Raw genomic sequence first — 72,089 nt, 5'->3', positions numbered from 1 at the left:
TTGTTGCAAAATAAAGCCAAGAAATTTAGACATTTAAATGAAACTAGATATTAGGTTGAAATAAAACTTAAAAAATAATAATATTTAAATTGCACTAAAATCTTCATATTAAAAAAATAAGACAATTCTTAAGTCACTTCCTTATTTTGATCATAAAATAGTCATTAATTATTTATTTACAAATTTTCTAAAGTTTAACTTATTCAATTAATAAGCAAAAGTATTATGAGTTTGTAATAGATGGATAGGTAATAAACATCTTTTTTTCTATTGACCTTGTAATATACTTGTAGATTTGTAAGGCACTATATGTTGAATCTACAAATTTTACAAAAATCCTAAATTTAAGATGTAACAAACTTAGAATACTTTCTACCACTTGTGTTACAACTTCCCATCATCAATATTAACATGTTTATAAATCCACAAATATATAATCATTAATAACATAGTACAAATTGTTACTTTCAAATTTATTTAAATATCTTGGTTCTATCAAGTTGTTCTTAAATATTACTATGTTAATAAGAAAATCTTTTTAAATATATTGATTAAATCTCTTTGATATATTTCTGTTATTTTGGTTAAGATTAAAAAGATTAAAATGTTGAAATTTAAAATGATGATAATAATAAATTGTATATTTATACAAATAACATAAGATCTATTCATATATGTACACTTCATTGTCCTAGTAAACATGAAAATGTAAATGTCAATGTCCTATATGCAAATAAGACAAAATAAATTTGAAATAATTTTTATTACTTAGTCGCACACCTTACAATCATAAATATTGACATTTATATAAATCCAAATTTGAATGACCATTAAAAAAATAACATAGTTGAAATCGATATTTCATATTGACAATGTCATATGTTCTCCAACAGTGCATTGAGTTCACACCATTTTTTTTAGGTAAAACAAAATATGCAAATAAACATATTATCACAGCTGCATGATACAAAAAGCAAAGGTAACTAACTCCTCAGTACGTTTTAAATGACGATAATTTTCCCCATTTCTCTCGATGCTCGATTGTTGAAGCATGTTTACATCGCAGACTTTTCTTGTTGCAAACAGCAATGGCAAGCCTCAGTCGTATCTATTCAGTATTGTCTCGAAGGTTATTGCGATCCACATGAGATTGCCATCTCATATTATTTCGTCAGAATTAGTGCATTGATTCAACATTGTAGAGCTTCTCAACAGAAAACACTCATTCCGTATCGCAGAACCAAGTAACAGCAGATGGAAAAAACCATCCCCCCCTCCCCCCAGAAAACCACGGTCTCACAAAGTCATTGCCTGTCTGAATGTCGCACTAGAAACAGAAGAAGAAATTCAAGGTTGAGCACAATTCAAAGAGTTGAAAATGCTGTGCAATACGGCACCAGATACAAGAGAAATATGCAGATAAATTCTCAATAAATTTATATACCTAGGGTTACAGTCTAAAGAATCGCCTGGTGTGAGCAGGCGCTTCTGGAAATCATGAAGTGCCGTTAACAAAATTAAATCAAACAGCGTCTCTGTACCAATCTCTCTCCCGTTCCAACTCGGCTTTACAATCGGATGCCTACACTGAAGCAATATATGTACAAGGCTTCTTCTAATATACGGTGGTGGTCCTGTGGCGGTGCCCAACGCCAGTGAGGTTACGCTTGATGCGTCGGATGTAGAAGAGGGGGTTGATGTAGTTCAATCTCGCCCTCGTCTTCGCCTTCTGGTATCCAACAGGGTGGGTCACGCGGTTCTTCTTCCAGCGTAGCCTCGCCATGGGGTTGTATCTGAAACAGCACCGATTGCGAGAAAGGAACCCATCAGCACATCAGAACGAATCCACCGCAAACCTGACTCACTCTCTCCATCCCTCACATACATGTAAAGAAGTCCTCAACTGCTCACACATGAACATCACGTGAAGAAATGAAACCACGTAGGCGGCGTCAAAACAAGCGAAAATCAGGAGAAAACGTGAGATCCGAATCCGCACCTGTTCATTCTCCACCGCGCTGTTCCCGCTGGGTGCGTCGCATGCTGCACTTTCGCGTCGGCGTGCCTCAAAGCGTCCATCGCACGAATATCCGCGGCTCAAACCTCACCAACAACTCGCTTCCAACAACTACTACTGGATCGCGAATACCTACAAAATTCTGTCTGTAGCAAAACTCGGAAATCAGGGGAAATACAAAGTGCGTGTGTGAAAGATGGTTGCCAATCAATCGCTGCCTTGAATGGAAGAATCGCACCGTCGATGGATCTTATAGAGCAGCAGCATTCGTGGCCACTACTCCTCGCCAGGCCAGGCTTCGATTCCCTCTGCCTTTTGCGGCGCGGGAGTGGCTGTCGCTCGTGGGTGCGACACTTGTCGCGTATACGTGGCCAGTCTGACTAGGCGCTCGCTGCCACGTGACGCTCCACATCTCAAACGGGGAGTAGTTGTGTATCAATATCTTCCATTAGACTATGCAGGATTTTCTTGGAGAGTACCAATTTTGATTGCAATGTAAAGTCTATGTAAAACACAGTGAGGTTTTGGTAGTTAAAAGTGGCTTAGGTGAAAATTCACAACTTGAAGGCTTAAAAATTACAAGAAGTTCAAAACAAGGTGTAGGATTTGATGGTATCATGAAACATACATTTGACAATTGTGCTTAAGAATTATCCAATTTTAAGGCCTAAATTATAATGTGACATCTTTGATTTTCCTCTATTTTATCATTGTGTTCGTGTTTCTTTTCTTAAATCCAATTGGTTTGATGCAATACTTTTGCATCTTATGACATACTTTTCTACAATTATAAATATTATTTTTTACAAAATTATTTATATTTTTTCTTTAAAATTAATCATGTGAATTAAGTTGTATTATTTTTTTTAAAAGACATAATTGACACTTATAATTACCTAAATTAAAAGAATTAAATAGAAATAAGTAAATTTGATAATATCTTATAGAAAAGTTTATTTGAAGTTTTATAGATATGGATTTGACTTTATATGTATTTATAGGTGATTTCTAGGTTAAAAAATTTGCCATCAAGTTGGCTACATGTTACATATGTGAAAAACTTGTCTTATAAGTTAGACACATATTTCACAAGTTGGATATGTGTCAATGGTCATATAGATGTAAATGATATGAATGACAAAGAAATAAATTTTTTAATACATTCTTATGTCACTTAAAAAGAATAGATATTTATTCAAAGATAATATTATATTAAAATTAGAATGGCTAATACTAAAGACAAGAAGACTAAAGACTCTTGAAACAAAACTAAGAACAAGAAAATGTCAAGGATATAAATTTCAAAGAAAGAAAATCTCAATATATTCTTGTATCATTCAAAAATACTAGAAAATCATTCAAAGATGGTAATATATTGAATTAGAATGGATATTTTCAAAGACAAGAAGACTAAAAAATCTAGAAACAAGACTAAGGACTAAAAAGGCATTGACATGAATAATGAAGACTTCACTCTTGCTTCTATATATCCTATTTAACTAAGAGCTATATGATGATGTTCTGTAGAACCTTAAACATGTGTTGATTGTACAAGATACATGTCTTAATTTGTAAAATTAATTTTTTATATGTGTGCCATATAGTTAGCTTGTTCTATAAGCTATCAATACATGTGAGATATGATTAACTTCTTGACCAAGTTTCTAACCTATCAATCAATTACAAACACATTTAAAGTCAAAATTTTAGAAGATATTATAAAATTAATCTATTTTTATTTACTTCTATTTAATTATATTGATAATTATTAGAATAAATATTTATATTTGTGAGATTATTATCTTTTTTAGAGATAAGTTGTACTAAGAGCATTCATTATATGTTGAAAAAATCCAAGATGCGTCAAATTGTGTTTGCCAAATACTTTGATCTTTGTTCTCTTTGAAAATAATTGATAGGTTTTCTTAGCCATCAATATTATTTCATATTTGGATAGAAAGACCACCATGTTGTTTGATTATTATTAAGACCTATATAAGTGCTTTCAAATAAATATTTGATATAATATCACAAGTTATTTCTACCTCTAATAAAATCTCCAAATATTGAGAGTATCTTTCAAGGTTGTAATAGCAAATATATTATATCTTGCTATTTTTCAAAGAAAAATATGTTATTCTTGAGGATCTTCATTTTGATTATGTCATCTTGAAGGTTGTGATAATTACAACATTTCATTCAAATAGTCAACAAATGATAGCTCTTGAATTGAATTTGTTGGTTGTTGGTTTTTTAATTTTTTAGTGCTACAAATATACATAAACTATAATCTAAAATAGAATGTTATCTTTCCAAGTTCTTATTTCTTTTATAGAAAAGATTTTATATTTTTCATCTTGATTTTGATGGATGTCATCAATGAAAAGTCTTTACTTTCTTTGTTGTATTTACAAGATTTTTTGTCGGCTCTCATACATATTCACTAATATTATATCTGCATCAATGAATAAGATATTCTAATATATTTTGGCATTGCCTTGAATATAAGACTTCTTTCAACTCAAACTCTTGATTATCATCTACTTCTATAAAAGATGGTGACATTTGTCTTCTCTTCAAAATATTCACTATCTTATATGACTCAAAAAAAGACATGTGAAATATGGAATAGATCGTCATAGATTTTAGTAAATATAATTAATAAGCACTAGAATTAATTTATTTACAAATAGAAAATGGTCCATGCCTATAGTAATCCAACTTGTCATAAAGACATCTAATCTTAATATTGTGACAAATTAATTAGACTTTGTTGCCAATTTGGAATTGAAGTTGTTCCTTACGATAGGCATCTGTGTTGCTCTTCTGTCATACTTGAGCTTCTTTTAATTGTGTCTTCATTGCTATATGTAGCTTAGATAAATGACACGCCAAATCTTTTGCCGCATTATCATCAACTTTTAAGAAGTCAAAAACATCAAGTTGTGAATAATCACTATAATCAACAAAAGAAATGTCTATTGCATAGAAGAATATATCATATTATTATAAGCAAACTCTGCCAATAGCAAAAGAATTATCCAATCATCTTATTGATAATTGATGATTCACCTTAAACACTGTTCTAAAATTTGATTTACTTGCTTTGTTTATTTATTGATTTAAAGATGAAAGGTCAAATATAGCTTTATATCTATCTTTAAAATCTTAAAAAAGATGTTTTAAAATCTTGATACAAATTGAGTCTCCATATCCAATATAATATCTTTGGATAATCTATAATACTTATAAATATTGTCAAAGAAAAGCTTAGCTATTTCTTCACCTTTGATAGATTTTGTATATGGTACAAAATGTGTCATCTTAGTATAATGATTTACTATTACAAATATAGAATCATATAAATATGAGAATAAAAGATCTATAATAAAATCCATAAAAATAAAAGACCATGATTATTTTCAAATATGTAATAGCTGAAGAAGACTATAAGGTTGATGATAAGAAATTTTTTATCTTGAATAAATATCACATGATTGTAAAAAGTCTTTAACTGCCTTTTACATTTGAGACTATCAAAAATCTCTAGATATTAGCTCCAAAATCTTATTGTATTCAAAATGTTTGATTGTTAAAAAGTCATGATAAGCTTAAAGAATAAAAGTTGTGACATGTTTTGTCTTTTGGAATGCATAATTGTCTTTTGAAGTAGAGTAGATTATTTTTAAATTCAAATTTAAAAAAATCATAAGATTTAGAAGAAATATTTTTAATATCATAAATAAGAAGATCAAAGGCCACATTTGATTGAATTTTCTTGAAAAATGTTGAATTAACAATTAATATTGATTTCATTGCTCAAAGATAAAAATTCTTTGATTTAAAGAAAATGGATCTTTGTTGATCAAAAGCTATATCTCCTTCTTTTGATGTAAAATAAAAATGTTTAGAGAGGACATATAGCAAACTTTGTTATTTTCTAAGTCAATAAGTAATCTTGAAATCAAATCTTGATAATGACATACTCTAATGACAATTCAAAATACATATTAATGTGAAGTATTTGATGTTTTTGCAATCTTTTGTCATCTTATAACACAACTAAATAGTGTAAATATAATCTATTTTTTTTAATTAATATCTAATTTCATTGATTTAGTAATAATTTAAGATATTTAAATATGGCTTTTATAAAATCCTCTTGTTTATTTTCTTGTCTTAATAGCTAATAGATTAAAGGTTGATTACTAATTTTACTTTTTATGTTGTAGAAATTCTCTTATTATCTTAAAAAGGCCATAAATTGATAAAAATAGGATAAAAGAGATAAATAAATAATATAATGGATATTAGGATTAAATTTAGGTTAATATTGGCTTAAAAAATATCTAAGATAGATTGAATTAATACCTAGGGATTGACCATTTGTAGGACAAGATCAAAATCAGACCTCTAGCTACTAAATGGTCACCTAGGATAAAATATGGGAGCATTTAGAGATTAGTGGTTAGAATTAGAGAGCTAGCTTAAAGCTTTTTTTAAAGGCATTAGGCTTCCTTTTATAGGATTTGAGATGACTTTTTAATTTTTGTTTAAATTCAAGATTTGTAATGGTGACTTTAGATTTATGCAACACAATGAGGGCTAACACTCTTAACTAGTTTGTGCAATTGGTATCATATTTATAGTTTAAAATTTGACAATATTTGGTTGATTAGGTATACTAAGTATATATAATTTGTTTTATTGATTTAATAGTGTGAATGAAAGATATTTAATATATATAGAGTGATCATAATATATATAGAGGCAAGAGTGAAGCCTTCTTCACTCTTTTTAATGCTTTTTTAGTCTTTAGTTTTGTTTGAAGACTTTCTAATCTTATCTTTGGCATAAGCTATTTCATTTTTATTATTTATCATCTTTGTGATATTATGTAGTGTTTTTGAGTGACACAAGAGTATATTGATTTTTTTTTTTTTTTTTTTTTTTAAGATTCATGTCTTTGATAATTTGATAAGAATTCTAACTCATTTATTCTAGTTTTATTATAGAAATAAATGGATTATTACACTTCTATTGTTGTATTTTTGAACATCAAAGAGTATCCATCATTAAATCGATTTTTAGTTTTTTAATACGATTTTTTTTCTTTAAATAAATTGGATTACTCTTCTTTTTAGAAATTTTTATTTAATATTAGAAGTTATAGATTATCTTCTTTTAATTTAGCTTTTTTAATTTGTTTGAATTTTTTGATGAGAAAAAATTATAGATGCTACTCTTTGCGGAAGTGAGAATAGATTTGTAATTATTGTAGGTCTTCACAAGCTTAATAATACTCTTAGCATAGAAATTTTATGTATTTCCAATGTAAGTCATCGATATAGCATTCCTATGCACATTGAAGAAGTCAACAATGAAATTGAAAGTCTGTACTAAAAATTTGTACAATGAAGAAAAATAAATATATCAAATTTGTAACTGAATACTAGAAATCTTGCTACTATAGGTATAAGAGAGACAAGGATAAGTATATCAAAGAAGTTTGATTCAACAAGATCAAAGTTTTGAAGGTTTTTACAATAAATAAAGCTCTATCAAAGATCACATCATTTTCTATACTCTGATAGATTACTCAAGTTGGATTCATAAGACCACTTTTTTTTAAGAGTTCTCTTTCTTGGTTTGTATCTTTGATGAAAAAAAATTCATAATTACTCTATCATTTGAATTCATTCTTAGAGGTATTTATGGCTACATTTGATAAAAGTGATTAAAAAAGGATAATAGAAATCAAGCTTGTTTTTCTACAATAAGAATCACATTCAACTATGTGGGTCCCATAAATTGATTTTAATTAGTGGATTAGTTAAAAACATAGTTTTATATCATTCAATTATACAAATGTTAAGGATAGAGAGTTTTTTTTGACTATTCGAGTATTTATTATAATTTAGAAGTATTTATAAGTTGCAAAAGTATTATTAGAAGAAAAGTTATAAAAATGGAGTCTTAGTAAGTCTTGGAAGCAATTATCTTAGTTAGTTTAGTATTTTTTTTATTTTTAGGTATTAAGAGTTAGTTATTGAAACCAATATCTTCATTGGCTCTTATCTACATGTATTACTTATAAAATCCTATGAATGATTAGTTAGTAGTTAGAAGAAGCATGAAAAAGAGCTTCATGTCTTTTTAGTTAATTATATAAAAAATAGAATTTTTAGTAGATTTAAATTGATTTTATTACTATAAAAAATCACCAAGATAGGAAAATACAGCCTCATATAGATATTAGTATTATAGAAATATTATAGGATTTTTTAGAATTTATTTAGAATTTATTTAGAATTTTTTATGATTTTTTAGAGAAAATTTCAAGACTTTTGTAAAATTGAGTTTTATCACCTTGAGAGCCATTATGAAGAATTGAAGCAAGATTTGAAGACTTTGTAAGGTTTTTAGGCTAATTTGGTGTTTTTGAACACCATGGTGAAGCCAAAAATGCAAAAATATATTTTTACTAGTAGAAAATAGAAGAACCAGCAGCTAGTGTAGTCCTTGTATGAAGAGAGGTGCACAATTTCCATATGGGTTGTAGCACCTTGGGTATAGGTAGGAAGATAAGACTAAGGCCTCAAGGCCTCTTGAAGGGGAAATATAAACTACTTGTGAGCCTTGGTGAGGCTCGAATTCCTGATTTCTTAAGCAAGTTATTCTTGAGGTAAAAATTATTCACTTAATTTTTTTTATTATTTACATTCTATCTTTAATCTATCATAACTTATTCATGGTAACTTGGAATTATATGATTTTTATGTCATTAGAAAGATAAAAAATTATCTATCTAAAAATATATTTTTTATATTTTACTTTTACTTTTTATTGAATGAAAATCCAGTGAACAGACTATGACTTTGTTTTCGATGTTGTGATTACTTGATTTCATCTCTTTTACTTGTATTGTGGTCTTTTTCCAATTGCTTACTTCACTTCACACCACCAATTAAAAGCAACTCTTAATTGATGCCATCTTATAATTGAGACTGAGGAGTGAAATATATACTCACAAACTACCACATCTACTGTTGAGTTCCTAAATTTGATTTGCGATATGAATTGAAATGACAAAGTTCTTATTAATCAAACTTAATATGTCTTGAAAGATAATATCAATGATTTATTATTGACAATATCAATAGCAGATTTATTAGAGCAATTTATTGTTTAAGCCATTACATATAAGAATCAACTCTTTGAAAGATACCAAGCACAAAGATTTGGTTGGAGAGGTACAAATCAAATCATAGCAACACATTCTAAATTATTAGAAGTTTATTTATCCAGGCCAAAATCTATCCAAATTGATACCATATATTTTAAACTTCTTATTGAGAAAAAAAAATTATCATTGTCAAAAAAATTTGTATCTACATTGTAGAGAATCCAAATACATTACTCGATATTATCCAAAGAAGCAATACAATCAAAAAATGAAAAGCATGATTGATAAAAAAGACAATGTATCAAAAAAAAAAAAAAAAAAAAAAAATCCAATTATAATAGAGATTATGTAGTTGAAATTGCATATTATACTTAGTAAAGGTCTTATTTTCTCTTTAGATCTTTCATCTTGTGTCACAATAGAAGTTCAATTAGGAATAAAAAATCATAAAATCTTAGCATTATTAGATTTAGGAGTCTTAGCTTATTTTATAGACAAAGATTTTGTCGAAAATAAGAAGTATCTTTAACTAAGAAAACCAAATTTGTGCATGTAAAAATAATAGGTAGTTCTTTGTTCTCTTTGAGAGATGTTACATATGAAATTATTCTTTTACATGTAGCAACTAATAGTTATAATAATTTAGTAATATTTAATGTGATTAGATCTCCTTCTAAGCTAATTATTTTAGGATTATCATGGCTAAATAATTACAATCGTCAAATAGACTAGATTTTTTGTAACCTTAATTTTTTTAATAGTTTAGTCCAAGGTTTTGCTAGGCAAATAAAAATCCATAAGACCTTTACATCTAATTCATTATTGGTTGGTGCAAGAACTTTCATGCATGCTATAAAAAAGAATTCAACTTTTGCTATATACACCACACATATTGTTGATGGAGAAAAGATTTCAAGTGGTATTCTATGCAAATACCAAGTTTATTAAGACGTTTTTCAAAAGAAGAATGCAGATATTTTTTTAGAGCATTGTCTTTATGATTATTCCATCAATCTTTAAGAAGGAACTTAACCATTATTTCAATCAATCTATAGCCTATCACAAAGTGAGTTGGCTACACTCAAAGAATAAATTGATAAAAATTTGGCTAAAAATTTCATACATCATTTTACGTCTCTAGTCAAAAATCCTATCTTATTTGTGGAAAAAGAATTTGATTAATGCAATTGTATATAAACTATCAAGGACTTAAAAAGATCACCATTAAATATAAGTATCTTCTACTTTTAATTTTATAATTTTTTAATCAATTAATTCAAGCAAAGATCTGTAAAAAAAATAGATCTATAAAGAGCATACAACTTCATATGGATCAAAAAAGATGATGAATAGAAATTTGCATTTCAAACTAGGTATAGATATTTTGAATATAATGTCATGCCTTTTGCACTTACAAATGTACCAATTTCTTTTCAACATCTAATAAATGATATCTTTTGAAAGTATTTTTAATGATTTTGTTATTTATTATTTAGATGACAATTTAATCTATATTAAAATATATAAGATCATGAAGTTCATGTTTGTCATATGTTATAAAAGCTAAAAGATACAAGATTATATGCCAAGATGGAAAAGTATGTATTTTATACTATTCAAGTTGACTTCTAAGTATATATCAATTCAAACAATAGTCTTATGATGAATCATAAGAAAGTCTAAACTATCATAGATTAGAAGATCTCAAAAATAATAAGAAAATATAGTATCTTTTTGAATTTTCTAAATATTATTGGATCTTTAACAAGAACTTTTTTTAAGTTGTAGCTCCTTTTATATGCCTGATATATAAAGACAAACTTGAGTGGGGCAATGAAGCTCAAGTATCTTATGAGGCATTAAAGATAACATTTATTTTTACAACAATTTTGTACTGCATCAACTTTTTTAAAACATTCTTCATGAAAACAGATGCATGAAACTTTGCTATAGATATTATTTTCTCACAAACAAGGGAAAATGACAAGCTCCACCAAGAAGCATTTTATTCTAGGAAATAAGATGATAATGGATTGCAAAAACATCAAATACTTCATATTAATATGTATTTTGAATTGCCATTAGAGTATGTCATTATCAAGATTTGATTTCAAGATTACTTATTGACTTAGAAAATAACAAAGTTTGCTATATGTCCTCTCTAAACATTTTTATTTTACATCAAAAGAAGGAGATATAGCTTTTGATCAACAAAGATCCATTTTCTTTAAATCAAAGAATTTTTATCTTTGAGCAATGAAATCAATATTAATTGTTAATTCAACATTTTTCAAGAAAATTCAATCAAATGTGGCCTTTGATCTTCTTATTTATGATATTAAAAATATTTCTTCTAAATCTTATGATTTTTTTAAATTTGAATTTAAAAATAATCTACTCTACTTCAAAAGACAATTATGCATTCCAAAAGACAAAACATGTCACAACTTTTATTCTTTAAGCTTATCATGACTTTTTAACAATCAAACATTTTGAATACAATAAGATTTTGGAGCTAATATCTAGAGATTTTTGATAGTCTCAAATGTAAAAGGCAGTTAAAGACTTTTTACAATCATGTGATATTTATTCAAGATAAAAAATTTCTTATCATCAACCTTATAGTCTTCTTCAGCTATTACATATTTGAAAATAATCATGGTCTTTTATTTTTATGGATTTTATTATAGATCTTTTATTCTCATATTTATATGATTCTATATTTGTAATAGTAAATCATTATACTAAGATGACACATTTTGTACCATATACAAAATCTATCAAAGGTGAAGAAATAGCTAAGCTTTTCTTTGACAATATTTATAAGTATTATAGATTATCCAAAGATATTATATTGGATATGGAGACTCAATTTGTATCAAGATTTTAAAACATCTTTTTTAAGATTTTAAAGATAGATATAAAGCTATATTTGACCTTTCATCTTTAAATCAATAAATAAACAAAGCAAGTAAATCAAATTTTAGAACAGTGTTTAAGGTGAATCATCAATTATCAATAAGATGATTGGATAATTCTTTTGCTATTGGCAGAGTTTGCTTATAATAATATGATATATTCTTCTATGCAATAGACATTTCTTTTGTTGATTATAGTGATTATTCACAACTTGATGTTTTTGACTTCTTAAAAGTTGATGATAATGCGGCAAAAGATTTGGCGTGTCATTTATCTAAGCTACATATAGCAATGAAGACACAATTAAAAGAAGCTCAAGTATGACAGAAGAGCAACACAGATGCCTATCGTAAGGAACAACTTCAATTCCAAATTGGCAACAAAGTCTAATTAATTTGTCACAATATTAAGATTAGATGTCTTTATGACAAGTTGGATTACTATAGGCATGGACCATTTTCTATTTGTAAATAAATTAATTCTAGTGCTTATTAATTATATTTACTAAAATCTATGACGATCTATTCCATATTTCACATGTCTTTTTTTGAGTCATATAAGATAGTGAATATTTTGAAGAGAAGACAAATGTCACCATCTTTTATAGAAGTAGATGATAATCAAGAGTTTGAGTTGAAAGAAGTCTTATATTCAAGGCAATGCCAAAATATATTAGAATATCTTATTCATTGATGCAGATATAATATTAGTGAATATGTATGAGAGCCGACAAAAAATCTTGTAAATACAACAAAGAAAGTAAAGACTTTTCATTGATGACATCCATCAAAATCAAGATGAAAAATATAAAATCTTTTCTATAAAAGAAATAAGAACTTGGAAAGATAACATTCTATTTTAGATTATAATTTATGTATATTTGTAGCACTAAAAAATTAAAAAACCAACAACCAACAAATTCAATTCAAGAGCTATCATTTGTTGACTATTTGAATGAAATGTTGTAATTATCACAACCTTCAAGATGACATAATCAAAATGAAGATCCTCAAGAATAACATATTTTTCTTTGAAAAATAGCAAGATATAATATATTTGCTATTACAACCTTGAAAGATACTCTCAATATTTGGAGATTTTATTAGAGGTAGAAATAACTTGTGATATTATATCAAATATTTATTTGAAAGCACTTATATAGGTCTTAATAATAATCAAACAACATGGTGGTCTTTCTATCCAAATATGAAATAATATTGATGGCTAAGAAAACCTATCAATTATTTTCAAAGAGAACAAAGATCAAAGTATTTGGCAAACACAATTTGACGCATCTTGGATTTTTTCAACATATAATGAATGCTCTTAGTACAACTTATCTCTAAAAAAGATAATAATCTCACAAATATAAATATTTATTCTAATAATTATCAATATAATTAAATAGAAGTAAATAAAAATAGATTAATTTTATAATATCTTCTAAAATTTTGACTTTAAATGTGTTTGTAATTGATTGATAGGTTAGAAACTTGGTCAAGAAGTTAATCATATCTCACATGTATTGATAGCTTATAGAACAAGCTAACTATATGGCACACATATAAAAAATTAATTTTACAAATTAAGACATGTATCTTGTACAATCAACACATGTTTAAGGTTCTACAGAACATCATCATATAGCTCTTAGTTAAATAGGATATATAGAAGCAAGAGTGAAGTCTTCATTATTCATGTCAATGCCTTTTTAGTCCTTAGTCTTGTTTCTAGATTTTTTAGTCTTCTTGTCTTTGAAAATATCCATTCTAATTCAATATATTACCATCTTTGAATGATTTTCTAGTATTTTTGAATGATACAAGAATATATTGAGATTTTCTTTCTTTGAAATTTATATCCTTGACATTTTCTTGTTCTTAGTTTTGTTTCAAGAGTCTTTAGTCTTCTTGTCTTTAGTATTAGCCATTCTAATTTTAATATAATATTATCTTTGAATAAATATCTATTCTTTTTAAGTGACATAAGAATGTATTAAAAAATTTATTTCTTTGTCATTCATATCATTTACATCTATATGACCATTGACACATATCCAACTTGTGAAATATGTGTCTAACTTATAAGACAAGTTTTTCACATATGTAACATGTAGCCAACTTGATGGCAAATTTTTTAACCTAGAAATCACCTATAAATACATATAAAGTCAAATCCATATCTATAAAACTTCAAATAAACTTTTCTATAAGATATTATCAAATTTACTTATTTCTATTTAATTCTTTTAATTTAGGTAATTATAAGTGTCAATTATGTCTTTTAAAAAAAATAATACAACTTAATTCACATGATTAATTTTAAAGAAAAAATATAAATAATTTTGTAAAAAATAATATTTATAATTGTAGAAAAGTATGTCATAAGATGCAAAAGTATTGCATCAAACCAATTGGATTTAAGAAAAGAAACACGAACACAATGATAAAATAGAGGAAAATCAAAGATGTCACATTATAATTTAGGCCTTAAAATTGGATAATTCTTAAGCACAATTGTCAAATGTATGTTTCATGATACCATCAAATCCTACACCTTGTTTTGAACTTCTTGTAATTTTTAAGCCTTCAAGTTGTGAATTTTCACCTAAGCCACTTTTAACTACCAAAACCTCACTGTGTTTTACATAGACTTTACATTGCAATCAAAATTGGTACTCTCCAAGAAAATCCTGCATAGTCTAATGGAAGATATTGATACACAACTACTCCCCGTTTGAGATGTGGAGCGTCACGTGGCAGCGAGCGCCTAGTCAGACTGGCCACGTATACGCGACAAGTGTCGCACCCACGAGCGACAGCCACTCCCGCGCCGCAAAAGGCAGAGGGAATCGAAGCCTGGCCTGGCGAGGAGTAGTGGCCACGAATGCTGCTGCTCTATAAGATCCATCGACGGTGCGATTCTTCCATTCAAGGCAGCGATTGATTGGCAACCATCTTTCACACACGCACTTTGTATTTCCCCTGATTTCCGAGTTTTGCTACAGACAGAATTTTGTAGGTATTCGCGATCCAGTAGTAGTTGTTGGAAGCGAGTTGTTGGTGAGGTTTGAGCCGCGGATATTCGTGCGATGGACGCTTTGAGGCACGCCGACGCGAAAGTGCAGCATGCGACGCACCCAGCGGGAACAGCGCGGTGGAGAATGAACAGGTGCGGATTCGGATCTCACGTTTTCTCCTGATTTTCGCTTGTTTTGACGCCGCCTACGTGGTTTCATTTCTTCACGTGATGTTCATGTGTGAGCAGTTGAGGACTTCTTTACATGTATGTGAGGGATGGAGAGAGTGAGTCAGGTTTGCGGTGGATTCGTTCTGATGTGCTGATGGGTTCCTTTCTCGCAATCGGTGCTGTTTCAGATACAACCCCATGGCGAGGCTACGCTGGAAGAAGAACCGCGTGACCCACCCTGTTGGATACCAGAAGGCGAAGACGAGGGCGAGATTGAACTACATCAACCCCCTCTTCTACATCCGACGCATCAAGCGTAACCTCACTGGCGTTGGGCACCGCCACAGGACCACCACCGTATATTAGAAGAAGCCTTGTACATATATTGCTTCAGTGTAGGCATCCGATTGTAAAGCCGAGTTGGAACGGGAGAGAGATTGGTACAGAGACGCTGTTTGATTTAATTTTGTTAACGGCACTTCATGATTTCCAGAAGCGCCTGCTCACACCAGGCGATTCTTTAGACTGTAACCCTAGGTATATAAATTTATTGAGAATTTATCTGCATATTTCTCTTGTATCTGGTGCCGTATTGCACAGCATTTTCAACTCTTTGAATTGTGCTCAACCTTGAATTTCTTCTTCTGTTTCTAGTGCGACATTCAGACAGGCAATGACTTTGTGAGACCGTGGTTTTCTGGGGGGAGGGGGGGATGGTTTTTTCCATCTGCTGTTACTTGGTTCTGCGATACGGAATGAGTGTTTTCTGTTGAGAAGCTCTACAATGTTGAATCAATGCACTAATTCTGACGAAATAATATGAGATGGCAATCTCATGTGGATCGCAATAACCTTCGAGACAATACTGAATAGATACGACTGAGGCTTGCCATTGCTGTTTGCAACAAGAAAAGTCTGCGATGTAAACATGCTTCAACAATCGAGCATCGAGAGAAATGGGGAAAATTATCGTCATTTAAAACGTACTGAGGAGTTAGTTACCTTTGCTTTTTGTATCATGCAGCTGTGATAATATGTTTATTTGCATATTTTGTTTTACCTAAAAAAAATGGTGTGAACTCAATGCACTGTTGGAGAACATATGACATTGTCAATATGAAATATCGATTTCAACTATGTTATTTTTTTAATGGTCATTCAAATTTGGATTTATATAAATGTCAATATTTATGATTGTAAGGTGTGCGACTAAGTAATAAAAATTATTTCAAATTTATTTTGTCTTATTTGCATATAGGACATTGACATTTACATTTTCATGTTTACTAGGACAATGAAGTGTACATATATGAATAGATCTTATGTTATTTGTATAAATATACAATTTATTATTATCATCATTTTAAATTTCAACATTTTAATCTTTTTAATCTTAACCAAAATAACAGAAATATATCAAAGAGATTTAATCAATATATTTAAAAAGATTTTCTTATTAACATAGTAATATTTAAGAACAACTTGATAGAACCAAGATATTTAAATAAATTTGAAAGTAACAATTTGTACTATGTTATTAATGATTATATATTTGTGGATTTATAAACATGTTAATATTGATGATGGGAAGTTGTAACACAAGTGGTAGAAAGTATTCTAAGTTTGTTACATCTTAAATTTAGGATTTTTGTAAAATTTGTAGATTCAACATATAGTGCCTTACAAATCTACAAGTATATTACAAGGTCAATAGAAAAAAAGATGTTTATTACCTATCCATCTATTACAAACTCATAATACTTTTGCTTATTAATTGAATAAGTTAAACTTTAGAAAATTTGTAAATAAATAATTAATGACTATTTTATGATCAAAATAAGGAAGTGACTTAAGAATTGTCTTATTTTTTTAATATGAAGATTTTAGTGCAATTTAAATATTATTATTTTTTAAGTTTTATTTCAACCTAATATCTAGTTTCATTTAAATGTCTAAATTTCTTGGCTTTATTTTGCAACAAATGTTTGTGTCAATGAAGTTGTTTAAACTTTGGTTTGAATAAACAACTAAACATTATAGAGATTATAGTATTTAGAAGATAGGAGCAGTTGCTATACTCAAATTATACATTGTATTTTGATTGATAAGGTGGAATATCAAGATTTGAAATTTGAGCTAAGATTTGTTGAGATTTATTAGGATTAAGAGTTGTTTAAAGTTTTGTTAGAATATTTTTAAGTTTTAGAATTTTCTTATGATTTGATATTTTAGAATTGTTTAAATTAAATAAACTACATTTAAATTAAAATTGATTAAGTGAATGATAATTGAAAGAATAGATAAGAACTTGGAATTAGTGAATATGTAGCATCATAATTACATGCAACATTAGAATAGGAAAGCATTGAAAGATGGTATTTAATACAAATTGAATAGGATATTACTAATCCTATTACATTTTTTGCTTATATCACCACAAATTGATATCTATTTGACATATCTTTTTAATTTCTTTTATTACAATAAAAAATTGTTCATATTTTTAATATGTATATGTACATATATATATATATATATTTAAAAAATTAAAGTAATAAAATCTTATTCTTATTTTACATATGTATGTATGTAAATATCTATATATATCTATATTTAAGCAAAACAAAATTACTTTTTTTATTAGCATTAACGAAGAATATGAATGTCTTATAGTAGAAATAAGATTCTAGTGGCAATAGCAAAAATTATGGAGATATTAGAAATATCCATTAATTTTTATAAAAGTCAAATGAATAAGATATATGTTTGAGTTTGATGTTATGAAGCAACTACTTATGGCATTTAGTATAGAAAGAATTCATAGTGAAACAACCAATTATTAAAAGATATTTTTTTTAGTTAAACCATTTTATAATATGATATACAATTCTTTAACAATATTAAAATTTTAAACTAATTAAGAAGTGTGGAGTATTTAATATTATGTTGTTATCGTTTTTTAGTTATCTTCATCACGGTCATTTTGTTTAAGATTCACATAATATAAGTAATATCTATTTTCAATTCATACTTAGGTTTGTATTTTTGGATTATATTTTTGATATTATTAAGATATTATAAGTATCAGTTTTAATTATTTAAATTATTCAATGGTATTTTAATAATTCAATTAATTACTTTTAGATATTTGGACTTAGATTTGTTTTTGTCATCCATGATCTATTTCGATCATTTTAGGATAGGAGTCTAATGTTGATGATGTTTGTACAGTTTCTTTAGAAAAATGTTCTAACTACGATATATGGATTGTACAAAACATAAATGAATTAGTATTCCATCTTAACTTTTTTTTTTTATACTTCTTAGAATATATATTTATTTCTTTAGAATCATATAGTGTATAAGCAAAGTCTTTATAATAATGATATAGTAATTACCAAATTGACAAAAACTTCTAAATCTTAGATATTTTTTATATTGAAGAATTATTTTTGTGAAAAGGCTTTTTATAATTTTAACTTTTAAGCATTGAACATCAGTTTATAAAGAAGTAAGATGGAATAATTCCAAATTTTATAATCTTGCCAACATTTTTAAAATCAATATATGATAGATTCACACTGATGAAGTTATTAATTATTACAATTAGTTTCTATGTTTGAATTGACTTTCTCTCTATATATGTTAATCATTGTTCTCTTTTGCTTAAGAGTCTTATAAAGAACAATATTTGAAATCTCATGTAATTCTACTTAATATTAAAGTTATGGTCCGATAAGATATTATATTTATATACCATTATATTTGTAGAGAAAATATTATTTTGCAAAAAGTCATTTTTTAAGTTTGGCAAAATAAGTCACCATATCCTCACATAATGGCCTAGAATAGGAATTAGGATCAAAGATAAGTTTTGTTATTAGACCATGACACAAGTTAATACTAAGCAAAACTTTTCTTATTTGGCTTATTTTAGAAGCCAATTAAATTACTTTTACATAACTTGCCATAAGATATTAGATATCTTCTACATCTTAGAATTATGAAATTTTAGAATTTTTTATATTTTTTATATTTTTCATATAAAATAGAGAATTATAGAGTGTTTATCTATTTGGAAGATTTTAATTTTAAAAGATTCTAAAAGGCAATAAGAGTTGTTATTTTAAGGAATTGATGAAGTCTAGCTTATAAAAAACTAAGTTTTAATCATATTAGAACTAGAATATGTTAAGATTTTTAATTCTTGTAGCAAAGAGACTGTTGCATCTAAATTCAAGCAACCAAAAGAAGGCACAATTTTAGAAGAAAAGTTCAAAAGAATTAAAGGAATTCAAGGATTTAATTTTTTTTTAGAAAAGTTGACATTTAAATTCAAAATTAAAATAAGCTTAGATTTACTAAATAAAAATCAAGAACCAAGTTGTAGTATTTAATTTTGTAAAAAGATGTATGTTGCCTTGCTAAATTAAAGCAAAAATTTTAAAAGGCAATATTGAAGGCATACAATTAAAATTGTAGGTAAAATTTAAAAATAGATATGCTTTCAAGTATTCTTTCTAATAAGACTACTTGAATTCAATTTAGAGCTCATGATTAGGAGGGGTATATTATTTTGTAAAAATAGGTGTTGCAATAGGTTTAGAAATGTCAAATTCCTTTGCTTCCTATTTCAATGATTTTTTTAGTTCATTAATCGATTTTTATAGATGAATCTTGGATGAAAGATTAAAAATAATATTGAATTTGATATAGATGATTAATATAATCAATTGATGAATTTTTTAGATAAATAAATTAATTAGATAAAATTATTAATTTAGATGTGATGTATTATGCAAATAAAAAATTAGCATGACATCTATTACATAGATTGGATGAATGTTAATTAGATAGATGTATAAACTCAAATTAATTAATAGATTAATAACTTAAGTTGAGCTATAATTTATAGTAATTAAGTTATATTAATTTATGTATAAATTTTAGGACTTCCAATTGGATGCACTTAATTCTTTTCATAGTATTTACAATTGATATGCCACTAAATTAATATAATTTAAAATAATAAACTAACATAGTCTTCGATAATCTAACTTGTGATAAAGTCAATTAGTCTTAATATTATTATAAAGTAATAATACCTCATTACCAACTTTGAATGAAGGTTGTTCTTTTCTAAAAGCATCTACATTAGTTTTTTGTCATTTTTGAATCGCTTTTAAATTTATCTTCATTGTTGTATGAAGATCTACTATTCTAATTTTTAAATCTTCTATTTTTAGAATTTTAGCTTTAAAAAAATTAAAAGTATCAAATTATAGATGATTTTTAAAAATTATAACAAAATACTTTGTTAAGAAGACTGTACCATCTTATTATTTAAATTTTCTAGTAATTGCAAGAAAGTTGTCCAATTGTCTTGAAAATCATATATTCATTCTATCATTTAATTTATAAGAATATACTTTTAAAATATAGAATATAATATTTTAACTAATTAGTAATCATTTGATGTTTAATATATATATATTTTTTCTATTATTGTACATAAGTACACTTTAAAAAATTACTTGAATCCATGTTTATAAGCCTATGGGATTGAAGCTTTTGATAATATTTTTTTTTTGTTCTTGTGCTTGATAAAAATAATGGATTTAATAATTAACAAGTAATAATTAATAAATATATTTAGAAATATATCCTATATTAAATTTTAATATTTTGATAATAAATGAAAGCACATATATTTTGGTATAACCACTTGGATATTTTGGTGTCTCTTGTAATCAAATCCATGACCTCATTTTAGTTCCTACAATCTTGTCATTAGCATACTTAACCATGTTCATTTTACTTTTGAGATTTTTTTCCTATAATTTACTAAAATCTAAATTTAGAAGCCTTAAAAGTATATGAGGTGCTAAATAAACACCACTCATGCTTAAGAGAAGATGTCATTTTGGGCATCATGGTTGTCAAATGTAATGCATGAGCTATAGATTTAACATGACTTTAAAAACAAGCACTATTGCATAAACTAGTTCAAATGTGAAAATCTATATAAACAATATCAACCTGCTTATAAAATAATGGAGCATTTAGAAGCATTGATATTAAAAGTTGTGAGAAGTTTTTAATCATAAAAAAATTGTTCTATTTTTTAACAATGTCACAAGTATAAAAAATTTTGTTAAATAAAATTTCTTTATATTTTAGTTTTTTTTCTAAATAAGGCTTATCAATTAATAAGCACAATAACTTATTTGTTTTTTTAATTTTTCATATATTATTTTGAACTTAAAGTTAGATATGTTTGTATATTAATTAATGAAGTTGTTATCTCTCAAGATTTAATTCCAAAAGCTTATATTAAATCACCTCATTAGTATACCTAGATTGCTTTAGATGTTATTTTATTCCTTGGATAATATGTATTGCTTATTTTATCACGACACTATGTTTGTTTTGGTTTTTATAAGAAGAATTAAAATAAAATAATTCATATGTCTATTCAAGAAAAACTTAAATATATATATATATATATATATATATATAGGTTAAGACTATTGTCATTTCTTTTTAAATTATAGTACATTTAATCACACCTTTGGAAAGATACTAATTTTAGAATTAAGTGTTGAAATCTTTGACTCTAGTTTTTTTTTAACAAAGAGTAGTATTTGTAAGTCCTCCAACAATTAATTTTAGATAAATATTTTAGTAATATGAAGTTCACAAAATTCTTATGATTGACATTATTGAAACATTTCGCATCACAATTGGCTTAAATCATGAAAAAAAACTTAGATTTGAACAATTGCTAAATGGATGAATACATGAATGACAAATTGGCACATGAATGAATAAATGTATGGTGTTTCGAACATGTGATGTATAAAAAAACATACAAACAGATACCTCTTAACTTCAATATAAGATATGGACATATCTATCTGAATAAAAATTAGAATTGTTCTATATAATGCCTTAAATACAGAAGTGATTTTGCTTGTTTTAAATTGTTCTAGTCACGAGTTCAGTTCGAAAATTTGAAACTAGTGTAGGTTTGGAATAGTAAAGTCGTAGGTCATAGATTTCGAGATTCCACTGCACTCGACAGAGGTTTTAGACTATCAAAACAGGAAAATGGATCATGAAGGTGTGGTTTTCGCAACTAGGAAACCCGAGAACCTGAGCATTGCACCCCAACAATGGTACAGTGGATCCTGCTGCATAGCACACGAAGGTTGATGCAGCGTGGAAACATGAGTCTGCATGTTTGGATTCTTTACTGAACATCTTAGCATCAAAGTGTTAACAAAATTACAACAATAATTACAAATCTGATAACAACAAAATTACACAACATCAAGTATTATTTATGTGTATATATATACACATATTTTCATACATCCACTTGTGGATTACAATCACTCAGATGTATAGTAACGCCAGTGAAGCCACTATCAAGTTAATTCTGTACACCTCCAGCCTACTATGGGGTATCTAAAAGCTAAAAGTTAGGCTATATATGTAGATACGCCTACATCTAATGACGCATAGCGCGATTATTTCAGATCATGACATATTAACCTTCAGGAGTTCGATTTTATCTTGTTATACATAACGTCAATCTCCTTCTGCAAAATCACAAATAGAGGTTACCCACCACTAACAAACCAGAAGCTTCTTTGTTCGTTTCTTTTTGAATCAATTTATGAACACAATGCATAGAGGATGCAACAGCAGGTTCACCCAATCGCAACCGCATGTAAAACTTACCTCCTACGTCTAAAACTGCTCAGTACTTTAAATGTTTTATAGCATTTTCAGACAAAAGATTAGTTCTACAGCTTAACTATATACAAATATTGGTGAAATGTACAGAAAAAAATCTTACTGAACGACGCCTAAGTGGCTGAATTTGCCGAAATAACTCAACTCTCTTACAATCTCAATCTCAGCACATTGATGCGCTATGTCCAATAGAACAAACCCCAAAATGTAAAAGATTACACAGGTAGTACACAAGTACCTGATAGTATTTTAAGAGTTGCGGTCGTTTAAGTTTAAATGTAGGAGTTGTCAAATCACGTTCTACATCGAACGGTTGAGAATCTAAGTGCACCGCTTTGATGAACTCAAAACCTTTCAGCTGCAGATATAAAGACAAGTTTTACACTTCAGTGAAAGAAAATTCTGTCCGCTTATACTCCAGCAAAAATCTTTCGAAAATATGTGGTTGGAAGCCTACTGTTCGTGCACGTGACCAGGAATAGCAGCAACTGAGACAAAACTCGCTTCATGCAGTTATGAAGTTCAAGTCTTTCGGATTACATTCATAGTTACAAATCAACCTTCTAGTCGAAGGTTGGAGGAGAATATCATTTATAAAATCGCAGTGTCTCAGGTGGTGTGATATCTAAAACATTATGTGACTGCGTACGGTCGACTATAAGCACCGTTAGAAGAACATAAGAAATCAACAGAGCAACTATGGATACTCACCCCTTTCTTCTTGCCCATGTTTGTCAGCTCTGATAAGATGAATTTCTGTGCCTTAGGACTCTTGCATAGAGTGGCATAATCTCCCTCCTCTCCATTGGAATTAGCCCAATTCTCTAATGCTTGTTGATTTGGGACTGCTACAGCCACCAGAAACGATTCGAAACTGTTTCCATAAACCCAAATCTGTGCACGCGTTGCCAATATGAAGGAAAGGAAATTCATTCTTCGATTTTGACGGACATAATACAAGCATTATATCCAGTGATCCCAGCGACATCAAGTTCGAACACTCATGTTATGTATAATCAAAACATCTAATCGCCAATACTACACATCTGGGTAATCTAGAACTGTCCAAACACAAAGCCATTCGTTCGAATTCTCATATGAGCATAGAAGGGTCCAAAGTGGACTTCATGATCTACGATGGATGCCAAGGCACCCGCACCTTAATAACCGCAAAAGTCTTATTTAGTCCCAAAACCTAGTACCGAAATGGGTAGATCGAAATCTGCTAAAGCAGTGCATGTGGTTGCAAGAACTAGATTATGAACAGCAGAATCGTAAAGTGATGCTCATACCGCATCAACAGAGGAGGACTCATTGTACACATTTTCAAGGTTTTCGACTGCAACGTATTCTCCTTGAGAAAGCTTGAAGATGTTCTTCTTGCGATCAATAATCTTCAAAGCACCATCTTTTTGCCACTCTCCAATATCGCCTGATACACACATCACAAAGAACTTGTCTATGTCATCATTGACTTATTCATCGACCCAAAGATGGATAATCCTTTCAACATATTTCAAGAACAGCCCCTGCTTGGATTCATAGCCATAATTGGTCATGCAAGATACATTACTTTGAAAGTGACTAAAAAGCAAAGTTGAGGATAAAGGTAAACATCAATTCATCAATTCAACCGGGAATCTGCAGATGAAGTGACATTAGAGCAATGAGCCGGAGTAATCACCTTTAGATGGTACAAGGCGTACCTGTGTGAAACCAACCATTGATAAGAACCTCCTCCGTGAGCTCCGGTCGTTTATAATATCCAGAAAACAGTGTCTTTCCACGAATACAAATTTCTCCTTGAGGAGAATCCTCCCTCAAGGCATCATAACCTAACTCCGGAACAGATTCCAGCCTCACATCAATAATGGGTTGTGGAGGGCCCACAGTGCCATTCATGGAGATGACATCCGGAACTTGGAGGAAACTTGCAGCACACGTCTCAGTCAAACCTGGAAAATCCATGACGTACTCAAATTGAAACAATTACAATGATCTTACGATTCTGCAGAACATAGGGAGGATAAATACCACTAAAACACAGAGTAGATGTACATGATGTAGCTAAAGATGTGCTTCAAGAAGCAATTGTAATGTATGCTTACCATATCCTTGCATGACAGGTGCACACATTATGACCCGCAAAAACTTCTCTACATGCCCAGACAGTGGTGCAGCTCCAGATATGACAAGCCTTACGCGTCCACCAAGACCCATTTTCACCTAAGAGTTCCACGACACCTCCTCAAGTATCAAATACAATTGTATGCCAATGGGCACAAACAGACCAAGTTCTGTATTAAACTGAAGAATAAAAAAACCTTTCAGAGTTTTATCCAAAAATAGAGAGGGCAAACCTTATCGAAGACCAGCTTATCAAAGAATGGCGATGCCTGATCTTGCTTATATCCTTTCTTTAACCAAAACAACTTCCTGCAAATCCACAACTATGCTTCGCGATTACAATCTGACACCTATTCCGATCAAATAAAACGGCTTTAGGATGACAGTACGACGATAAGTTACACTGCAACAATGAAAATCAATCCCCGACATGCAACTGGTAATATGTATATATTGATCACTATAGTGAAGCATATATATACTCACATGGAGAATCCAATCTGGAAGAGCCAATTTTTTATTCTACCTGAAGCAGCAATTTTTTCTTGAATTCCTGCAAAAACATTAACCAGGAACAAAATTCTGTGTTGAACTATGATCTGCTCCAATTTTCTCAAAGTTGTCATACTCATTATATCTATGTCATTCTGCAAATATAACAAAGTATATCATTCTGGGATTCAAGTCAGATTAATGAGACGGTACTCAAATGTATAAAGAACATCACTTCACAGAACAATTTGGTGCCCATACCAGCAGCTTCTTCTAATATGTGCTGATTCATAACAAAATCTGGTACTTCACCATATCTCGAGAAGATGACAATTCGGTACAAAATTAACGTATTTCGTCACAGAAGTTATTTTCATGAGCAGTCCGAGCTTACCTGTAGTTAGCCTGTCGAAGACACGAGGAACACCAACAAACAATGTTGGTTTCAATTCTTTGATGTCTTCAGGTACCTTCTTGATATCCTGTAGCAACAGCATACAGTAAGGAATGATCCGGTCACAAATTCCAAGTCCCGGGCTGAAAAATCGATATTTTTACACACAACCTGAACAGAACGGAATCGGTCAAGAGTACATGTTTTCAATGCTTCGTAGACATACCCCTTGCCAGAATCCAATAGAACCGCCAATAAAAACAAACATCTCCTCAGCTACTCTATCAAATATATGCGCCAATGGCAAGAATGAGAAATAAACATCGTCTTTATTCATCTGCATGCACAACATGAATGTTAATACTCTTGCAGTTCAATGAATCTAAGTTTCTTGCATTACACGACTGAGGACACAGTACCTTCAGGTGAACTGTGTAATGGTAAAAGTCTGATTATCCACAAATTCACACTTACCATACATACACAGGTAATAATGGCGATCAAAGAAGAAGATAATGCTGGAGCACCCGCATAAAAACACAATCGGATCCAAGGGGCTCACCACTTCATTCAGAGATTTCAGATACCAATCAAGTCCCGCAATAGTATTCACGACGTTTTCGTGAGTCAACATTACACCTTTTGGCTCCCCTGTGGTCCCACTAGTATACATGATCGTTGACAAATCCTCTTTCTTTGGTGGCGTCACGTCACATTTGTTCTTTTTCCCCTGAAAACAGAAAGAATGTATTAGTACAAAGAACGAACTCTCCATCCAACAGTCATACTTTTTGTCATCCATTGAGTTTCTGAGGCCACCTTTATCCTTGGCAATACTAGAACTGATTCTGCTTACTCTCGAATTCATGTTCACACTCAGATGTCAAGGAATTTGCGTCACATGCCAAATCCAGAATATATAAAAGGTAGAAGAACCGAAAACCAACCGGGACCTAAAACCAATACCATTTACCCAAGGAATTTATTTCAATTGCATTGGTGTGTGTTTCGTTATAAGTAGTAGAGAATGGTTCCCAGATTAAAAGTGTTCGTATAAACACCTCCACCTTACAGGTCATTACAGCCAGCATCTTTCTGTTTCTGAATTAGTAACCACGTGAAAGGGCTGATCACTGTACCATTGAGACATAAGGATAATTTTCGCATCACATAGAAAGCCTCACATCCATATACGTTTACACAAGTTAACGCAGTGATTGAATTTACTCATCAAGTACCACATGCGGTATTCCTTCGAGTTCAAGTACAAAATGAAATCATATTAAAAAAATCAGAAAATAAATAAAATAAAAACACAAACCAGATCCAAGAAGTCTTGCCAAGCGTAGATCGTGACTCCCGCATCCTGACCTTTAGATCTTTGATCACTTGTAACGGCCCCAAAACTAACTAAGGCTGCATATTCACATTTTTGAACGTGAGATGAAGAGAGTACATATCATTTTTCAACTCAAAATACTAGAACTTTCGCATGAAATCGCTAGACCCAGCTCCAGGTTCACATGAGTACACGAACAAATACAAGGACAACCAAATTGTTCTCAATTGCATGCAGTTGGGTAGCGACTCGCACATACTTTTCAAAAATGTAGTGCAGTTGGGGAGAGACTTCATGATCTGCGTGTTCAGCATATAACACAGCCATTGAGAAAATGATTTGGAAAAGCTGGTTAGATGCCTGAATTTCATAAGGACACAATATAACTTTCGAACCTAATGACTGTCAAAACACTACTTAGAAGAAAGAATCCAAGGGCTTTACACAGAAATTGAACATTTGGGCGTGCAAGAGAGATCTGAGGTCCTCAATCTGCTTGAACATACCAAAGGAAGTTTGGTTTCTTGCGCAAAAGCAATTTCGATTTCTGCATGATTTAAGATATATTCCACTGCTGTCAATCCTGTCACATCCCAAACATGTATTATTACAATAGAAATGGCAATGTACCCCCAAAGAAGACAGAGTTACAGGCATGAAGGAACTTCGGAGATTGGTTTTTAAGATTAGAGTGTTACGAAACATTTGGACACCTAGTAGATGACACGACACCTGAAGAATAATCCTCTGAAGATGAAAGCAGTATAAATCATTGTATTGCTGAAAGCATACCAAGAGTATCGTAAAGAGGAACACAAACAATACTTTGCGCATTGCAAGCCTGTACAAAATTACCAATAATTAGCTACAAAACCACAAGAAACTGTATCTTCTGTGTGCAATCCTTTGCCAAGTCAAAAACATGTAGTCGAAACCTCTGTAGCAAAATAAAAACATGAAAAGGCATTGATCTTCTATCTAATCCAGTTCTAGGAGGATCAGCAGGGGACTGAAGTTGACAGGAGAAAAATACCTCCATAGCAGTGAACCATTCTGGACAGTTCATGCCATAAATCCCACAATGGCCTTTCTGTGCAAAGCGCAAGTTATACCAAACAAACATCTGTCAGAGATGACCTCGTTGACACAAAAATGAATTCTGTGTGAAGTTAGTGTAACAAGAGGGTCATCATAAGCTAGCCTCTTTAAATGTCCATAGGTAATCAGCAATTCAACTCACCGGATTGACTCCCACATATCGCATTGCTGAACCAATTTGCAGAACATTATCATACACTTGCTCATAGGATTTCCACACGTATGCCCCAGCCTGCAATCAAAGGTATCATCGATCTTTATGTGTGACTTACCCATTAAGAATATTACGCATACCAACGATATCATTCCCAACTTTATACGCTTTTTCCATCAATTTATCAGATTTTTCAAGATACCAGTGAACCCAACACAGAGGACAAATACTAAGGTAGATTACGGAATACGAATGGATTCAGAGAAAGGAAAAAAAAAAACTGTTCATTGTGCATTTGAAAACAATTGTATCCAACACACGTGCTTCTTTCTTCAAATGTGCACACTAACCCTTACTTTTCCATCCTTCATCTCACGAACTCCGAGCATGTTATTGCCAGGACCTTTGACTTTGGATCGCCTGAAATAATCAAAAATTACCATTATTATTATGATCGAAGAAAACTTTTAAAAAAAAAAACCAGAATAGCTCATGATTTTCCACTACATGTGTATGTATTTTACTACTACCTCCGAAATGGCTATGTCCATTAAATAGAAGGATGCAAAGATTCAAACCTCACATTCAGGAAAAAAGCGAAAATAAAATAAAATAAAGGATCAAGAACAAGTAAACAAAATCAATCTCAGATTGGAGCTGCGTGTAAGCTAGTGATAGTTTCACTTCAAAGTGTAGATCCTGAAAACTTTGGGGGATTTAGGGTGTTCTAACACAAAAATTGATCCTAATTCTTTTTCCACATTATTTCAATCTGGCATACAAAATTTACAACAACAAAAAACCGAATACAGATTAAATATTGTTTCTTAAATCAAATCCTTCAACAATAGGATTTCAAACTTGCCTTACAAGGATGGATCTAATGTGTATATGTGAAAATATGGTCTAAATTATGAACTGTGACTTCTGTTTGTGTATCAATGCACAGATGTCTTAATGATAATCTGAATATTAGCCTAAGACATCGGGAAGATGAGGATCAAACGATAAGAAATAAGACTAAAACATTTTGCCAGCCATATCCTGCCTTAGGACAGGAGAATAGGGGAGGTCGCACTCAAGAGATTTGCAAATTCACCCTAGCTTAGTGCCAGCGATATCAAGGTCTACGAAGTGCATGTCCAACGAAGAGAACACATGTCATCGCTTTAACGGCGTACTTATTGGATGCCTAGAGCACTCTATCAGAGGCCAAGGACCTTGGAGTGCAGCTGTCATACAACTGCTATGACAGATTGCAGTCCGTTTTCTGAAGCAAACATGACCAACTAGTGCCAAGACGCAAGAAGAGGAGAAAATTAAACGGTCAAGTTCTGTAATGAATCTCAATCCTGCTCAATTGCTTTAAGAAAAAACTTCAAAGAATGATTGCAAGCTTTAAAGCATTACATTTCGTGACCTCATTAGATGAGACAGGTAAACATGCATGAGCCTGGTTACAAAGAGTACGTAGGAGCAGCAAAGGGAACCTCAAATCATGAGGAATAGCCAGAGAATCAACTATAGCAAGTAGTAAAAACAAAAATTGTGCATAATGATGAGCAGTATTGTCAGCAGGAGGATCACTTCGAAAGAATGGAAAACTAAAGTATTGTGAAGTGAAAGAACGTACTCGAAAATATCCCAGCACGTAGAAATTCCTTCAGGAAGAGGGGGGAAGCCATCTTTTGCAAACAAGCTTCTATAGACATGTCCCTTCGATGGGTCACCATCGACGCCAACCTCCTCCTTCTCCACCCTCACTACGTACTCAATTTTCCCCATCTTGTAGTGGTTCCCAATTTCGCGGTGCCGTTTCAAATGTGGACAGCAAACTGTTTCCTCCTCAGACTCCTCCTACAGGGCTCCCTTAGTAGACCAAACTAACCGAAATCGAAGCGTTCAATAAATACTACCACTCTTCAAGGTTTCTCGATCGAATTCGAGAGCGCGTAGCCCTTACTTCAGAAACATACAATCAAGTCAGCCTTCGGAGATGAACGAAGAGCTACTAGCAAGTAATCGAGCGCACAATTCGGGAGTTGATAAAACAACTAACAAAGAGAGGTAATTACAAGGTCAAATTACAGCTTAGACACCTACGAAGATTCAATTGCAAGTGCAACCATTTATTCCACCTCGAAACAGGGAAAACAATCGTGACTGCATCGTGAATTATTCTACTTAAAGTAGCGACTTCCTCGGCGAGAGTTCTCGGAATCTTTCGAAAGGCACTTCAATTCATTAAAAAATAAGCTAGAGCATTACTAAGTACTTCCTCAACTCGACGCTCAACAAATGGCTCTACGGCCATCTTTATGAATCCATGTTTTCGTACTCAATCATCTCCTTCTCCTTCTGTCTCAACTCGCATGCCGAACCTAAGATTAAACTTCAATACATTAAAGTAAAGAAAACAGAAATAGAAACAAAACAAAAAAAAACAATCTCTTCCGATTCCGCGACGATGCGCAAGAACCGGAACACCTGAACACCACAGCGCCGTCAGTAGATCGCTCACCTTTCATCCTGCTTTCTCTCACCATCTACTACGCGACTTTCTACTCCTCGGCCTAAATGCCACCTCCGTGTGCCGGTCACAATTGTTAATTCCTTCTAAAAGCAGGGAATGCGTGGCAAGATTCCTTTTCCCCATATGGGAGAGCTTTCGTGCCCCGGAGTCCAAGCAAAAGCAGACCACTCAGCATCCATCGAACTATCCATCCCATGGGAAACAAGCAAGCAAACCAATAAGTCCGCCATGGAAGCAGTCCACCAAATTATGACGAAGCACACGAACGCCAGACGGAGTGATGCCAATGGCGTCCGCAATGCGACGACGACGACGACCCTGCCTGCCTCTTCTGACGCTACCAACGAGACCTGGACCCCCCACCCCCACGCCCTCCCTCGACATCATCATCGTCGTTGTCGTTGTTGACGACGTCGACGAGGACTGGATCTTGCTGGGTGGTGGGGGGGGGTCAGGTTCATCTACCGGACGCTGCCGTCCACACCCGTCACCTTCTTCCGTTACCAGGCCTCCCTACTTTTACTGGCGCTTCGGAAGAACATCCATACATTCATCCACTCCAGAGTAGTGGAGTGGGATTTCATCTACTGCACCCTTAGTCGGGGTTCTGTACAGCTTGCTGCCCACGCCAGAGGCTTGTGGGCACAGGACTGAGTCAAATAATAAAAGCTTGTGGTAGTTACAGAGGTTGGTGCAGGTGGTGGGGAATATATGAATACATATACAACAGTCAGCAAATGCTGGGTTCAAACCTCAATAGTGGGGTTGAAAAGAAGAGGGTTGCACATATTGTGAAAAGTTTTTTTATCCTTTTTTTTTTCCTTTCTCTTGTTCCTTGGTCTCTACTTCTTTGTTTTGAGTTCTCCAACCTTCCACCCTTTGGAACTTGACCTTTGCCATTGAGTTCTTGCATGTGAGTGCAGACCCAGACAAATACATCAAAATAAAGTCAAAACAAAATCAGAATTAGAATGGATAGAATAAAAATTACCAAGTCTCACTTTGGAACTTTGCGGGACTTTCTGCCCTAGCCTATGAATGGATTCATTTGCTTGTAATTGCACCTCAAAGTTAGCTGCATATTAAGTGAATTTAATCTTGTTTAAAATTACGACACTAAAATAGTAGCCTTGAGGCATGATCTTGTTACTTTAGGTTAATGCTTTCTATCCCAAAAAATAATTTACTATCTATCAATTCAATTTCAAAATATTTAGGATACAAAATAAATGTTGACTAGTATATTACTAAATTAATAAATTTATTCTAATTAATAAAGGTGATTGTGATGCATTTTTCTTCAAATAAAATTTTAAAAAATATTTAGATGTATGAATTGGTGCCATTAGCATCTCAATTTTATGTCATAGAAATGTCAATTATAAAATATTTTTATTAGACATAATTGTACATGCTTATGAAAATACATCAATATTTGACATCATTAAGTTTTCAACTGATTTTATTGCTTTAAATTTATTATAATTAAAAAATAAATTTTATATTTTAAATCTAAAAAACTAAATTATTTATTTATTAGAAAAATAATATTATTAAGGATCCATTTAGAATCAAGAAGGAACAATTTCAAGCATTGAAGACTATGATGCATATAAAAAATAGAGAATAGTTATGAAGATTATAGTCATTTTTTAATATTAATAACAAGAAGGCCTAAAGACCACAAGAAGAACTAATCTAAGAGACGAATTAACAAGATTAAGGAGAGCTTTAGTCTTTTTTCTACTTATACCATTAGTAAGATTTGATAATTAAAGTCCACGCCTCTCATGTCTTGTCATACATGTATATAAAATATTCTTTAAAGGTTTTAGAATCTTCTTTGTATGTCTTTGAAATCACCTTCTATCTTAGCAATAAATTCTACAAAGAATATTGATGTCATTTTTCTTCATGTTTGCAAAAATTTTATCATTTCTTACAAATTTTATATTATAAATGTTATTATTTGATCTCTATTTAATAGATGAATAGGTCCTTCTAATTAATATTTATAGCCAATACTTCCTAGAATCTAAAAATATAATTAGATGACTTGGTCTAAAATAAGACCTTCAAAAATTCCTTATAAAATAAAGTCTTGACCTCTTGTTTCAACACTTTCAACTTGCAATACCACAATCAATGCTGAAGTTTTGTATTAAGTGAAATTTAATCGACAATTATGCAAAGCATTTGCTTATAGAAGGATTTCATCTTATCTTGAAGTTAGATTTACAATCCAGAATAAAAAAACAAAACAAAAACAAAAACAAAAACAAAACAAAAGATGTTCAAAAATACCTTATAAATCTTCATAAAAACTTTAAACTATCCTCAAAAATAATCTTAATTAAATCTTAAAGAAATCCTAATCAAACTCTAAATAAGTATCATATTAGTTTCAAACCTTAATAAGTTTTATATTAATTATTAATTTTAATTCAACTTTTTTTTTTACAAATCCCAATTTTTTGGTTAATATAAAGCATAATTTTTTTAAGAGAATCTAACTTACAAATTTAAAGAAATGGCTCATAATTTGCTTTGGTATTGAATATTTTTTTTTCTAATCTTAATCGTTGAGCTTAAATATTTTTTTTTCTTAAATCTTTAATTTCTTTTTAAAAAACTTAAAAATATAAAAAATCTTAGCCAATTATTAGCATAAAATATATATTTTTTTAATTCAACCAAAAAAATTTTGAAATCTACAAAATCCTCATTAATCTTTATAACCTAATTTCTAAAACACTAATTCAATTGAACCTCAATTATTTTTATTTTGACTATTTAATTGAGTTCAAATTTATAACATATATCTAATATAGAAACCTTTACAAATCCATAATATTTTAAATATGGATATGCTACAAAAATCATATAAATCACCAAAATATAATATTCTTTTTATTTAATACAAAATGTAGTTATTTAATATAACATCAACTTTGCAAAGCTTTCACAAAATTAATTTAATTTTAAATCATTCAAAACTAATACTTATACAAACATCATCAAGTTTTTTCTAGAAATTCACACTAATCAACAAAAAAGAATCTTACTTGCCAAAAGTATGTAATTATGTGCCTTAAGATATGTTTTTAACCTTGATTCATAATTGGCCTTCTATAAATACTAATCGAAGATTTATTTAAGTAATTTTTTTAATTTTTTAATTTTTATTTTTATCTAAAAATTTCTAAAATATCAATTTTTAAATCTATCTTTTATTACCTTATTAATGTCCTATAAAATAAATAGAAGTTTTTTTATAAATTAAAAAAATAGCATAATTAGTTATTAATTTTACTAATTTCTTTACTATTATTTATATTTTTTAGAAATTTTTTTATTATATTTTTAAAAAGTCTCTTCTATGATGTAATATTTTTTTTCTTTCAACTAATGGCCATGTTACAACACAATAATGTCTTCTTGAAGGTTCCAATGTCAAATATAATTGTAGCAAAGACTTATCCACTGTACGAATTATTTAGTTTCATCTTCAAAATGCCTAAAAAATAGTAATTATTATAATAGATGATATAATTGATTCTTCAATGAAAGCTCAAGCTGAAGATCTTCAAGATTTTTTTTAAAAAAATACAATTTGATATATTAAAGTTTCAACAAAATAATCAAAAAAATATAACTTGAAAAATAAATGATTAAAAAAAAGACTATAGCATATTAATGATATTCTTCGATGAGTCTTTTATCTTTATATTTAGTTTGATATTGGATTTTTTTTAAAAGTTTTTTTTGGTGATGCCATATTTATGATGTCATAGCCTTTGATAGTTTGGCTTAGTATAGTAAAGCTAACAACAATAAAAATCTAATATTTTTATTAGTATATTGATATTATTAGATGAAGATTTTTATGATTATTCATTGATGTTGTAATCTTATTGTCACGGATATACATATTTATCTTTATAATTATTTAGATAATAAAAATAGGTAGAAGTAAATCAAAGTAGATAAATATGATAATATCTTATCGAAAGCTTCTTAGAAGCTTTATAGACGCTGCTTTACTTTTATACATGTCTATAGGTGATTGGTAGATTGAAAACTTGGCCAACAAGGAAGCCATGTGTTGACATGTTGAGCACTTGTAGTACAAGTGGGACATATGGTACACACCTTGGAAACTTGCCTTGTAAATTAGACATGTGTCTTACAAGTTGGACGTGTATTAGAAGTCTTATAGCATGTCGCCAAGTATTTCTTAATTAAGTAGTATATATAGAGGCAAGAGAGAGGCCTTCTTCATTCTTATCAACTCTTTTATTGTTTTTTAGTCTAGTTTCAAGAGTCTTATGTTTTCTAGTCTTTGGTAATAGCCATTCCAATTCTTCCTTGAATATACATACTTTCTTTTATTTTGTCATTTTCCTTTTGATACAGATTCTACGACTTTATGCATCTTCTTTTAATTTGTGTCCTTGACAGATTGACAAGAGTACACATATAATATCAGAGCTTTGTCTTTTTTTTATTAAGAGTGGATTATTCATTTTTCTTGATAAGACATAAGCAAATTAGAAGTTGCAAATTACCCTCTTTTAAATTGATGTTATTTCTAGAAATTTTTTCTTGATTCTTGAATATTTTATTCCATAATAATAGACACCTTTCTTTTTATTATGCTAGCATGGGAGAGCTTGTTGAAATGAAGAGTGCAATGGCTCAAATGCAAGAATAAATGAGAGAATTAATGCTTGCAATGCATCAACTCAGTCTACCACTACAAGGAACAACAAGATTATCAAGCAACAAAGATATAGAGATGATTGGAACTGCTTCAACATCTATACTAAGCCATATTACTGCTCCTACAATGAAAAATCGTTCAAGTTTTAAAGAACCAAAAATTGAATTGCTTGAAAAGTTTGATGGCACAAGATCTAAGTTTTGAAGATTCATCAATTAGGTACAATTGGTGATTGAACTACAACCTCAAAGTTATCCAACTCAAGGATCACAAGTCAAGTTTATTGAAATACTATTTTCAGATTTTACTTTATCATAGTTTTCATCATTTCTTGAATGATGTGATCCAATATTGGATAATTTAGAAGCATTTTTAGTAGAATTTTGATCTATATATGAAAAACATGATGCAATCTATGTTGCAACCAACAAGATTTGTATCTTGCAATAAGATAATCAATCAGTGATATTATATGTTGTACAATTTTGACAATTAGCAATAGATATCAAGTGAAATGATGTAACACTTATTAGCCAATTTTTCTATGGATTACAATATAAAGTAAAGAAATTATTGCTTAATTTATCTGATCCTCAAACATTGAATCAAGCAATTGACCTTGTTGTGAAATGTGACAATCAATTTTTTGAGTTTCAATTTGAGAATCGTACAAGGAAACTTCAACATTATTATAATTCAATGACAATACCAATGATTTCTCAATCTAAATATTTGGAAGTAAAAGACATGTAAATTGATGCAATACATTTTAAATCTCTTACCGAATAGGAAAAGACTCATCATTGTCAAAAAGGACTATGTTTATATTATAGAAAAGCTAAGTACACTACTTAATATTTTCCAAAGAAATGACGCAACTACAAAATGAGGAGTACTATTGTCAAAGATGAAAACATGTCGAAAAATAAATTTGTCCAGATACAATAGGGACCATGTGACTAGAATCTTATATAATTCTTAATGAAGCTCTTATTCTCTCCTCAAAATCTTCTCCTTGTTTTACAATAGATATGCATTTAGGATCTAATAACCACAAAGCCTTTACTTTAATAGATTCAGGAGCCTTTACTTATTTTTTAGATGAAGAATTTGTTAAAAGTCATAATATATAGTTAATATAAAAAACTAAATCCATACACGTAGAAGTCATAGATGGTCATTTGTTACCTTCAGGAGATGTTATTCATGAAATATTTCTTATAGATGTAGTAATAAATAGTTAAAATAATCATGTAATTTTTAATATAATTAGATCTCCCTTTAATCTAGTCATTTTAGGTTTATCATGGCTAGAAAATTATAATCATGTGATAGATTGGATTTCTCGTAAACTTGATTTTTTTTTGAATATTATTAAGAATTTTTTTAATCTAATAAAAAGCCATGAGTCTAGTATAACCAAATCTATACTTGTAGGTGCAAAAGCTTTTTTGCATGCCACAAAAGAAGGATCATCTTTTGTTATTTATGCCACATCCATTTTAAATGATGGAAAGATTTCAAGTGAAATTCCAAGTCAATATCAAGATTTTCAAGATATTTTTGAAAAGAAAAATATAGATATTCTCCTAGAACATGGTTCATATGATTGCTCAATCGATCTTAAAGAAAGAACTCAGCTGCCATTTGGTCCAATCTATAGTTTATCACAAAATGAGTTGGTTGAATTCAAAAAGTATATTAATGAGAACTTAGCCAAGAATTTCATATGACATTCAAAATCTCCTATAGGAGCTCCTATCTTATTTGTGAAGAATAAAGATGGATCATTACAAATGTAAATAGATTATTGAAGATTCAACAAGATTACCATCAAGAATAGATATCCTCTGTCTTTAATATTTAGACTTTTTGATCAATTAAATCGAGTTAAGATCTATACAAAAATAGATCTATAAAGAGCATACAATTTGATTTCCAATAAAGAAGTAGATGAATGGAAGATTACATTTCGAACAAGGTATGGACACTTTGAATATAATGTCATGCCTTTTGGACTCACAAATATACCAGCTGCTTTTCAACATCTTATGAATGATATTTTTTGTGAGTTTTTAGATGATTTATTATCTGTTATTTAGACAAAATTTTAATCTACTCCAAGAATACAGAAGAATATGAAGTTCATATTTGTCATGTGTTATAAAAACTTAAAGATGTTGGATTATATGCTAAGATGAAAAAGTGGATATTCTACACTACTTTAGTTAATTTTTTAAGATACATCATTTCAAACAATGGTCTAATGATGGATCCTAAAAAAATTCACATAATCACGGACTAGAAGATTCCAAAAACAATAAGAGATGTATAATATTTTTTGAGATTTTTCAATTATTATCAAATCTTTATCAAGAACTTTTCTCAAGTTGCAGCACCACTTACATGCTTAATTTGTAAAGACAAGCTTGAGTGGAGTAAAGAAGGAGAAGCATCATTTGAAGCTTTGAAGAAAGCTTTTATTTCTCTACCATTCTTGCATTGCGTTGACTTCTCTAAAGCATTTTTTATGGAAAAAAATGCATCTGATTTTGCCTTGGGTGCAATCTTATCACAAATAGGAGCAGATGACAAACTTCATTTGACAACTTTACATTCAAGAAAATTTTCAACAGTTGAGATTAATTATGAGATCCATGACAAGTAATTTTTGTAATCATGGATTTTTTTGAAGAATGGCGTCATTATTTAGAAGGCACTTCAACTCTAGTCACTATATATATGAATCACATGAACCTCAAATATTTTATGTCAATATATGTTTTGAATTATTGCCAAACTTGTTGGAACATGTCTTTATCAAGATTCAAGTTTAATAGCACTTATCGATCAAAAAAAAAAACAAGATTTTTCTGATGCACTTTCTAGATGTTTTATCTTACACCAAAAGAAGGAGAAGTAGTTTTTGACCAATATAAGATAATTTTATTGAAGCTAGAATAATTTCATGTCTAAACAATGAAATCAACATTGACTGTTGATTTGACTTTTTTCAAGCAAATCCAAGCAAGTATGTCTTTAGACCTTCTTCTTCATGATAATAAAAATAATTCCTTTAAGTCTCAAGATACTTCCAAGTTTGAGTTTAAAGAAAACCTATTCTATTTTGAAGCATGCTTATATGTACCAAAAGGAGAAGCACAATTACATACTCTTGAAGCTTGTGACAATTTCCCTACAGAAGCATATTTTGGATATAATAAGACTTTGGAGCTTATATCCAAAGATTTTTTGTGGCTTTATATGTGTAAAGCTGATAAAGAATTTGTGTAGACATGTGATGTTTGTTTAAGATCAAAAACTCCTCGTCATCGATCTTATCGACTCCTCCAACCATTATCTATACTAGAACAACCATAGTCTTATGTCTCTATAGATTTTATCATGGATCTTCTAACTTCAAGTTCATATGATTCTATATTTGTGATTGTAGATCATTTCACCAAGATGGGATATTTTGTACCATGTACAAAATCTATCACATGTGAACGAACAGCTAGACTCTTTCTTGACAACATCTATTGCTATCATGGATTACCAAGGGATATTATATCAAATAGAGGAACATAGTTTTTATCAAGATTTTGGAGAACTCTTTTCAAGATATTGAAGGTGGATATAAAACTATCTTCAACTTTCCACCCTCAAATTAATGGACAAATACAATGGATAAATCAAGTTTTAGATCAGTATTTGAGGTGTACCATCAATTATCAACAAGATGATTGGACAATTTTTTTGCCATTGGCAGAATTTGCTTATAATAATTTGGTACATTCTTCAATTCAACAAACACCTTTCTTTGCCAATTACGGTTATCATCCACAATTTGATACTTTTTACTTTTCAAAAGTTGATAATCCTACAGCGGAAGATATGGCAAATCAATTATCAGGGCTATATGCAATAATAAAGGTACAATTAAAAGAAGATCAAGAACAACAAAAAGCCAATGTAGATGTCTATCCCAAGGAACAACCTCAATTCTATGTGGGGAATAAGATATGATTACTTTATTATAATATTAAAACTATTCTTCCTTTTGATAAGCTAGATTATTATAGGCTTGGATCATTTTTCATACGTAACTAGATCAATCCAATTGCTTATTGATTACATCTATCAGAGTCTATGAAAATCTATCCTATATTCCATGTGTCTTTACTTGAGCCATATAAGATAATGGATATAGAAGGAAGAAGACAAATGCCATTACTTCTTATAGAAGTAGACAATAATGAAAAATTTGAGGTAGAAGAAGTCTTAGATTCAAGGTGGCGCTAAAATAAGTTAGAATATCTAGTACATTGGCATGGATATGACATTAATGAACATACATATGAGCCATCCAAGAATTTAGCAAATGCATTAGCCAAAGTTAATGCATTTCATCAACGACATCCATCAAAACCAAGATGAAGAGTCAAAAAATTCTTTACTATAAAGCAAAGCAAGCCTAATAGAGATTTCATTCTATCTTGTATCATTATTTTTTTAGATTTTTTAATCGTTAAGAGATGGAGAACCAACAACTAGCAAATTCAATTCAAGATCTATCATTTCCTAACCTACTAGATGAGACATTGCGACTATCACAACCTTCAAGATGACAAAATCAAGATGAAGACCCTTAAAAATGACATATTCTTCCTCAAATAGATGGCGAGATACAATGCGTTTGGTACCATGACCTTGGAAGGGACTATTTGTGTTTAGAGATACTTTTGGAGGTTAAAACTACTCTTGATGGTATTACGAATGTTTTGTTTGAAAGAAGTTATAAAGGCCTCAATAATGATCAAATATGATGGTGGTCTTCTCATTCTCGTATAGAACATTATTGATGGTTAAAGAGACCTATCAACTACTTTCAAAAGAAACAAATATTAGAGCATGTGGCAAATATAATTTGGTGCATCTTGGTCTTCATGAACATGTAATCATCGCTCTTCGTGGAACTCGTCCTTAGAAAGGGGGATAATTTCGTGGACATGCATATTTATTCGAATAATTATTTAGATAATAAGAATAGGTAGAAGTAAGTCAAAGTAAATAAATATGATAATATCTTATAGAAAGCTTCCTAGAAGCTTCATAGATGCTACTTTGCCTTTATACATGTTTATAGGTGATTAGTAGGTTGCAAACTTGGCCAACAAGGAGGCCATGTATTGACATGTTGACCACTTATAGTACAAGTTGGACATATGGTGCACACCTAGGAAACTTGCCTTGCAAATTAGATATGTGTCTTACAAGTTGGATGTGTATTAGAGGTCCTATAGCATGTTGCCATGTATTTCTTAATTAAGTAGTATATATAGAGGTAAGAGTGAGGCCTTCCTCACTCTTGTCAACTCCTTTCTTGTTTTTTAGTCTAGTTTGAAGAGTCTTATGTTTTCTAGTCTTTGGCAATAGCCATTCCAGTTCTTCCTTGAATATACATACTTTCTTCTATTTTGTCACTTTTCTTTTGACACAGATTCTACGACTTTATGCATCTTCTTTCAATTTGTGTCCTTGACACCTATTGATGTATAAGGTATTTGAACCAACCATTTTTAATTAATACATCAATTATTTCTTCAAATTTATTCTTATACCCCTAAAAATAGATACCATATTATCATAATATCTAAAAGAACTTTGACTAGAAATTCAAATATTAATGTTTTAATACAAATAGAAAATCTAAAACAAGGTGTAAGATATGGTGGTATCATGATATTTATATTTAATGGTTGAAATATAGAATTTTTTAATTGCAAGGTTTCTACTACAACCAAAAGTCTTTATTTTTTACTTCTCTATTTCTAACTTTATACTTCAAACTTTAAATCTATTTGATTTAATTCAAAATTCTTATATCTTATGTCTTGGTTTTTTACAATATAAGCATAGTTTTTTCATAGTGTCATCTATCTTTTTTTTAAAACTTAGTCACTTAAATTGAGTAGTATCAATTTGCATAGGTTTACATTTTGAGGAATAATTCTTCATACTTAGTTGGATTATATATATATATATATATATATATATATATATATATATATATATCGATATATATAATCCAATTAAGAGATATATGGTAATATCCTATAAGACCTTCAACATGTATCCAAGTTATGAAAAAAGTATTTAATTTATAAGACAAGTTTCTATATATATGCCACATAGCCAATTTGTACTATAAGTGATCAACATATACAATACTTGGCTAAGTTGTTGGCCAAGTTTTCAACCTATCATTTACCTACAATCATATATAAAGTCAAATATGTATCTATGTTGCTACTAAAAAGCCTTTCTACAAGATAATATCAAATTTATTAACTTCAATTTATTTTCATGTAACTCATCTTATCTAAATAATTGATAGTTTCAATTATGTTTGTGATATTATCCCCTCTTTTAAAAACAAGTTCCACAATGAGCGGATATCACATGTTGAGGAAGTCTAAGATGTGGCAAATTATATTTACCACATACTTTGATCTTTGTTTCTTTTGAAGGTAAATTATAGGTTTTCTTGGCCATTGATAGTATCTCATACTAGGGCAATAAGACCACCTTATTTCCAATAATAGATGTATGTACTTGAAGCTTTATAAAAATTTATTATTTTTTAATTTAAAAAATAGTAATTATATCTTTTCAAAATTTATTATAAAATATTATGTGGTAAATGAATTTGATTGTGATTTTGAATAAATTAAAAATTAACTTACATATTTTTATTAATGAAAAATAAAAAAATATTTAAAATGGAATAATTTGGTTGAAATTGTTTAAATTTAGATTTTAATCAAATACATGACAAAAAAGAGTCACAAAAATATTTTAAAGAATTCAATATAAATTGTATTCAAAAAAATATAAATTATATATATTAAATATATATATATATATATATATATATATATATATATATATTCTTTTTATTATTCTTTCAAATTAAGGATTTTAGATTTCAACATAAGCAAAGATTTTTTTTAATTTTGCTAATTTAAAGTATTTAAAAATTTTAAAAAGACTTATCATATCTTTAGGAAGTTTTTAATGTACTAGTAAAGTTTCAATACTTATGTTTTACAATTCTACTAAAAAAAATACATATTTTTGCATGTTTATTTTGAGATAAATGATCAAAACACAAGTTCTAAAAAACCAAATATGTTTTATGTTCTTTTTGTAATTTCAATGATTAAGCATAATCATTTTGCCTAATACTTTGGAATAATTTTAAGTGAAGTTTAGTACCATCTTTGAACTTAATTTAGATTGTAATTTTGTTTTACTTTCTAACTAATATTATATTTCAAACTAATAATTACAATATTTTTATTTATTTATTTATTTAGAATCAATAAAATTTCTTTATTTAGAAATTAGATATACTATTGATAAAAGCAGTAGAAATAGTAACAATATTTTGTTTGATGATTTTGTAATAAAGTAATTTGTGAATTCCGCTTCTTTTTCTATTATTTGAACTCAGGGTTAAACAAGTGCATGTATTGAGAAATTGATTAATGTAAATGAAAAAAATTAAAAAATTTAACAAGTAAAATTTTTTAAAAATTAAACCACTTAGAAATTTAATTTATCTAAATTAAAATTTTTTGACGTTTGCAATATTTGTTTCTTAAAACGTATTTTCAAAGAATTCTTTTCAACAAGATCTTCAATTCACAATATGCAACATGATTAAAAATATCATAAATATACAAAAAAATTGTAAGTATCTATGAGTCTGTTTGCTAAATAATTTAAAATTCAGAAACGTAACATAACTGCACATCATTATATATTTTCTAGAAGTCAATAATTTCATGATTATTTTGCAAAGATAAAATTATTGTAAAACCTTAAAAACAGATTATAAAAAAAAAATTAAAAATAACAATGAACCATATTGAATATTATTGAATTTTTACAAATGCAATTATATCTAGGAATGGAATCCTATCTATTTAGAAGAATCTTGGTGTAACATTATCCCAATGTACAACTTGAATACATTTGAAGATTTCATATTTATTCTCACCATCTGTAATAATGACATTTTTTTCTTTTTTCTATTCCGTAACTATCATTGTTGTAATAAAAACATGTTAGTTTATCAACATGATATAAATGTAAAAAGTTCTATGGGAATCCAAGTTCCTTACTAATCCCAAGCCTTTAGGAATGAATTGAATCTTCAAATTAATTAAAATAACATTACGTTAAATCAAATGGTATTGAAGAACTTCCTAAAATTCAGGATCCATATGGAGCCACTGCATGTGTGCTGTATTATATTTTTCCAAAAAAAAAAAAAAAAAAATGTCCATGAATGACTTTGTTACTTCACACAAATATTTTCTTTTGAGAAGAATATATATTCCCTGTTTACTTGATGTATTGTGACTATTTTCTGCACAGCATTTATTGATTATTTATTTATTTAGTTATTGTGTTTTGTATACATGCTGTTGTTTTTATGATACGTAAACGGAATACCGATAAGCGACTTGGTTAACTTGCGACTTTCATAGAGAGGTATGAAGTAGGAAGAGGGGCGTTAGTCTTAGTTATCTTACTTGCAAGGAAGTCTACCAAGACTCAGAATCTACACTGCTAGAATTTGAAATAGCGTGGCGCGTATTGTCAAAGTAGGATAAATTGCATGACATTGACATTTTTGAAGATTACTTGGATGTGATTTATGTGGTAGTCTCTGGTACATCTAAAATTCAAAGGTTTGGGACTATCTTGCACAAACAAATCACATATGGTGTCCGCAGGCTCTGCTCAAGAAGTTTCTCATGGGCGATATTTGCTGATTAGAAATAAGTCATTCCCTACCGAGAAGGATGTCAAAGTAAGATACCCAAACTTTTAAACCCAAAGACACCTGGCTAAGGTAGTAAGGATAGGCAAGGATTAGTAGGGATTGAATTCCTCAAAACAATTCGCTGCGAGATCAGTTAAATTTAGGTCTAAAAGCAACATTCACTGCCAGATCTAGAGAAAAATTCCAGAGACCAGGCCATGATATGTGATGGAGTCTGTGTCATGCGAGCATGGCTCATATTGGCGTCGAAAAACTCACATGGGCTGCTTATACCATCTGATCATGAATACAGCAAGCGGCGATGTCTTCACTTTGCAAATAAAAAAATGAACAAGGCTCTAGTGAGGTTTACGGCGCTCGGGTAATCCATTTTTCAAGCTCTAGATTTTCCCCAAGATATTGAGATTCGGAAGCCAAGCGTTGAGTTCAACTGAACCCTTCCATCACTGAGCTTGAGAGAATGAAAAAAGGCGTAACCAGAATCCGTCTGTTGTAGTCACACCTTTCAAGGTCATAGGTGACATAGAAAGGTCAAACCTAAGCTCTCTCAGTTCTCTCCAATTTCAGAGAGATGGATCGTTCTCCATTACCCTTCAGAGACAGACAGTGTCAAGCTCTCCGTCCCTATTCACCGCAGTAGTTCACAACGACCTGAACCGGACATGCACTCAACACACTTAATACATATTGACGCGACGATTCCACCACCCCAGCGTGGTGTTAGCGGCAAACATTCAGATTCTCCATAGGCTAACATACATGATCTGCAATAAGGTCCGTGGAAGAGGCCTCAGGCAGAAATCTGTGAGGCATAAACAGGTTATATAACATTCAACAAAACTAGTATTAACGGCAGTCAATCTCACAAGATGTGCAAAAGATCCACCAACATACAGCACAGTTACAGCACTTAGACTCCGTGAGGAAATCAAGCACTTAGACAAGATATAGTCATGAAAGGAAAGAACTAGAACAATGTAATCTCGTCGAAAAGGTATAGGCACGCCACAATCGGCGAAAAGCCAACAGCTAGGCTGGGAGAGAGATGCAATCAATGCTCTATGAAGGCAAACTTGAGAGAAGCAAACCTACACAGTACTTCCCCCTTAGGTCCTTCACTCCACAGATCAGCTGCACAACACACAGACGATCATCAACACTCACACAACCAGTAAACCATACTACCAAATCGAGCACGGTTCAAGCAAACTAACGAACAAACTAAACAACGAAGCAGATGCAACTGGAGAGCGAAGCATGAAGAAAGGACTCTTCACACCAAGTCGTACTTGGTCAGAGCCACCAATTTGTAGCAATCGGGGAAGCTAGGTCGATGGAAGAAGAAGCGTCTAGACTTTTCGAAGCCAGTCTGCTCTCACTCTCGCTCAAATAATAATAGATCCTTCCAGAAGCTAGCTTGCGAGAAAGCTCCCTTCCAATTTCAATTCCACTTGGCATCGCACGGGCTGTCCCTTCGCAACATTCGGCGCATCCCTCAGGGGGAGCGAGCATCCATATATTCATACATCCATATATTCATACATCCATATATTCATACATCCATGTATTCATACATCCATGTATTCATACATCCATATATTCATACCTCCATGTATTCGTACATCCATGTATTCATATATCCATGTATGTGTACAGTCATCTATGTGGACATCATTCATTTGTATATGTATTCATTCCTATATTCATCCACCCGTCTTGCTTGCTTGCATTGCACACGCCGCTGCCCTGTTGCTGGCATTGGGCTGCCCGGTTTTGCGCTGTCTCCACTGAAGAATAAAAGATAAAGAAAAATATGAAATCATGCGGATAAAGTAAAAGCTACCTGCTGATTGAGAGGCTGTTGTTGATTGGCATCTATATATTAAGATCGCTGAAGGAGACAAGTGGTGGCTCTCATTCACTGCATACACCCCTCTTGATTTTCATCAAAAAACTTAATGTTGTTTGGAGTCCACATGGCATTTTACGATTGATCACAGAGAATTCACAAGGCATTTTAAACTTCCTAGTATGTATAATTTTATCCAACAAATTGATATAATGGCACATTGCCTCATATGTCTTATTGTTTCAATTGCATTTGATGGTTTTTGTCTTATTGTTTTGATTGCATTTGATGGTTTAATTTTTGGTAGACCTTCACAATTCCATCAATTATGCCCTATTTTTCTTTCCACTCACTTGCATAAGTGTAATTTTTAGTTTACTATTTTGTAATAAGCTCACTCCATTTGATTACATTTGATGTTTTTGATTGCATGAATAGATAAAAATATTTGAAGATTGATTAATAAAAAATTATATTTAATCGATCATATTAATTGTCATATGCAATGCTGCAATGTTTATGTATAATTATTGTCCTGATAATTTGTAGTGATGTAGTAATGTCTTAATGGTTAATGGAATAATGAACTTACAATCAAATTTCTAAACTTTGATATGTAGAGTAATGAATTTATAGTCAACCTTTCAAACTTTAATATATAGAGTAATAAACTTAAAGTCAACCTCTTGAATTATGATACACCTCTCAATTCATATTTTTTTGTCGTTTCATATTTTTAATTGAATATTTTGATACAATTGTCACCAATTTCTACTCAAATCTTAGAAAAGAGCTTAGAAAGAAGGTATGGATGCTTTAATTGATTATCCACAAGTGAACCTTTGTTTTGATCATTCATGTAAGTAACCATGCACTTTCAGTTTCAAGATTTTGATACAAAATTCAATTTGAATTTGATACAAATTTTTATTTTGACAAATGCAATTTCTACAATTTCACATCTCTTGGTGAGAAGATGTGTGCTTTTGTATTTATTATTCTTATTTTTATTCTTATTACTACTACTTCTTCTATTACTTAGATTGATATGGATTTTTTATGTATTACTAAGATGTATTACTAAGATGGGCTATCCACAATATTCACAATGGGATAGAGATTTCGTTGTTGTAATACATGAAGTCTTGCTTGAGAATGCTCTAGGTACTTGGCTGTGGAAGGTAGAATGGAAATTGCAACAACAAAATCCTAATTCTAATAGAACACTAACAATGTTAAAGAAGCTTAAATCAAATTCAGAGAAACCTCAAAAGAATTCCAAAGAAACAATAAGAAATCTTAAAAAAATATTAGAATGATTACAAACATATCTCAAATACATCTAAATTCAATCTTACTTTAATCCTAGTTGAAATCTTACTTCATTCAAACTTTAGGCCAAAAACTAATTAAATCTTAAATCCTAAACAAACTCAAATAAAATCCTAAATCCTAAATTAAATCTTGATCAAACTCTAACCAAATCTTAAACCTTAACCAAATCCTAAATCCTAAACCAAATCCTAATCTTAAATCAAATCCTAACCAAATCCTAAATCCTAAACTAAATCCTAATCCTAAATCAAACCCTAACCAAATCCTAAATCCTAAACCAAATCCTAATTCTAAATCAAATCCTAACCAAATCCTAAATCCTAAACCAAATACTAACCCTAAATCAAACCGTAACCAAACCATAATCATAAATCAAATCCTAATCAAATCCTAGTAATTTCTACAACAAAATTAAACCTCAATAACTAATGAATGAACCGTTGATCTTAACTCAAATTTTGCAAACTTCTTAAAAACTAAGTTGAAAACAAGCTTAAAAGTTTTGAAAAGGATCGAAATTACCAAATAGACGATAACTTCAAAAAAGTTCTCGGGTATTAGCTAGCTTCCTTCTCCAACCTTGATACCAATCTCCCAAAGCCAATATCTCTTCTTTTCATCGTTCGATTGATCTCAAACTTCTCATACACATAGAAAAACAAGTCTAATATCCTCTTACATAAATTTCACTCCAATCCAACTAGTAGATTGCAAGACATTTTAAAAACCCTCATTAGACCTAAAACTCTACTTTCTGAGACCTTGACTCATTTAAACCTCAACAATCCTCAATTCAACCGTTAGATCGAGCACAAATTTCCAACACATATTGAAAAAAACTATAACCAATAATACACAAAGTTTCACCCATAGATCTACTACAAAACTCTTGCAATTACCCAAAACATAAATCTTATTTTATTTCATAAAATCCAAGTCATCCAAAACAAACTTTAACTTTGCAAAGCTCTTACAAAGTCAATATAGATCCAAATCACCCAAAACTAATGCTCATTGAAACCTTATTAATTTTTTTCTCTAACCCCACTCTTTGATCTGCAAAAGAGTCCCCAAGTTACTGTAGGTACTCGGTTTTGTGCCTCAAGGTTTGATTTCGACCCAGGTTGATAACTAGCCCTCCTTGGCTATCAATATTTAGTTTTTCTAGGTAATTTTTGCTAGAATTTACTCTTAACTTCTTCTTAAAGATGTCTATATTATTTATTTTTCCAATCTACCTTATTTTTCTTTATTTTTGGCCCTACAAATTAAGTAGAAGCTATTTTTTCTAAAAGGGCAGCATTACTACTAAATGTTTTACTACCTTCCTATCTTTTATCTATATTTTTCTACTTTTTCTTTTAACTTGGATCTTCTATAATAAGATCCATATTATTATCTTTCACCATATGGTCGTGTTACTATCACGGACACAAACTACAGACTTGAAATCTAACAAGAAGTTCAAGAAGAAGTGGCAGAACTAGATTAAACAAATGAGTACAAGAACAACACTAGAAAGGTGAGCTAGAACTCCAAGAGATGTGTTATCGAGACTGAAGAACTCTTCAGCCTCGATCCCTATATATACTCCTACTTAGGAAGCTTCTCGAGCTACTTCTATTAACTAGGAAGCTTCTAGAAGGTTCCAAAGGCTTCTTTTCTAGAAGGTTCTAGAAACTTCTCAAGCTACTTCTATTAACTAGGAAGCTTCTAGAAAGTTCCAGGGGATTCCTTTCTAGAAGCTTCTAGAAACTTCTCTTCTAGAAGGTTCTAGAGACTTCCCTTCTAGAAGCTTCTAGAAACTTCTCTCTAAAAGGTTCCAGAGGCTTGTTTTCTAGAAGGTTCTAGAAACTTCTCTCTAGAAAGTTCTAAGGAATATGTCCCTAATATCACCCCCTCCTTTAGCTTCGAGGTCTTTGAGAAGCAATGTTGTTGATCAGTACCAACGTAAAAAAATGAAGATCTGTCACATAACTTCTGCTATGAACTCCAACTGTTGTTCACAAGGCAAGTGGTTCATCGACCCTTGAAGCCAATGGTAGTGGCCCAGGCCTTCGACTTCTGACCAAGCATGAACTTCCGTGTCCTCATTGTGAAATTGTCCTGCAAACAAGCCTTCTGGTTGACCATCGTAAGCAGGCTCGATCTCAAATATGATCACCAGTGATCGATTATTCGGTATCCTCCGTCGTCGTCGTAGTACATATAGTTCTTCATCTCGGGGTCGCCTTCGTGAGCTACTCGGTTGCGATACTCTGACTGGCATAGTATCTATCTCTTGGCTATCCATATCAAAAGACCAAACTACGATCTATCTTGGAGAAAATAACTACATCAACTATGAATTTTGCTGGTGCTCTCCCCTTTTCTTATATTGTTGGGAGAACAAGCTTCAGAAAGAAGCTATCATCGAATTGATTTAGGTTTATCGGGATGTCGTTGATGAAACTCCTGTACCTTTTGTGGCGCATTCGCAAGATTTTCAGCTGGCTCCCACGTTCGCTCATTAATGTCATAGCCGCACCAATGAACAAGATATTCTAACTTTTCCCACCTTCGCCGTGAATCCAATGCCTTTTCAACCTCGTATTCTTCGTGGTTCTCGATTTCAATACTAGGTGGCGGACATTGCACTCTTCCAGGAAAAGATGACTCTCGATAAGGTTCCAACAGAGAAACATGAAAGACTGGATGTACCTTCATAGAAGCCGGTAACTCCAGCCGGTATGCCACTGGATTAATTTGCTTCTGGATGATAAATGGTCCCAATCTTCGATAGTCCAACTTATCACATGGTCGCTTGGTCTTGATATTTCGTCGAAGAAGCCATGCTTTGTTTCCAACTTTGAAAGTAGGTGCTGGATTCTGAAATCTATCTGCAGACGTCTTATAAGATTCTTGAGCGGATTGTAATTGAAGCTTCAACATAGTTTGAAGCTCTGATAGTTGCTTCGCAAATCCTTCAGCTGCTAGATTGTTATTTGTTGACGGACTCAATAAATCAAGCTTCGGATGATACCCATAGTTGGAAAAGAATGGTGTTTGTTGAGTCGACGCATGGAGGGTGTTGTTATATGCAAACTTGGCTAGCGGTAGATATGCAGTCCAATCGTCTTGTTGATAGTTGATGCTGCATCGTAAGTACTGCTCCAAGACTTGGTTCACCCGTTCCGTTTGGCCATCAGTTTGAGGATTAAAAGTTGAAGAAAGCTTGATATCCACCTTCAATATCTCAAAGAGAGATCTCCAAAACTTTGACATGAACTGGGTACCTCGATCTGATATGATATCATCTGATAGTCCATGATATCGATACACATTATCGAGAAAGAGTCTTGCTGTGACTTCATTGGACAATGTCTTCTTACAAGGTACAAAGTGTGCCATCTTCGTAAGCCGATCTACCACGACAAAGATGCTGTCAAATGAGTTTGATGATGGCAAGTCCGTGATGAAGTCTATAGAAATTGAAGACCATGGTCGACGTGGAATTGGCAATGGCTGTAGAAGTCCATAAGGGCGATGCCGAGGATTCTTAGATCTTGAACAGATGTCATAAGAGAGGACAAAATCTTTCACATCCTTCCACATTTGGGGCCACCAAAAATCTCGGGAAATAAGCTCCAAGGTCTTGTTGAATCCAAAATGTCCCGCAGTTGGAAAATCATGGCGAGATTGAAGAACTCGGAGTCATGCTAGTCCTTTTGGAATGTACAATCGCTCTTCAAAGTATAAAAGATCTCCCTCCATCTTGAACTTGTCGTCATTGGTACGTTGCTTGATATCAATGGCTACTGAATCTTTAATGGTCATAGCACGTACCTGGTTTAGGAAGTCAGCATCAAATGATACAATAGTAGCACAAAGTTGAAATCTCTCTGGCTTCAATAACGTTGTACATTGTTGATCAAACGTTGCTTCTCCAGCCTTTGGTGCAAGATACGATCTCCTTGATAAAGCATCGGATAGTCTTTGCTGCCTTCCAGGTCGATAAGTGATAACAAAGTCGAATCTAGATAGCAACATATTCCACCAAGCTTGACGCCGATTTAAAACTTGAGCCGTCATGAAATACTCCAAATTCTTGTGATCCGTATATACGGTTACTGGATGTGTAGCTCTTTTAAGAAAGTGACGCCATTCTTCGAAAGAATCCACTATAGCAAGAAGTTCCTTATCGTGGATCTCATAATTGATTTCAGTAGCAGAGAACTTCCGAGAATAGAATGCAACTGGATGGAACTTCTTATCTTCACTCATTTGTGAAAGCACAGCTCCCAAAGCAAAATCTGAAGCATCAGTTTCTAAATAGAAGGCCTTTGTAAAGTCTGGATGTACCAAAATTAGAGCTGTAGTAAATGCTGTCTTCAAATCTTGAAACGCCTTCTCCGCCAAAGGTTCCCATTCCAACTTATTCTTACATGTTAATCGAGTGAGAGGAGCAGCAACTTGAGAATAATTCTTGATGAAGATCCGATAGAAGTTAGCAAAACCAAGAAAGCATTGTACGTCTCTAACCGTCTTCGGAACCTTCCAAGACATGATTGCTTCTACTTTCTTGGGATCCATCTTCAAACCTTTTGTAGTTACAATGAACCCCAAAAATTCCATCTCCGTCTGGTGAAATAAATACTTTTCTAATTTGGCATATAGTCCTCACTTGCGTATTTTTTCCAAGACCAAACGAACATGTTCCTCATGCTCTTCTTCGTTTTTAGAGAATATTAGAATATCGTCCAAGTAGATGACAACAAAATCATCGAGGTGTTCTCGAAAGATGTCATTCATCATATGTTGGAAAACCGCTGGAGCATTGGTAAGACCAAAAGGCATGACATTATATTCGAAATGACCATACCTTGTACGGAATGCTGTCTTCCACTCATCTCCTTCCTTGATTCGTACGAGATTATAAGCTTCCCTTAGATCAATTTTTGTAAAGATCTTCGCACGTCCAAGTTGTTCTAAGAGACTAGAAATCAAGGGTAATGGGTAACGATTTTTCTTTGTTACCTTGTTGAGGCCTCGATAGTCCACACACATCCGTAATGATCCATCTTTCTTCTTCACAAATAAGATGGATGCTCCAGCTGATGATTTCGAATGACGAATGAAGTTCTTGGCTAGATTCTCGTCGATGTACTTTCGTAACTCTGCCAACTCCGTTTGCGATAGATTATAGATTGGGCCAAAAGGTGGTTGTGCTCCTTCTTGCAAGTCTATGGTACAATCATATGGTCGATGTTCCGGTAGTATGTCGGCGTTCTTCTTTTGAAACACGTCTTCAAAATCTTTATATTGCTCTGGTATACTTGCTGTTGAAATCTTCTCCTCGGTAGTTGGAGCCGCATAAATGACAAATGGAGTACCTTCCTTAGATGATCTTATAAACGCTCTTGCTCCAATGAATAAAGATTTCTTTTTTCGAGGTTTTTTACTAGGTTTTTTCTTGGGTGGTTTTGTGGGAAAAGTCATCTTCCGCAACCTCCAATCTATCAATGGATTATGTTTTTCCAACCAAGAAAGACCAAGAATAATAGGATTTGATGGGGTTCTAATAATATTAAAAATAATATGACTACTATGGTCTTTAAACGTTACTTCTATAGGTTTTGATTCATGGGTGATGCTACCAGACAATAAAGGTCGCCCATCTATGACCTCAACATGAACAGGTTTTGATTTTTGTACTAAAGGGATCTTATGACGCTTTGCAAATTCTTCGTCTAAAAAACAAGCAGATGCTCCTGAGTCTAGTAGTGCTAAGGTTCTCAGTTTTTGAGGGCCGATAAACAGAGGGATTGTAAAACAAAGTGCAGGTTGGGCAGAAAGAAAGGAACCTGATTGTTGTTGGGATATTTCATTGTCCAGCCGCACGGTTCCTACTATGGCTGGGCATCCTCGTTTTCCTGAACAAATACTCCCCTAGTCTTGACTATGCCTCGATTTTGCTTTTTGGGGCAGTTTCCGACTTTGTGGCCTTCTCCACAGGAATACAAGCATAAATTTTCCTCCATACGTCGCTTTTTTTCTTCTATAGTAAGAGATTTGATACGTACCGCATGAATTTACATGTCTTCCACCTCTGAATGCGAATTCACACCGCTTGCCGACATAGTTGGAGCATGGCGAATTGTATGTTGTCTTGAGCGTTGGTCTTGGCGACGTTGGAATAGGTGATTATCGCACTTCACAGCTTGGCTAATGGCTTCATTGAGCGTTCGTGGATCAGGAAGAGCTAACAGCAAATCCTTCACATCATCTCTTAAACCCCAATAGAATTGACTCATCAACACTTCTTCATCCCAATTGATGTCGCATATTAATTGCCTGAAATCCGAAGCATAGACTGATGTAGAACGCATCCCTTGTCGTAGCGACCGGATCTTTGTTGTAGCCCATCGAACCTTATCGTGTTCACCAAATGCTTCCGTAAATGCTTCCAAAAAGGTTTCGAAGTTGTTTAATATGGATGATCGTTTCTCAAACAAAGGAGCAAACTATGATAGAGCTTGTCCCGTAAGTAAGGTTCCAACAAGCCCAACACGTGACTCCTCCGTTGGATATCGTTCGGGCTGTAAAACTGTTATCAACCTGATTTGATTGACGAATCCTCGAAACTTGGAACGTGTTCCATCAAACTTATCTGGAAGGCTAACTCGAGGCTCCTTATGTTGTAGAACTAGTGGTTCTTGTCGAACCTGAGGTAAAGTTGTTTCTCCAAGTGCCGAAATTTGAGGCTGGTATAGTTTAGATTGTGCTATCCCAGATACTCCATCATTATGAAGCCTTGCCACCACTCCTTCAATCTCTGCAGTTCTTTGTGATAACGTAGCGAGGGCATTCATAATAGCATCTAACTTAGACTCCGAACTTTCTGTCATACTAATGTCTTGACCTCCGGCCATTCTAAAAGAAGGACAAAAATGACCCTATAAGAGGCAATATTGGTTTATAGGAGGGTAATCCACAACCTATAAAACGCCTTAAGAATTTCAAGAAGAGGGGTAATCCACTCTCTCCAAGAAGAAGAAGACTCCAATATTGTAACAGAAGAAGTATCAGTTTAGAGGAGGGTAATCCGCAACCTCTAAAAAATGCTAGTATACCTTCAAGTAGAGGGGTAATCCACACTCTACTAAGAAAGAACTAGTTCTAATATCTCAAGTTAGTGTAGTCTCGACAAACTGTCACGGACACAAAATACAGACTTGAAATCTAACAAGAAGTTCAAGAAGAAGTGGCAGAACTAGATTAAACAGATGAGTACAAGAACAACACTAGAAAGGTGAGCTAGAACTCCAAGAGATGTGTTGTCGAGACTGAAGAACTCTTCAGCCTCGATCCCTATATATACTCCTACTTAGGAAGCTTCTCGAGCTACTTCTATTAACTAGAAAGCTTCTAGAAGGTTCCAGAGGCTTCCTTTCTAGAAGGTTCTAGAAACTTCTCAAGCTACTTCTATTAACTAGGAAGCTTCTAGAAAGTTCCAGGGGATTCCTTTCTAGAAGCTTCTAGAAACTTCTCTTCTAGAAGGTTCCAGAGACTTCCCTTCTAGAAGCTTCTAGAAACTTCTCTCTAAAAGGTTCCAGAGGCTTCTCTTCTAGAAGGTTCCAGAGGCTTGTTTTCTAGAAGGTTCTAGAAACTTCTCTCTAGAAAGTTCTAAGGAATATGTCCCTAACAGTTACAACACGACACAATGATACTTTCTTTCCATGTAGATAATCTTATAGTCAAATACATCTAGTTGTAGCAAGTTGAAATTGGTCAATATTTGAAATTCTTATTGAAATACAAATCTTGAGTGTATTTTTATTATTCATATATATATATTTTTTTTTATTGTAGTTGCTTTTATACATATGTATCTATGTTTTGAAGATGTATACAAACATCCACATATATATGTAAGAATAAATTCTATAAATAAAAGATTAGATATTATTTATTTGCACAAAAATCTTAGATTAAAATTTATTTATTCATTTGGATATAAAAATTATAAAAATTTAATATATATATATATTAGAAAAATTGAGCTTTCTATTTTAAAAATATGTATAGTTGTGATCAGTAGCAATACATAGATATAGAATATTTTTGTTAAAGCACTATGGCATTATAATTTGGCTAATTAAGCTATAGACACTCATTTTTATTTTATATGTATTATCTATTTTTTTTATAAATACTTAAGTAATAAGGGTTTATTGAAATTTTATGGAGATAAAATTTTAATACTTACAAGTTTACTTCGATTGTTTGGTAGAACTTGTGCCATTGTGAACAGTCTAGCTTAATAATGAATCAAAGAACAATTTTTTTATAAGAATATAGGGAATATAAGTGAGCACAAAGAGAAGCTAAAATAGTTACAAGTATTGAAGTCATATATAATATAAGAAGGACGAATTTTTTGTGACTTCATTGTAATGCATTATATTGATCAAATATTGATCAATCTATGCTTCAAGTAAATACTCCATATAATTTTAGAATAAGTGCTAATAATTTATTTTTATATTCTTTATTTTAATTTATTTATTTATTAACTTTAATACATCTTTGAATGTCTTAACATACTTTATGATTTTTAATGTAATTTAATTATTTTATTTTATTTTTATAAATAATTCTTTGAACAAAATTAATTAATTTTTTGCATATTATCCATGATAATGATGTGAGTTTATCTATCTTACTTTGTAGCTAAAATTTCTATTGTGTATTTTATTTCTTTCTATTTTTATTGTATTGAATTTACATTTAAAAAATGTTTTGTGGTTCACAAACATATCTTTCAAAAATGACTTCATTTAAATCACACTTTTTGTGAGAACAACATAGATTTATCTAGTCTATATATTAAGATTACTCAAGGAGACAAGTGGTGGGTCTCATTTACCACATAAATTAGTCTTTGTTTTCATCAAAAAACTTACCATTGTGTAGAATTTGAAAAGAAGCAAAAACTTAACTAAAATTCAAACAAAGTTCACAGTGAGTTCACAAGTAATTTACAAAGAGTTTTAAATAAATAAATAAAAATTAAATATTATAAATAGATTAAATAAATTTTTATTAATTTAATATAAATTATTCTTTTATTAATAAATAAATATTTGTATCATTTTTCAAAAAAATTAATGAGATAAATATTAATAATTTATTTTTATAATTTATATTTTAATTTATTTATTTCTTGACTTTAATACATCTTTGAATGTTTTGATATACTTTTAATATTTTTTAATATAATTTAATGTTTTTATTTTTACTTTCATTAGTAGTTCTTTGAATAAAATTAATTATTTTTTTTACATATTATCTATGTATCAAGGACATAAATCTCAAAGAAAGAAAATCCTCAATACATTCTTATATTACTGAAAAGAACTAAAAATTCACTCAAAGATGATATAATATTGAATTAGAATGGCTATTGCTAAAAACAAGAAGACTAAGGACTAAAAAGGCATTGAGAAGAGTGAAGAAGGCTTCATTCTTAATTCCATATATACTCTCTAATTAAGAGCTATGTGGTGATATTCTATAGGACCTCCAACATGTGTTGACTTTGCTAGCCACATGTCTTAAATTGCACGATAAGTTATCTATGTATGTGCAATATAGTTAGCTTGTTCAACAAGCTACTACATAAAGTTAACTTTTTCCACAAGCTACCAATATGTGATTAACTTGTTGGCCAAGTTTTTATCTTAGAAATACATCTAAAGTCAAAACCACATCTATGAAGCTTTTAGGAAGCTTCTTTGGAAGACTTTATGAAATTAATCTATATTTATCTATTTCTATCTAATCATATAAGTAATTATTGGAATAAATATATATGTCCATGGCATTATTCCCGCTCCCTTCTAGGGATGAGTTTCCCGAGGAGCAATCATCATCTTTCATGGATCTTTGTAATTCTTCATCTTAGTTTTGATAGATATCATTGATGAAAGGCATCAACTTTCTTTGTTGCATTTACAAGATTCTTTGCTAGCTTTCATGTACATTTGCTAATATCATATTCATGCCAATGAACAAGATATTTTAACCTATTTTGGTATCACCTTGAATCTAAGACTTCTTCTACATCAAATTCTTGATTATTATCCACTTCTATAGGAGAAGGTGGCATTTGTCTTCTTTCCAAGTTATTCACTGTCTTATACAACTCAAAAAGAGACATGTGAAATATAAGGTGGATCTTCATAGACTCTGATAGAGGTAATCAATAAGCAACAAGATTAATTTATTCACAAATAGGAAAAGGTCTCAACCTACAATAGTCCAACTTTTCACAAGAACGAGTAGTCTTGATATTGCGACGAAGTAACCATATTTTGTCACCCACATTGAATTGTGATTGCTCCTTGCAATAGGCATCCGCGTAGGTCTTTTATCATTCTTGAGCTTCTTTTAATTGTGTCTTTCTGGTTGCATGTAGTTTTGACAAATAATTTGTTAAATCTTCTGCCATAGGATTATCAATTTTTAAAAATTCAAAATTATCAAATCATGGATAATAACCATAATTGGCAAATAAAGGCATTTGTTGAGTAGAAGAATGTACTAAATTATTATATATAAATTCTATCAATTATAAAATAATTTTCTAATTATCTTAATGATATTCAATGATACACCTTAAATACTACTCAAGAACTTGATTCACTCGTCCCATTTGTCCATCAATTTGAATTTGAAAAGTCAAAGAGAGCTTTATATCTATCTTTAGGATCTTAAATAGGATTCTCTAAAATCTTGATATAATTTGAATCCCCCTATCCAATATAGTATCTTTTGATAATCCATAATAGCAATAGATATTTTCAATAGAAAGTTTAGCTATTTTTTTACTTCAAATAGATTTTGTACATAGTACAAAATGTGCCATTTTGGTGAAGCGATCTACGATTATAAATATAGAGTCATAAGAACTTAATCTTAGAAATTTTTTAATAAAATCCATAGAAATGAAAGACCATGGTTGTTTGGATATAGGCAATGGTTGGAGAAGTCCATAAGATCGACGACAAAGAGTTTTTAATCTTGAAAAAATGTCACATGATTGAACAAAGTCTTTTATCACCTTCTGCATTTGCAACCACCAAAAATCTTTAGATATAAGCTCTAAAGTCTTATTGTATCTAAAATGTCCCATTGTTGGAAAGTCATGACATGCTTGAAGAACATGTAAACATACTTCTCTTTTTGGAATATATAGACATCTTTCAAAATAAAGTAGGTTATTCTTGATCTCAAACTTTGAAACATCATGAGACTTAAAAGAAAGATTCTTGATGTCATGAATAAGAGAATCAGAGGATATATTTGATTGAATTTATTTGATTAAGGTCGAATCAACAATCAATGTTGATTTCATTACTGAAAGATGAAAATACTCTAGCTTCAAGAAGATTATTTTTTATTGATCAAAAGATATGTCTCCTTCTTTTAATACAAGATAAGAGTGCCTAGAAAGAACATTTGATAAACCTTGTTATTTTTTAGGTTGATATATAATCTTGAAATCAAAGCTTGATAATGACATGCTCCAATGTGCTTGGCAACAATTCAAAATACATGCTGACATGAAATATTCAAGATTCTTGTCATTTGTATATACTGTGATTAGATTTGAAGCACTTTCTAGATAATGATGTCATTCTTAAAATGAATCCAAAATTGCAAAAAGTTCTTTGTTGTAGATCTCATACTTAATCTTACTTGCTAAAAATTTCCTGCAATAAAAAGCTACTTGATGGAATTTATCATCTATTCCCATTTGTGACAATATTACACTCAAAGCAAAGTCTAATGCATTTGTTTCTATAAATAATACTTTAAAAAAATCAACATAATACAAAGTTGGTAAAGAAGTAAATTCTTTCTTCAAAGTATCAAATGATGCTTTGACTTTTTGGAAGAACTATCTATTCTATGTTCAAGATTCTACTAGATTGTAATGAAAACCTTTTTTATTCAATTACTAAAAATTCCAACCATACGGAGTTTATTTACAAAATTTTGCTTATTCTTTGGAATGAAATTCCAATGCAAATTTTTTATTGTTTTGAAATAATTGATTGTTTTTTAAGAAAATTTAGAATATTAATTGTCTCTTCAAAAGAACTACAATAATTTTTGGTTGAAATTTTTGCCAAATATTGCAAGTGATTCTGAAAGGAATTCAAGAAGAAATTGTAGTAATATCTTTTTCACATTCAATACTTTGGCCTCAAATAAAAATCTATACATTAAAAGAAAATATGATTTTAAATTCATGAGCACTTCAAGCAAATATTAAGTTTACTAATTGGCTTCTTCAAATATAGAATACACACACATATTACATAAATAAATGGTGGTGAATTTGAATCTTTTATGGTTACATTATTATTAATTAATATTTCTATTTGTCACCTACCAAATTAAAAATAATAAAAAAATTATTATCTAATAATGTTGTTACACTTTTCAATCATATTATTGTTGATCAACAATTAATATCCTTAGTAGATGTTGTTTATCTAAGGTTAGCTAAAGACGGTATAGCAAATGATACCTTTTTTGAAGATAGAATCATTTTATTTATATAGAATGATGATGAAGACGATATTAATGAAAATATTATAGCCACGTTTTTGAAAGAAGAACAAGAATATCTAAGCCTTGATAAAGTTATTATTGAAGATGGTATTGGCAACAGTAATATTTTTCCAATCAAATTCATTAAGCTGCTTAATCCATTTGAAATGCCTAGATTAAGACTTTATCATAAAATTGAGACTTTGGTGATACTACTGAAAAATATTGCTCCTTGGCAAAGACTTTGCAATGGAACTCAATTAGTAATCACATAATAGATCAAGTTCTTGAAGCAAGAATTCTTGGTAAGAAATTTTCTAAAAACTTGATGTTCATTCTGCAGATTACATTAACTTCTGCAACAAAAGAAACTTTGTTCATTTTCAAAAGAAAGAAATTTTTATTATGCCTTGCATTTGCAGTAACAATAAATAAATTCCAAAGATAATTAGTGAGGTACATTTGTATGGACCTACAACAACCTATTTTTTTCCATGGTCAACTTTATATAGCACTCTCTTAATACATTTTCTCTCATTTTATCAAGATTCTTCTTCATAAAAATAAAACTTTAATTTCTACACTAAATATTATTTTTTCAGAATTTTTAATTAAATAAATATTTTTAATTTATTTTTTATATTTTATATTATTTATTTAGTTATTTAATTGGCTTTAATACATGTGAGTCCTACAAATGGATCTTAATTGGTGGATTGGTTTAAAATATAGTATTGAATTATTTAATGAGATAAATACTAAGCTTAGAGAGTCTTTTTGCCTATTTATATATTTATTAGAATTTAGAATTATTTATAAGTATAAAAGTCTTATTAAAAGAAATGTTACAAAAATGGAGTCTTAGTAAGTCTTGGAGGCAATTATCTTAGTTGGTGTAGTATTTTCACTCATTATTGAATATTAATAATTAGTAATTGAGACCAATGTCTATATTGGCTTTATATCTACATGTATTACTTACAAAAATCCTATCAATGATTAGTTAATAGTTAAAAGAAGCATAAAAAAGAACTTCATATCTTTTAAGTTATGTATGTAGAAAATAGGATTTTTAGTGGATTTAAATTAATTCTATCACTATAAAAAATCACCAAGATAGAAAAATATAGTCTTATATAGATATTTATATTATAAAAATATTATATGATTTTTTAGAATTTATTTAGAATTTATTTAGGATTTTTTATGTATTTTTAGAGAAAATTTTAAGACCTTGGTAAAATTGAGTTTTACCACCTTGAGAGCCACTATGAAGAAATGAAACAAGATTTGAAGACTATACAAGGTTTGGAGGCTAATTGGATATTTTTGAACACCATGGTGAAGTCAAAAATGAAAAAAAAAGTAGTTTTACTAGTAGAAAATAAGAGGACCAGCAGTTAGTGTAGTCTTTATAGGAAGAAAGGCGCACAATTCCCATATAGGTTGTAGCACCTTGGGTATAGGTAGGAAGATAAGACTAAGGCCTCAAGTCCACTTGAGGGGGAAATATACACTACTTATGAGCCTTGGTGAGGCTCGACCTCCTCATTTCTTAAGCAAGTTATTCTTGAGGTAAAAATTATTTACTTAACTTTTCTATTATTTACATTCTATCTTTAATCTATCATAACTTATTCATAGTAACTTGGGCTTATATGAATTTTATGTCATTGAAAATATAAAAAAATTATATATCTAAAAATATATTTTTTTATTTTTTACTTTTATTTTTTTTGAATAAAAATCCAATGAATAGATTGTGACTAGTTTTGTAGTGTACAATTGCTTGATTGCACTTGTTTTACTTATTTTGTATTGTTCTTCTTTTGTTCTTGTTTATTGCTACTTTTACTTCCCACCACCAATTATAAGCAACTCTTAATTGAGGCCATCTTGTAATTTGGGGTGAGGGGGAAATTTATCCTCATAATACACCTTTTAATGTCTTAATATATTTTTATGATTATATATATATATATATAATTCCTTGAACATATTTAATAATTTTTTTACATATTTTCCATGACAACAACACAAGTTTATTTATCTTACTTTATAGCTAAAAGCTCTATTGTATTTTATTTCTTTTGAATTGTATTGTATTATTTTATATTTAAAAAATATTCTTTGGCTCATAAATGCTTCATTTGAGACATACTTTTTGTAACAATGACATAGATTTATTTATTCTATATATTCAGAATACTCAAAAGAGACAAGTATTGATTTTCAATGATTGCATGGATTGGTCTTTGTTTTTACCAAAAAAGTTTACTTTCTTTGAAGTTCACATGGCGTTCCATAAGATATTTTAGAGATGATCAAGGTATTTCATAGGGCATTCTTTGTTGCTGGTAATAGCATTTAAGTGCAAGGAAGAAGATGAAGCAGAATAATAGTAAGACAATGTTCATAATTTTGATGTAAGTGAGTTGATTTTGATTGGATTCATGATGCATTTTTATGGTTTCAATTGCATTTATACTTGCATTAGATTTTGATTTTCATTGAGTTCCAATAACTCATATAGGAATGTTATTTACAAAGGATTTTGATTGAATTGTTTCAAGTATGGATGCTTGACCTCCTTGATGATGTGGTGTATTTAATTATCATTTTAATGAATTATATTATATTAAAATTTTGCTTTTTAATCTTAATATTTAGATGTGTGTATGGTTTCATTGATCTTCTGTAACATTCAACATTACTTCTTCATTGTTAGTTCACTGCTTTTGATTCTTTTTGGTTACTTTTTATTTCTTTTATGGATGAAGTTTCTACTATAGAATCAAATTCCATTCTTTTATTATCTTCATGAATTAGTTCAATGAGATTTTTTTGTGCATGAACTGCATGTTGTAGTACTATAGTGAAGTTTCAGGTGTTTATGTGATTTGTGAAAAAGTTCACTTATAAAGAAATAAAAGAAAAATAATACATAATTAAGTAAGTAATTAGTGAATATATTGATGCAATTAATCGTGTCATCCCTATAGAATTGATTGCAAGTGGCATTAACCAAAGCATGTTAGAGCACTATAAAGAGATTCTATTATAATTTGATTGAGTGAATGCAGTTGGTGGCACAAACTCTTTTTTTCCCTTTCTGCCATTTTTTTTTTTTTTTTTTTTTTTTTTTATATATATATATGTTATGTATTATAGGTAACAAAAGAGCAACTCGCACGTCTCTTCATTTGGAAAGTGACAATACAAATGCATATTTCAAATAATATGAAATCCTTTTCTATGAGTAAAATTTAAGATTGAAAATTTACAATCAAGTGAGTGTGATTGCAGACACAAAATGGTTTGGAGAATAATACTACGAGCTCTTATATTGTTTTTTTGCACTAGCATCTAAAAAAAACAAGATTGCAGGTGAATAAAAAGCCAATAAATGCACTTATAAATCTAACTTCTATAGTATTGTTGTGTGCCACATTCACTTCAACAAATAGTTGTGTTTGTGCAAAAAAAGCATATATAAAGTATTCTACAATTTACTAAAAATTGATCACAATCACAATATCAAGTGTATAATTTTTTTTAGTATAATAAATAGAAAGGTATATGAGAATTATTGATTATTATTGATTTTTTTTATTATTATATTTTCAATATAAGATTAGCTTTATTATTATTATATAATATGATTTTTAAATTTTTCTTTCTAAATGTTTTATGAATAAAAAATATAATTTGAATAAATTTTATAAAATAAATTAATGTTGTTTTTTATTAATTTTTAATTTCAAGATAAATTATTTTAATTACAATAGGTGATTGACTTAAGGAAAAAATCAAGTAAATGTTTTCAATTGTATTCTGTAATAATATCAAAGGATACAATATTATAAATAAAATCAAAATCAATATATAAAGAACTATATATATATATATATATATATATATAAATACATGATAATTTATTTAATTTCCAGCCACATATTATATATTTTTAAAAATCACTTTAACTCATATTTTAAATTATTATAAAATCACCATTATAAATTTGCTTGTTATAATATTAAAATAATTAATATTGTGTTGTTTGATTGATTTACTTGTATTTTGTCCATTTGTGAAGGTTGCATTTGCTACACCATGACTTGATTTCTGATTCATCTAAATATTTTAGATACAATTTGTCTATTTTCACTTATTGTCTCTACTTACAACAACAATAATATCCAATTTAACATTATGTCAAAAGTTTGATATAAGTTTATTAATTAACATTTTTTTAGATCATCAATAATAACATGTTATTTATTGAAAATATGTAAACAAATAAATAAAATAAACTGAATTGTTTTACATGTGCAATTAATTGTACATTAAGTCCAAGACCTCATTTATAAAATGTAAACTATCCTCTATAATATTTCCTCAATCTACCAAATTTTTTTGTTTCTAGACTTTGTTGTTATATTAATGTAGAATTAGTTTTAAAGAACCTGAATGCAAAATTTCTTACTATTATGCAAGGTGAAATGCTTAAGAAGCTAAGATCTTGGTATCAATAAATTAAACTTTCTGGAAATCTGTGTCAGAAATTCGTGACAACAGCATGGTTTCAACAAGTTGTATGAGAGCTGAATCATAAATCAGCAATTACCCAAATTTAAATGATTTTTATTTTTATTTTTTTGCAATATTAATGTAGAGTTCTAATTGGTGCCAAGTTCTTTAATACATAGAAATAGTAAAGTGTTTACTGAATCTCTAGAAAATGCAATTACTACTTAATCTCCTTTTTTGATAGTTCAACATGGCTTTCTTTCTTTCTTTCTTCCTATTCCTATTTTTAATTTATTTTTTTGCAATAGGTGATACTAGAGATGTTTGTGAAATTTTATAAGTCAAAATTTTAAGCAAGTTAGTTATGAAGAATGAAGGAAAGTTAAGAGTAACATGTATGTGTAATTGTTCCAAATTTATACACAAATATGTTATTTATGTTACACACATAATTCTTTTAATGTATATGTAATCGTTCCAAATTAAGAGACGATAATCGGTGGTCATTCTGAATGAATGTGAGTAATTTGGTGGTTTGAGAAACTCTTTCTCCAATGTTCCAAGGATTCAGTTCATGCCGATTTAGGTAAGCTTGGAATTTGAAATTTGTGATGTTACTTGATCTCGAATCCTGAGATTTCGGTCTTGACGATAGATTACTACATCCCTTCGTATGAGTTTGAACTTTCATAAGTCCGAGAGTTAAAGCCATTACTGACTTGAGTTAATTCAAACCTGGTCTTGGTCACCTGTTGAGTTCCAGGAATATGTTTAGTTTTAATTCAATGCTCATTGACAGCATTCCTTTCTTTGATAAAATAAGTCTGAATTAATAAAGATTTAGCGTTCTGCTACTTAAATGTAACGTCGTCTCTACGGTCTCAGATATCCAAGGAAGGTTTGAAAGCTGAATTAGCTCTCTAGTCCCGCAAGACAAAAGCTTTAGGCGGCCACTGCGAATGTTTGAGACACAAGCCTAGAATTCTTCATCACCGACCCCCACTTTCCCCCTTCTCGTTCTCCCCATTCAACCAGGTGTTCGCTCAGATCAGCGGGTTAACTATCATATGGGATGCGAAAGTATATTTCTGTCCCCGTATCAAGTCTGTTGAGCTTGACAAAAGTTTCTTGTCATCACCGCGAAACATACCTCGCACTTACCCTGCATAGCAACTCCCAAGCTCAGTTCGTCACCAGTTTCTCATTCACATGTTCTCAGTAGCAGAACTGGCTTATACTGGTATTTCGATCATCACTGCTCCGACACTCCCAATCGCATACATTGACAAACTGCCCCACCATTGATTCAGATTTAAAACCTCCCAATTAACGTAGCATTATTCCTAATGCCTTGACAAAACAACTATAATGCTCACCCTGCAACTAAACAGAGGCACCCTGGATTGAACCAATTGCCACCAGACTGGCAGAGGCTTAATCCCTACGAATGATAATTACACTCTGCCTTCACCTGACGAAAGATCAGGTAATACGAGTATAAATCACCTCTGCATCTTGTACAAGTTAAACATTCTACACCCCAGAGCCATCTAATCAATCAAGTCTTGGCACAACACGAAGTCGTTAACATGTAAAACCTGGTAATCTGAATTCTTCCCGACAGCTGCAACTATCACACTCACTAAACAAGAAAACGAAGTAAAAGCCTGGCAGTAGCATGGTCTGTCCCACAGAGTAATAGCAGCGACGCTGCTCCCTTGGGCAATGGAATATGCAACCTCATGTTCACTGAAAAGAGCCCTGCACGCGAAGGCACAAGGACATTATCGTCTGAACTAGTTGATCTTTGACGTTAGCAAAAGGACTCTACGGCCACATGTGCAAAAGCCGCTCCAAATTGCTGGAGTAGCACCCCGCCAAGCATACTACCCCCGTCATGTCTAGAGGTGGGACCACGCACTGAAATTCAGTCACTCAAAAATGTTCATTTGACCTTACGTGCTCGTCAAACACGCAGTTCATAAGAGGGTTTGGTTAGACAAATCAATTAGAAACGGATAAATACTCTAGCATCAAACAGATTGAATGGCAGCGTTATGGAAACCCAAAGAGCAGGCTTATTAAGTTAACATTGTCAGACACGATCGTCCCTTGATCACAACCTTAGAAATAAGCAACTAAACAACCAACCAAACCCCAACACCCAACAGGAATTTTCGCTTTCAGGCCTGCAACTTCTGGGACGATTATCTAGGCACGGTAAGTTAAATGCTGAACCTGAGAATCTATGCTTTCTAATTCTCAACAATTCCACGGGACAACACCTAGAAATTAATTTTGAGGTACACATTACCAGCCGAGACACCATCTTTACATAACGAAGCTCAAGGATCTACTCGTAGGTACAAGCGAGGCCATAACCTCAGTAGTCTCAGATATCCAAGGAAGGTTTGAAAGCTGCATTAGCTCTCTAGTCCCGCGAGACCAAAGCTTTAGGCGGCCACTGCGAATGTTTGAGAAACGAGCCTAGGATTCTTCGTCACTAACCCCCGCCTTCCCCCCCTCTCGGTCTCCCCATCCAACCAGGTGTTCGCTCAGATCAGCGGGTTAACTATCATATGGGATGCGAAAGTATATTTCTGTCCCCGTATCAAGTCTGTTGAGCTTGACGAAATTTTCTTGTCATCGCCGCGAAACACCCCTCGCACTTCACCTACATAGCAACTCCCAAGCTCAGTTCGTCACCAGTTTCTCAATCACATGTTCTCAGTAGCAGAACTGACTTATACTGGTATTTCGATCATCACTGCCTCGACACTCTACTCCCAAATCCGCCCCTAAAACAAACATCAATACATGTGGGGCCAATGATTGATTGTTAATCCAGACATGTGCGCCTGCCTAACTGCCCACTCGCCCAACCACTCTGGCAATCCACCATTCAACTTCCAGCGCATGGATACAGAGCACAGTGTTGTACACACGGGATTGCGCGACTTCGATTGCGAAGGACCACCATTACTGGCTGAGTCCTCACAGACCACAATGTGACATTTGAACGACACAAGTGACTGGGATTAGATTACGCCATCCCCAATCGCATACATTCACAAACTGCGCCACAAAGACGACGCTGCGGCCGAAAGCCGTGAGAAATCATACGTAGCCATGACCCACTGACAGGAAGTGAAAACAGAGAGTGGAAACAACAAAACAGAACTACTGAACTGTAAGCATCACCTAAGAATGTGTATATATATATATATATATATATACACATACTGAAGACAAATTGCATTCCTGATGGTGGAGGTGACACAGACGACGAGTGAAACCCTAACCCTAAACTGGAGCTGTGGGTGGAACTCGTTTTCCTCAAGTCCCAGTGACCTCCTCTTCTTCCATTGTCTTTCTCTCTCACTTTGTGGGGACACGCTCACTTTTCTAGTGAGTAGTTTGAGTTTCAAATTCACGGAGAAAATTCAGAGTTTGTTCTGGAATTACTCGGTCATGTGCAAAGCAGTTATGTCCACTTGTTATGGTGATTCAAAGTTTGTACATCGTCTTTGTAAGATTTTAATCTGTTTTGTAAATTAAAGATTTGAAAGATTGTGTGTGTGAAAGTGTACATGTATGCTTTTATTCATTTAGTGTATATACAAAATCATGATTATTTATTTATTTATTCATTTATTTTTCCTGTGTAAGATTCTAAATTGTACAAGTAATTAAATAATGGCATCCTTAGAAGCTTTTTTTAAAAAAATGCACATAATTTAATTTGATTTGATATTTAGTAGTTATGGGCTATCACAAAATGAACATCAGTTTATAAGATAATTTAAAATCACGTTTAAAAAAATGATAGTAAAATATCATTTTACAAAGACAATACATGCAACTTGATGTAATGAAGTGCTTGGAATGAAGTGCAACTCTACTAAAGACATCTTCATACATAGCTTGTCTAGGTATTTCTTGCCCACACATTGTAAGCCTTGAAATAATTATAACTATTGTTGTCATTTTAACCACCACAAAATATTAGTTGCAATATGCATATAAAAACTCAATGTGTAATTTTGAACACATGTTCAATAATTCATTAACTACATATAATTCCCAAATAAACAAATGTTTGAAATTTTAATAAGTTTGTTAAAACATTATATTTGTTATTACAAGTGTATTTACAGAAACATTAACAACCTTATCTTTTGTAATGCTATTCTTTGTATATTTTATCTTTCGATTTTATCTTCAATAAGTAAAATTGTACGTTAATGTTCCTTATGAAATACCTGCTTTTGATTTTTTTGAGGGATATATTACAAATAGAATACATCTTTAGTTCTTTCACATAATAGATGTTGCTTCTACATGCACAAGTTGTAAATTTGTATGAATTGTCTCAAAGAAAATAAGTTATAATTCCTAAAGAAAATTAATTATTTGTCAAGTAATTCACTTTTGCAGAGGAATGTAAATATCCAAATATAAAATTCTAAAATCAAATCCCTTTTACAATACACTAGTCTTCAACGATTTATATTCGAATATTTGAATTGGAATATAACCTGCAAATTAATTGAATAACTGAAATATTATTCTAAAAATTAAATTAGAAAATTTTCCCAATATATTAGAGTATCCTTCAACATATTTAAAATTAATCCTAGTGCTTGTTATTATGTAAATCAAATTTTTCACTGTTTTTGTCTACGAAACATCTTTAACCTCAACTAAAATCTTTACATGATTTTTTCCCAAAAACTTTATCATGATTGTATTGGAGTCTAGTAAAATTCAATGAAGTTTACTATTTGTATGATAGAATTTTACAAGAACTTCTTTTTTACTTATTTCCATTACAAAAGTAATTTATAGAGATTATTTCATATTAGTCTTAAAGGTTTCTTAATCTATATTTTATTTTTTAAAATCTTATTTTATTTTTTAAAATCTTATTTTATTTTTCAAAGTCAATATTAGTGTTTTTAGGAAATAATAAGAAAAGATATAAAAAATCAAAATTTTCATTCTTTTAATGTGTATCTATAGATATGGTCTTTAATAATCTTTATACTTGAGAATGCATAATTTTTAATAGCTTTGTGGCATATATCATTCTATATTTAGTACAAGTTGCATTTATTTTACTTTATCTTATTTAACCTTTATATAAAAATTTGATTTTTTTTAATTTCAAAAATTCAAAAATTCATCATTTTTCTAATTTTTAGTATATAAATATAAATTAAGTTGAAATGACTAATACATTGATGCCATATTTTTGCAACTTGTGTTTATTTATTATTTGTCTTACTTATGTTTGACATCTTTTTTATAATTGTTTTGGGCTTCTTCTATTTGTAAGCTATTTATGCTCAAACTACTAAGACAAGTACAAATATTATGCCAACTTGACCACGTTTCCTATAGTTGCATCTTTTCATCTCCAATCTTTGCTCTCAATTTCCTTGCTTGGTGATTAAGATATGTAGTGATCTAATAATCAAAGTGAAATAAATTAAGTATTAATACTTAAATTAATTATTTTAATGTTGAGTGATTGCTTTCTATATAAGCAATATTGATGTTGCTAAAGTGGAAATGTTGAGATGACCAAGGTACAACAAAGTGTTCTTTTAAAGGTATCCATGTCATGAAAATGGAGTAGTAACATTTAAGTGACTAATCTTATGTTTTGTCCTATATCTTTTTCAACTATTGTTAAATAATTTTGTTGTATGACTTTCTATGACTTGGTTCTATTCCTACAAGAACATTGTCCATTTGTTATGTAAAAAGTTGCATTTATAATGCATGAGAATGTACTTATTGATGTATTGTATACAAAGTAGGTTTGTAGATGAAGCGAAATGGTTTGCAAAGTAGATATAAGTAGAAGTTTGTAATTGATTGTAAAGGTCTTTGGCATGATTCCATAAAAAAATAAGTTTTTTCACTTGTTTAAGACCTCATATATAATCTACTTCTTTTCTTCCTTCAAAAAACTAAAGTAAGAAGAAAATGTAGAGTTTAGTAATGTCTTGCCTATAACATACAATAAAAGTTTATAAAATTTATTAGTCTTATAGGTAAAATTTAGCAATAAGATATAAGAATAGTTACAAGTTAAGTGAATTAAAGATAGATGTGCAAAGAAGAATTGCGTCAAAGAATTTATCTTAGGATCACGATTGTAGCCAAATTAATAGTTAGATGCTTGCATTATATTCAAGAATGTAGCATTGGAAGTATAGCCTTGCAATCTATTATGTCGAATAATTACATGTTTATTATATTTATTTGTTGAAATGACTAATGTATTGGCATATTCTTGCATAACAAAAGTCAATACAACAAATGAACTAATTCTTGCAATAAGATGACTCTAGATGCATGTATGCATATAAAGACTAAGATAATGTGCCGTAGCATGTGCATACATATTTATAGTTTGTAGATGGTTGTATGTACTAGTTTTATTTTTTAAAATTATTTTTTTGATGTTTTATTGTATTGTAAAATAATTTTGAAGAAAAAATTAATTAGGCAAGTATGTTGATAATGCATGCTAATTATGGTTTTGTCAACAGATTCTTTCTTCTTATCACATTTAAACAAGACTTTGTTATTCTTTATTGGTTGCTTCTTGACAATGACACAACTACAAAAAAATACAAATTTTTAGATGATGGTGATGAGATCTTTAGATAAATTGTATTTGCTAACACAAAGAGGATCTATGTTGTGATGTGACTCCATATATTTATTGCTTATTATAAAGTTACTTCTTACTTTTTCTTGCTTATTTTCTCTCCTTCTTTCTAGCTTATTTTGTCTTTTTATTTGTCTCAACTCACTTTTTTTACTATTTTCTATCTTATTTTCTTTCTTATTCTCTAATTTATATATATATATATATATATATATATATATTTAGCTCGTTTTTATACTTTCACTTCTTCATTGCTTTTCTCAACTATGAGCTTCTGTTAGGGACATAGTCCTTA

At 30.8% G+C, this 72,089-nt stretch overlaps 1 protein-coding gene, 3 long non-coding RNA genes and 2 other non-coding genes across 7 annotated transcripts; 1 reads left to right on the top strand and 5 right to left on the bottom strand.

The window, feature by feature from the left end:
- Positions 1–1,414: 1,414 nt before the first annotated feature.
- LOC112279629 (uncharacterized) lies at positions 1,415–2,230 on the bottom strand. Its single transcript, XR_002969079.3, has 2 exons — positions 2,000–2,230; positions 1,415–1,793 (listed from the first exon to the last, which is right to left on the bottom strand). It is a non-coding gene; the product is annotated as an uncharacterized LOC112279629 (long non-coding RNA).
- A 12,832-nt stretch (positions 2,231–15,062) lies between these two features.
- Positions 15,063–15,878, top strand: LOC149989526 (uncharacterized). Its single transcript, XR_016502165.1, has 2 exons — positions 15,063–15,293; positions 15,500–15,878. It is a non-coding gene; the product is annotated as an uncharacterized LOC149989526 (long non-coding RNA).
- Positions 15,879–22,622: 6,744 nt separating this feature from the next.
- On the bottom strand, positions 22,623–31,443 carry LOC112280039 (long chain acyl-CoA synthetase 4). Of its 2 annotated transcripts, none has more exons than XM_024514964.3 (19): positions 30,310–31,443; positions 29,033–29,096; positions 28,665–28,754; positions 28,458–28,514; positions 28,217–28,265; positions 27,931–28,007; positions 27,684–27,723; positions 27,407–27,501; positions 26,648–26,815; positions 26,312–26,422; positions 26,086–26,173; positions 25,686–25,752; positions 25,433–25,508; positions 25,181–25,298; positions 24,779–25,027; positions 24,365–24,504; positions 23,784–23,966; positions 23,311–23,430; positions 22,623–22,915 (listed from the first exon to the last, which is right to left on the bottom strand). In XM_024514964.3, the coding sequence occupies exons 1-19, from the start codon at positions 30,459–30,461 to the stop codon at positions 22,871–22,873; spliced, it is 1,989 nt and encodes a 662-aa protein (XP_024370732.1). In that variant the 5' UTR covers positions 30,462–31,443; the 3' UTR covers positions 22,623–22,870. The 2 variants fall into 2 exon arrangements, with proteins under 2 accessions (XP_024370732.1, XP_024370731.1); XM_024514963.2 differs by having other exon boundaries at positions 29,027–29,096; positions 30,310–31,201.
- Positions 31,444–44,611: 13,168 nt separating this feature from the next.
- Positions 44,612–46,061, bottom strand: LOC149989525 (uncharacterized). Its single transcript, XR_016502164.1, has 2 exons — positions 45,885–46,061; positions 44,612–45,443 (listed from the first exon to the last, which is right to left on the bottom strand). It is a non-coding gene; the product is annotated as an uncharacterized LOC149989525 (long non-coding RNA).
- A 19,925-nt stretch (positions 46,062–65,986) lies between these two features.
- On the bottom strand, positions 65,987–66,107 carry LOC112280722 (small nucleolar RNA SNORD14). Its single transcript, XR_002969385.1, has one exon. It is a non-coding gene; the product is annotated as a small nucleolar RNA SNORD14 (small nucleolar RNA).
- A 1,390-nt stretch (positions 66,108–67,497) lies between these two features.
- On the bottom strand, positions 67,498–67,618 carry LOC112280726 (small nucleolar RNA SNORD14). Its single transcript, XR_002969389.1, has one exon. It is a non-coding gene; the product is annotated as a small nucleolar RNA SNORD14 (small nucleolar RNA).
- Between the last annotated feature and the right edge of the window lie 4,471 nt (positions 67,619–72,089).

This window comes from Physcomitrium patens, chromosome 3 (assembly GCF_059467195.1).
Source record: "Physcomitrium patens ecotype Gransden chromosome 3, ASM5946719v1, whole genome shotgun sequence".
In the NCBI taxonomy this organism is placed as follows: Eukaryota; Viridiplantae; Streptophyta; class Bryopsida; order Funariales; family Funariaceae; genus Physcomitrium; species Physcomitrium patens.
The sequence above is the reverse complement of the archived record's forward strand: the minus strand, read 5'-3'. Positions and strand labels throughout refer to the sequence as shown.

What these genes read in the sequence shown, in the direction of transcription:
- LOC112280039 (XM_024514963.2), bottom strand. Translation starts at nt 30,461, where the DNA reads ATGGGGAAAATTGAGTACGTAGTGAGGGTGGAGAAGGAGGAGGTTGGC. An exon ending in AATGGTTCACTGCTATGGAG is followed by an intron (nt 28,266 to 28,457) that starts GTATTTTTCTCC and finishes AATTTTGTACAG; the next exon opens with GCTTGCAATGCGCAAAGTAT. An exon ending in ATAAGCTGGTCTTCGATAAG is followed by an intron (nt 25,299 to 25,432) that starts GTTTGCCCTCTC and finishes TGGAACTCTTAG; the next exon opens with GTGAAAATGGGTCTTGGTGG.